Below are 72,089 nucleotides of genomic sequence, written 5' to 3' on the forward strand. Positions count from 1 at the left end.
TGAAAGCTTCATTATATAGTCATGATTGATTAAATCATTGGCCATTGGCAACTGATTCAACATCTAGAACCTCTTCCCTCCTCAGAGGTTAGGATAGGAATGACAGTTCCAACCCTCTAATCACATTATTGGCTCCATTGGCAGCCAGCCCCCATCCATAGATGACATCCCAAAATTACCTCATTAACATATCAAAACACCTTTGTCACTCTCAACACTTAGAAAATTCCAAGGGTTTTGGGAGTTATGAGTGAGGAACCATGAGCAAAGACCAAATATATATATGAGAAATGTATTTTGGTCAACTGGATGACCATATATATATTTTTCTTATAAATCACAATATCATATGTGCCTTTCAGTGGTCAAGATTGGGTCAAAAATGAGAGAGAACATGCCCTATAAATGAGGAGTTCTCCTAGATCACATTAGTATATCCATTTGGGGCTGTGATGGAGAAGTAAGAAGTAAGGAAAAATATCAGAGGTAGATCATGGGTAGTCTTCCTAAACGTTGTTTATATAAACTGAATGGTTCATATTTGGATAAAATTGATAACATTCATTTTCAGATTGTTGCTAAGATCATCATGCTAAGATCATGTACCATATATTGATTTTTACTGCATATTATTAGGAAATCTTGTCTAGGGTGAATTACTCTCATAGGCTAAAAAGCAGAAGGAGTGTTAAGGCCTCTTTATTGTTTGTCTCAAATAAATAACTTTAAATCATTGTTTAAGGGTATATTAGTCACAGAAGGAAACTGAATCCACCATATCAAATTTTCTCTACACCATTCACTGTGTTTATACACTTTAACAAGTATTACAAGATACTGGGTTTGGCTTTTGGCAGGTTTTTGTTTGTTTGTTTTTTTTTTTTTTTTTTTTTGGCTGTAGCATCTGTTCAGAGTGTCAGAGTACAAATTTAGAAGCTTATATATATAGCCAGCAGGTCATCTTTTCATGAGCTGTTGTTAAAAATTTCTCAGATAAAGCTACATTTGTTGGAGGATCTTTCGACTAAAATAATATAAAGGTATGTGTCTGATCCTTCTAAAAAATTTGGCATTTAAACAAAATATAAAGCTGGGTTATGTAAGGACTTTAATACCTATAGTCATATTACATAAAGCTTTGCATGTTCTGAAAACTTACTGTAGTTTCCAGTAAAATTACTCTCTATGCTTTATAATAACATATTTTCATGGACTGAGAAAGTTCTGCTCTTAAACTTTAAATTCTTTAAATTATAAGTTGTTAAAAGATTTAACACTCTCCTAGTCCTGATTTTAGTTTATATAATCATAGTTACTTTTATACACATTACTAATGAAAAATCTTGACTTCTTATATCAGATGTATGAATCTAATTTTAGAAAAGCTTTCTGTATTTTTACTGAGCTGAAAAAAATTTGATATATTTGACAACTGTTACTTGCATATTTCTGATTAATGAGGCCCTTAGAGCTAAGGCTGTTTATGCAGTTTCATTTGAAATTTATTGTAAGTAGTATTCCATAGATTTATTATAATTATATGGATTACTGTTAGTGATTTTTAAATTCATTCTTTTGAAATAGAAAGCTTTTCAAAGAAAAAATAAAGATTAAAATGTTGAGTTGAAAACCATATCTGTCAGGTTGAAAAGATTCTTTACTCCATTCTCTAATTTTCATCCAAAGAGACACTATTACCCACTTTGCTATTGTTTTCTTTCCCAACCTTTTCCTCCTGTCAAGTCTTTCTTTTTCCCTCTGCTATTCTAAACCGTTAGGTCTATATCAAGATCATGCACTCCTCTTCATTCCCAGAAGTGAATAAAAACTATGTAGATGGTGTATGGAAAGATAGACTCTGTTCCTATAGCAGAATTGAGCCTTTCTCCCTCTGACTTAGCATAAGCCTAAGTGCAGCAGGCAGGGCAAGAGAAAAGGAAAATGTTTCAAACACCTTTTAGGAATTATAAAGTAGAACTAGGAGATTAGTTTTTAGAGTTTTGTCTATGTTTTGGGGAGAAGAGAGGCTGTTAGCACACTTTAAAGCTCTATGAGAAAATCAAACATTATTATTATTAGCTGTTTGCTTTCTGGCCTTGCAACAAGATATATATATATATATATATATATATATATAAATAGATAGATACACACACACACACACATATATATGTATATCTATCTCTCTATATATATATTCTTATAGTGGGGAACTAACATTGTTTAAGGGAAAACTTTCTAGATGTATACCAACTTTTAAACTTTTTCTCTTAAACTGCTGAGAATAAGGTATTAGGTGAAGAATGTTTTTTTTTCAGATCAGTTAAAGTCAATTTAGTCAAAGTCACAGTCCTAGTGAGTGAAAACTTCAGAAAAGTGAATTGAAGATATAGGTTTTGTAAATGACTTTCTAGCATACATTTCCACACCCTTCCCCCATTCGAAGACTACCTTGTTCTCTAATAGGAATCCTGCCATAATCACAGCATCTATTAATCCTCGTAAATACCTCAAGGGAACCTTTATTGACTCCTAAACTTCTGCATTTTTCACTCTTATTTTTCAGGATGTCAAACTTGGGACAATTTGACTCCGACTTTTACCAATCTAATTATAACATTGAAAATCAGGAGCAGAGTTATAATGATTCTAATGCCTATGGAAATCTTTATGGATCTAGAGAGTAAGTACTTGACACTGAGAAAATATGTTCTCATTTTAAGAAGTCATAATATTTTGACAGGGAGTTTCAGGTAGGGAGTTTCCCTTGAGGGAAGCAAAACCTCTCCCCGCTGTATCTCAGTAAAATGCTCAAGAAGAAATGTTAGGAAAGGGCAGAGAAATGAATTCAGCTTCCCATGAATGGCCTTGATCGCCTCAGGCGATCAAGGTGAAAGACTTGTCGCCTCAGGTGAAAGACTTGTCTCCTCTTTTCAAAACATCACTTAATCAGGAGCATGAATACAGGCCCTGGACAAACAGAAAACATTTTCCTTTTACCTGATATTTCCCAGGATACTGCTCAAGAAACCGATTTTATTCAACTTAATAAACATTTACTGAGTGCCTGCATGTGTGTTGGAAATTAAGAAAGGCACTGTAAACCCAAAGATAAAGAAGAAATCTATAATCTTTTCCCTCACAAAATTAAAAAATTTATGTTGGAGAGGGGGACAATTAAATATGCTATTATAATACAGTGTGGCAATTCCTAACTGAAATCGAGATAAATGTAGTTCAGAATGTGTTAGTTATGTGAGTTGACAATTCAACTTGAGTTGAAAATAAATTAAAAAATGGTTAAGAATTTAGTATTTACCCTCTACTAGTGCCCCAAATAGGGCAGTTAGAATGAGAAGAATTTGGTTCAATCTGGCTCTGGTATTTGTTTTTTGTCACATTGGGAAAGACAACTTCCCCAACTGGGTGTGTTAAACTGAGAAATAAGGATGTAAATAATACCTGCTTCGTGAGAATTGTCTGAAGAACAATTGTGATAATGTGCAGGAAAGTGTGTGTTAAAGTAAAACCATTATAATATATATGTTATTTTTTTCATATAACTATAGTTTGCAGAAGCAATGGACACCATTGCTGAGTCACTTAAACATGCATTTGGTTACACAGTTGCTTCTTTAGATGTTCTTTTACATTAGTGAACTGTGAGAAGGGACAGAGAAATTAAGGAATTTTTCCAAGGTCACACAGCTCGTAAAAAATGGGGTTAGGCTACTAGTCCAAGGTTGTTGGATTAGACTAAGGGGCATATAATTTATTGTAAAATCAAGACATTTTTGAGAGTAAAATGTGTGCTATTAATAACAATGTTGGTACAATAAGAATAAACTGGATCATCTTAGGCAAACTGGGATGTGTGGTTACTGTGCCATTCCAACAAGTTTAGGGCAAATAACCACATAAGAAATATTTCAAATTTATTAATTCTTGAAGTTTATTTTTCGAACACAGGTAAGTACCTTGAAAACTCCAGAATAAGGAGGAAAAAACAGAATAAATACAACAGGAAGTGGGGACTCTTCCGTTTCAACTACACCAAGACAATTTGGATGTTGTTTTTATGGGCTGATGACTCCTGCAGACACAGGCAGATAAGTGCCGTTTTCACAAGCTACATCCTTACTACTCGTGCTGAACCACTGCTCTAAAGCGATAGGGAAAGGAATTGGTAACCAATGTTTTTAAAACTGTAGAAATTAAATATCTGGAATTTTATCTCATTCATGCCCCTAGTCTATGTTGTCTAGCATTAGTCAAATTGCCATAAGAACATCTTAAAATGAAAAGCAATCCATACCTCTATCTACCTATCTATCTGAATATTATCACCAGGCAAATTAAATGTGTTTAAAATATTTATAAGAAAGATGGGGGAAAAGGATAAAGCTGTCTAGAATTGGCTCAATCATTGCTGAATCCAACAACAGAAAAAGAAGTTAATTTTATTTCATTTATGATTTACAGTTTGGAAGGTCGAGAAAAAACAGAAAAGTGTATGATGGCCCAGGGAGTAGTTTGAGCATGAAGGTATTACAGGATGGTAACTCAAATATATATAATCCACATGAAAGCTATCTAATAGGATTTTTCAGCTCTGTGCTCCTGTTTTATTGAAGGGATCCAGTGGTCTGCTGTTTCTTTTCTCCCTTCTCTTCTCCAGATGGAATAAGCACCTGGGCAGCATCCGCAATCCACATTTTCAGAGTAAACGAAACTGAAAAGTCCAGTAAAAGAGAGACAAAGCTGTCTCCTTAAGCAGGGACTCAAACCACAGCCTTCTCCCCCCACCCCAGCCCACCCAATTTTCTTTCTCCATTTGACTGCACATATCAATGTTGACCAGAAATCGAGATGACAAGGAGATGGAAATTAATATAACCAAGTGAGGGCAAGTTATGATTATATTGCATCAGGTTGATGGCCTGGCCTACTTCAGATGCTTAGCATTTAAATCCAAGTCCTGATTTGGATGTGGTAAATTCCAACCCACACTGCAAGTCTCAGGAATTAGAAAAGGGCATATTAGCTGTGGTACTTTTATGAGGTACATAAAACATGGAGTCAGGTCAGTGATTTACAAGTGTGCATCAAATAACTCCAGAAACTTGATCTTTTATTCATACAGTGAATAGTTCAGTTAAAATGTACCCCAAATCAGAATAAGATGTTCATCATACTGGCAAAAGACATAGGAATCCAGTAGCTAGTTATAATCAATTAGTCTCTCTCTCCCTGTCCCCTGCCCCATTCCCTCCTCCTCAGTATGAGAGCTTATTTTAAAACACTTGTTATGATCAATGAATGGCGTAGTGATCTGAAAGCTGGTTGAATGTGCTTCTTATGAATGAACATATTTATATTTTTAACCAAGTTTTCTTAGTTTAGGATGAACAAGATGGAGTTTTCTCATTAAAAAAACAACTTAACTATCCAGTCATTCAGATAGGCATTATTTCCAATGTCTGCAGCCAGTTTTCTAGGCTGTATTTTCCCACTGCAGTTTCCAGCTTTTGAAATGGGAAATCTATTCCAATTATTTAGAGTAAGAAATAGCTGTTTCTGCAGAAAGGTGACAACAACTGGAAAACTCCCTTTGAATGTTTCAGCAGGACTTGAACAGATAGATACTGAATTATCAGCTTTTCTGAGTCTCTAGACCTGCGATTCCTTTAGTGTTTCAAGCATAGTTAATGGCACATCATTATGTGTACCCGCTGGCTGAGCCAGGATCTGGGAATGTCATACAAGCCCATTCCCCCAGGGATCAGACTGAAAAAGGAAAGGAACATCAATTGACCCTCATGATGGAAGTCCATACAGTTTTGGAAAAACAAAGCCTCTAATAAAATACGTACCTATTGATTATGTGATGCGACAGAAAACTGACTCTGTGCAACAGACATAATTCTGAAACCACAGAAAGCATAACTGAGTCTTCTAACAGTGATCTTCTGTATTTACATTGGAAGGTGAATGTTAAGTCCTGTTGTCTCAGAAACAGTTAAATATTTTTCCCAAGCTGGAGGCCATGCCGTATCTTAACACAATATCATCTAAGTAAAGACAAGCCTCTTCAGGCTGGTTGGAACTGTATAACCCCATGTATAGGTGGTGAGAAGGGGAATATTGAAGAATTAGTGAGCATTCCGAGGGTTTGTATATGGACCTTGCTTCATGGCTTAGAGACGGAAAGCCAAGCCAGGCATGGGTGTAGTGGAGATTCTCCTGGTAGGAAAACAAAGGGTGGGTGGGATGTTGTCAAAGTCAGTCTGGGTGTTCCAGGGAAACCAAAATGGGAAAAAGCTAGAGATGATCAGCACAGAAGGAATACAAACTCTTGACTTCCTATTAATGTTGTTTTCTCTGAGGAAGTGGCAGACTGGGAGACAACAATTTGCAAATAGAGAAGATGCTGTTTCAGGGTGTGAGGAAGGTGTCTAGAATGCTTCAGTGTCAGTCTCGGGAAGAGAAGAGCATACAGATACTTAGCTAATGCTTATTGATCACTTTTTGTGTGCCCCACGCTAACCTAAGTGCTTTATTTATTTCAGCTAATTTAATTCATCATAACCTTATGAGTTCTATTATTGTCTTCATATTACAGATGAGGAAACTGAGGCACAGAATGTGAAATGATTTGCCTAAGATTATAAAATTGGGATTTGAACCCAGGCAGTCAGACTCCAGGAGTCCTGTTTGCTAAGCACTCTACTTGGTTCAGGATACATCCTACGATGGGACTAGCATTACAGGCAGAAATATAATACATAGAGTTGGAAAGCAAAAGAAGGGAAAAATGACCAAGAATGTTGCCAGTCGTTCTAAAGGAGGCTTTTGCACTCACTTCACAGTTGTTTGAAATGATTTTTACAGGAATAGGAGATGCCTGTTAACAAAGGTAATATTTAAATCCTAGCAGCCTGAGTCCAGTGTTTATTCTGGTCTAATTCAGTTGAAATTTGGAATAATGTGTTGAGTTAGAAATCATCAAAGTTTCAGTATTTACCTTCTCAAAGAGCTAATTAGGATGCTCTGTAATCAAGGAAATCAAGGACCACTTTTTATGTTCCTTTCCCTCCCCTCCCCTCCCCTCCCCTCCCCTCCCCTTCCCTTCCCTTCCCTTCCCTTTCCTTTCCTTTTGGTAAAAACAATTTGAAATGACCAAATAACCTCATGGATGAGCCCTTTTTTCTTCCTTCCTTTCTCTTCCTGCAAGAAGTTATTTACGAAGATTGTTTTCCAACTTTCTCACACAAATGGTGAAATAAAAACCAAATAAAAGCACAATCAAGGAAATATTGTAATATGGTGTTTCAACAAAACTAAACTGCACGTTTCAAAAGATGGACAGTGAAGCCAGCTATGGAAGACTTTTAAGTCAGGTTCTCAAAGATAATTCGATTGTCAATAACTGTCTGGGAATAGCCAGAGCTAAAAAGTCTACTCCTTGATGGACAACGGTCAGTTTAGGTGTTTTTTTTCCCCTATGAATTGACTACTATTAAAATTTTGATTTTTAAAAATTTTTATTGAAATATAGTTGATTTACAATGTTGTGTTAGTTTCAGGTGTACAGCAAAGTGATTCAGTTATACATATATATATATATATATATATATATATATATTCTTCTTTTACATTCTCTTCCATTATAGGTTACTACAAGATATTGAGTATAGTTCCCTGTGCTATACAGTAGGTTCTTGTTGATTATCTATTTTAAACATAGTAGTGTGTATATGTTAATTCCAAACTCCTAATTTATCCCTCCCACTCTTTCCCCTTTAGTAACCATAAGTTTGTTTTCTATGTCTGTGGGTCTATTTCTGTTTTGTAAATAAGTTCATTTGTATCTTTTTTTTTTAGATTCTACATATAAGCAATAGCATATGATATTTGTCTTTCTCTGTCTGTCTGACTTCACTTAGTATGACTATGATTTTTTACTTGCTGCCTCCATAGATGTATAGGGAATGTCCTGTTTGGTGACTGTCCCTGAAAACCAGTGAAAAAGCAGCATTGTGTAGGGATCAGGGCACTGCTCAGACAGTTTCAGTTCACAGTCCAGCACCTGAATATTATTGTGTGTTACCAGGCAAGTCATTCAGTCTCCGTGAACCTGTATTTCTTTTTCTGTAAGATGGGATTAAAACTACGGTTTTTACCTTGCAGAGTTTTAATTACGTGAGAAAATGTGAAGGAGAGTGTCCAGCACATTGTAAATTATCAATACATGTTAGTCAATATGGATCATTCTTCTAGAGAGTTTTCTCACAACTAGTCACTTTTTTTGATTAAATTTAAACGTCAAGCAAGTTAATTCTTTCATGGGTAAATAGTCATAAAAACTAGGAGAAATCATAAAAGGAAAATTGTAGTTTCCTTCCTTGATTTGTCGTAATAGCCCTTTCTTAGATGTGTAAATATCAGTATTTTCCTTTTTCTAGACAACAAGCCAGTGAGCAGCCTCAGGCTGCCTTCGTCCCACCAGAGATGCTCGTGTCATCCAGTTATGCGGGACAATTCTTTCAGCCAGCATCCAACCAGGATTATTATTCACCATCTTCTTACATTGACAGTTTTGATGAAGAGCCTCCTTTACTAGAAGATAAGTTAAGGAAGTGCTATTAATGTGTGTACAGCTCAAAGAACAATAGCAATAATCAGCTCTTAATGTGCGCTGTCAGCATGCCGCACACAGTGTTTTATGTGATTATTCCACATATAAACAAGAGTCTGCCAGACCAACACACTTAAACCTTTGGGAGTTTGTCTCCTGTATGTGTGGGGACAATTGGAAGTAGATACGAGCTATTGCTGTGCTAGTCTTGCAGTTTTTAAATGTTTCTTCACTGTTTCTTGAATGTGGACTCCCTGACCTTATCTAGACAACAGTGAAGACATCTTTTGGCAGAGTGATTATATCAGAGTAACCACAAGCATATCTTACTATTTTCTGCTATGTTTGCCTGGGAGCAAAGTGGGTAGTTTCTCAGTACTCTTTTTTTGTTGTCATGGGGAAAAGACAGGTTTTTTTCCCTTCCTGGCTCCTGTGAGCCCGCACATCTCAGATAGATATGACTAAGTGGGAAGGAATATGATTCCAGTAAATAGCACTGTTGGTGGCAAGGAAACCTAGGGACCCTTGCAGTTAAAAGTGGCCCCCAAAGATTTCAGGCATCTTCCATCCATTGATTTTTTTTTTAATCCAGCCAATTTATATCTGCCACTTTTGTTCTTAAGGAATGTCAACATGATGCTAGAAAACTAAAGTTCAAGGAGATTCATATTTGGAAGCCAACGGGCTTCCCTGGTGGTGCAGTGGTTGAGAGTTCGCCTGCCGATGCAGGGGACACGGCTTTGTGCCCCCGTCTGGGAAGATCCCACATGCCGCGGAGCGGCTGGGCCCGTGAGCCATGGCCGCTGAGTCTGCGCGTCCGGAGCCTGTGCTCCGCAACGGGAGAGGCCACAGCAGTGAGAGGTCCGCGCACCGGAAAAAAAAAAAAAAAAAAAAAAAAATTTGGAAGCCAAGGAGAAATATTCACAGGCTAACTGCTCTAACTCTTTTGTATGTAGTCCAGTGAAAAGGGATAGGCTAAAATTCCCAATATTTCACATCAAAAGATCATTGTTTGCTTCTTATGAACACAGCCAGCCCCCTGATAGTAAAACATTCTTCTCTCTTTGCCTTCAAATTAAGAAAAGAGGAAAGATTTAAACCATTCAGAAAAGCACAGAGATTTATATAATCTATTTGTTGGCTCTTTAGAAGCCAGTTAAGTTTTTGGATCAATTACGCTTAACCAATTCATTCTAATTTGCCTCTGCATCTGATATCTAACACCTGAAAGTTATAAGCCATTCTCATCAAGAATTTTCCTTGACTCCACCAACATCTCTACATAAAAAAAACTATCAATTGACTAATTATAAAATTAATCTATATTCAAAATAGAAATTTGGAAAATATAGAAACATATGAATAAAAATATTTAAAAATCACCAAAAATTTTGTCTCTGAGACATATCATTAATAATTTGATGTAATTTCTTCCACCCTTTATTCTGTTTTTCTATGAATATATACATATATACACTAAAAAATGAAATACTATATTTCTTTGACTATGAATATATTGGTAAATACTTAAAAATAAAAGTTGGATCATACTATGGGCATAAAGTTTTATATTTTTTAAAGTTACTTTATATCATAAGCATTTCTATACAGGCATTCTTTAAAGTCATTAAATGTTATTTGAAAATATGACATGTAATGGCTTCATAATATTTTACTATATACAAGTACTATAATTTAAATCTACCATAGAGGTCATTCTTTATAATCAATAATGCTTTGGTGAATATCATAGTTAAAACTTTGACCTGTACAGAATCTGTCCTTAGGATGGAACTATAACATTGGGATTACTGGGTCAAAAGCCATTTATACTGTCAGGCTCATCTAGAAAAATAATGAGCCAACAGACCTCCACAGTAGAATATGAAATGTCTTTGTTAATTTGATAGGCAAAAAGGCAAAAAAGAATACTTTTTATTTCTTGGTTACTAGAAAAGTTAAACATTTTTTTCATATGTTTATTGACTGTTTTATATGTTTTTTTCGTATGTTTATTGTTTTACATGTTTTTACCTCTTTCTGTTTTTCAAGTTCTTTGCAGGTTTCCTATTGGAATCTTAAGATTTTTCCTTTCCTTTTTTATTTATAGAGATATTTATATGGTAAAGATATTAATTATTGTCTGGAATATGTATTTCAAGCTTTTTTTTCCTAGGTTGTGTTTGCCATCTAATTTGTTTGTGGGATATTAGGGCATATAGTCATTTTATTAATCATATTTATGTTTTTAACTCCACAATATTTTTCTTGGTAACTTTTCTTTCCAATTGCTCTTTTGTTTAGAATATATTTCTCCAGCTCTAGATACTGCTTATATCCTCTTGTAGATTCTTAAATTTTTAAATTATCTTTTTGTTTTTCACTTAAATTTTTGATTCATTGAAAATTGTTTTAGGTTAGTGCATGAAGTAGAATTTAACTTTGTTTTTTTTCTTTAATGATTGATCAATTTTTCCTGTAACATTTACTGAAAATAATTTTTTCTACTTGTCTCAGATGCCTCCATTCTAATATTCTAAACTCAAATACATTCTCCCATGATGTCTTCTTAAATTTCAAAAAGGAAAGAAATATACTAGATTTCCCCTCCTACTACATCTCAGAGAAATTCCTAGATTGTTTTGTTTTCTCTTTGTGATTATCTCCACCAAATATATTGTATATTAGAAGAGAGAGTATCTGATATAATTTTGCATTTTGAGTCTATGAAATTTCTAGACTCTGATCCAATATGTTCTTCAGGCTGGGTGACTTTGTGAAAGCCTCAACCCTCATCTGTCTAAAAGATATAAAAAGACCATAGGCAGGATTTCTAGGATAAGATGATAAAAGACATTTGCTAGTTTTTATTGAGCATACACCAAAACAACATATAAAATTATGAAGTTATAATAATTAACATCCCTTGCACAAAAACATGCTATTTGAAAGTGCACTCATTTATTCCTTAAACACTTAGTTGTCTAAAAGACTTGTTTCGTTTTATGTAAGAATAATAACCTTTGCTATTTGATCATGTATAATCAATGTTAACAAATGCATCTTGAAGAATAATAGTCAATTCAAATCTGTCAGACTAGAAAAATTACTGTGATATTTGGTATTTACATTTGTAGCATAGCCTGATGTTTACATTTGAAAGGCCAGTGCCACAATTTGCATAGTAAACAAAGATATTAATTCATTTTTATAACATATAGTATACTTTACTACCACTAGATGACAGCAAAACAATAAATTTTGCATTCAAATTTCACAGCAGTTTCATCTTTTTTTATCTTGTAAAATAAGTTGTTATATTAGGGTATCTACAATTGATAAATAGGTATCTCATTTGCATACCTTATAATAAATTTGAAAACAAAATATTATGGAGATGTATTTTGGTAAAAAACACATAAAATATTTTTTCTTATGAAAATATTTAGTAGGTCTTATGTTCATTCATTGTTTCATGACTCCATGTTGAAACATGCAAAAGTTAATTATGCCATCAAATAAATGGCTGATATCAGTAATAATGTCTCATAAAGCATTTTCATCTGGGTTTCTTCAGGAATAATGATTATGCTTTTAGAGGGGAAAGGCATTTTGAATTAAAGGCCACTTTATTGTGGTAAATACTGAAAACATATTGTTAATGTAAATATATAAATTGAAAATAAAGTTTGAAGACAACATAAGCCTCAGGTGAAATTCATTTAAACTATAGTATTTCTCAATTTTTAAAATCTTCTGCTATTTTAAAAATCACATTGGACATTCTAACCTATTTCAAGTTGGTGAACTACTCATATACTCCAAAGTGTATGTTCATTAAGAAATATATAAATACACTGTGAAACTAAAAAGGGAAGTTGAAATGTAAATGATTTGCTCACTATTTATTTAATTCAAATTAAATTCAAATTCTTTCTTTTCAAGCTTGGGTTGGCTAGCAATTGTCAACCTGGATGTGAAAAGAGTGAAAGATACACTTTCTATCCTAGTTCGGGCAATGTCTGGCTGACCTTCTAAAAATGTCTAGGCCCCTGTTAGAGCAAGGTCCCTGTATGTCATGGCGATCATTGAAAGTTCATCTAGTATTCTGTGTGTAGAATGTCAGCTTTGCAAGGTGTTTAGGTGGTATACACAACTATAAAAGAAGTTGAATTATACCTTGTCTCTGACCAAAGAGCGGTACTAAATCCTGGGAAGGGAAGTTGAATGGCAGGTACCAATGATTTAGGGAGACAATCCTTCACATGGGAGAACTGGGCTCACTTCAAAAAACTACAAACCTTATGAGATTAGATGCATATTGACTCAACAACAGCTATATGATTAAAAGCATGGGTTCTTTTTTTCTTTTGTACCCTCTTGTTTTGTACCCTATCCCTAGCCCCTGGCAACCACTTTTCTGCTCCAACTCTATGAGTTTGACTTAAAATTTTTTTAGACTCCACATACAAGTGATACCATGCAGTATTTGACTTTCTCTGTCTGGCTTATTTCACTTAGAAAAATGCTCTCAAGGGCCATTCATGTTGTCACAAATGACAGGATTTCCTTGCTTTTTTATGACTGAATAGTATTCCAATGTGTATATATATATATATATATATATATATATATATATATATATATGTATACCACAACTTTTTTACACATTCATCCAGCAGTGTACACTTTGGTGGTTTCCATGTCTTGGCAGTTGCTGCTTTCAGCACGGGGGTGCAGATATCTCTTTGATATCCTGTTTTTGTTTCCTTCAGATATATTCCCAGAAGTGGCATGGCTGGATCATACAGTAGTTTTATTTTTTATTTACTTTTTTTTTTTTTTTTTTTGCGGTACGCGGGCCTCTCACTGTTGTGGCCTCTCCCGCTGCGGAGCACAGGCTCCGGACGCGCAGGCTCAGAGGCCATGGCTCACGGACCCAGCCGCTCCTCAGCATGTGGGATCTTCCCGGACCGGGGCACGAAACCGTGTCTTCCTGGACCGGGGCACGAAACCGTGTCTTCCCGGACGGGGGACACGGCAGGCAGACTCTCAACCACTGCGCCACCAGGAAAGCCCAGTAGTTCTATTTTTAAAAAACATTTTGAGGAACCCCCATACTGTTCTCCATACTGGCTGCACCAATAAACATTCCCACGAAGAGTGCACAAATGTTCCCTTTTCTCCACATCCTTGCCAACACTTAATTTCTTGTCTTTTTGATGTTAGCCATTCTAACAGGTGTGAGATGATATTGTGGTTTTGATTTGCATTTCCCTGATGATTAATGGTGTTGAGCACATTTTTATGTACCTGTTGGCCATTTGTATGTCTTCTTTGGAAAAATTTCTGTTCAGTTCTTCTGTCCATTTTTTAATTGGACTATTTTATTTATTTAGTTTTCTATTACTGGCTCTGTGACTTTGGAAAAGTTCATCACTCCAAACCTCAGCCATCTGATGCACAAAGTAGGAATAAAATAACAGTACCAGCCTCAATGCACATCAGTAAGAACAACACATGTAAATCTTGTAAGGCTTACAGCAAAATTCAGTAAAAATATTCCGTTAAAAAGAATTCCACTCTTTTTAGCTCAAATGTATGTACTTTCTAGTAGTTTAGCTCCAGTTTTTCCTAACCTCCACCTCACCCATATTCAAATTTAAAATGAGAGAAGGAGGGTAACCAACTTGATTACTGATTCCTAAGTGGTGACGTTATATTCTCCTTTGTGAATGTCCTTTTTTTTTCTACTCCAGATGCATCTTAAAGTTTATCTTTATAGGAGTGGTGAGGAAAGTAACTGGTGTGATGTTGGCATTTATTTCTATATTCAGTGGATGTCAAATGGCTGGTTTTTTTGTTTTTTTTAATGAAAAAGATATAAGAGGAGCAGAATCTAGCAGCGGGGTCTGTAAAGGGGCAGTCAGAATTCTTCGAAAAACAAGGCATTGGAGAAATAATTAGAAATTACTAATTGAGTGTAGACTCATGGACACTGAGCCCACTGCTTTTGGATATTTTATTCTAGCATCACCACTCATAAAAGGGAAAGGTTAATTGTCTCAAGAATTTAATCTCTGAATACACAGACTCAACAACACAGAGCACTGACCTTATTAAAATATGTATGCACGCCATGATTGCTTTTACTTGCTGAATGAGCCATTGCCTTTTCTCCTCTGTGGAGTTTCAGGCAGTTAGCATGGTATTGCTCTTCTCATCAGGCGGAGTATAAGTAAAATCCCAGACCTAGGCTAAGTGTCTTTAGATTAGATAACACTGCTAATTGAAAATTATGCATGTTTGGTAGGACAAGTTTCAGAAGTGTTAGCAATAGAAAATGCAGGAAAAAGAAATATCTCAGTGGGCATTAAGATGGGACTTTTTGTTTGTTAGCTACCATTATATTTTGTTTTTACTGTATAATGTCCATTTCCTCATTTTTGGCTGCATTTTAAGCTTCTATTTGCTGCAGAAGGCAGGGAAATTTTTTCTTGATGGAATTATTTCTCTAAAATATATCTTTCAGCTCATTGTGTGGGAATAAAAAGTCTTTTTTTTGTTTCAAGGTTGCTATATATTACGTAGAACTTTAAACTATGAAGGTATAACAATCAGATTAAAGTGCTAAGTAAATTAATAATATTTGTTAACTTTAATTAAAGAATATTACTCATGCTTATTTTTCTATATTTATATTATCTCCTCCCCCTTCTTCTTTATAGAACTTGGAATTAATTTTGATCACATACGGCAAAAAACATTGACAGTGTTAAACCCACTGAAGCCAGCAGATGGCAGCATTATGAATGAAACAGACCTCACTGGGCCCATCCTGTTCTGTGGGGTCCTAGGAGCTTCCCTACTTCTGGTAATGGACAGCAGCAAGCACTACATTTTCCTATTTTTAAGCTAACATTGGTTTATCTAAGTTTCATGTTTTCAGCATTATATTTCTACTTCTGCATACACCACAGCCAAGTACCAGATTTTAATGCATGTCCTTTCAAATGTCATTTTTGAAGAGGTCTTTGTAAATACGGAAGAAAGTATATCACTTTATGAAGTGAAAATTGTTTGATTCATAACTACATTTTTTTTTGGTGAGAGAGACATATTTAATAGAACCATAATGACACAGAGAAACTGCCATCATGTATTACAACAGATAAAAAATGTAAATTTAAATAGAATTTCAAAAATCAAATCACCAAGACAGATTTTCAACAAAGCAGGAAATCATATAAATGATTTTCTTGTAATTTAAGTCTTTTTTGTTGTTTAGAAAAGACTGTCGATCTGAAAAAGGAGGAACACATGGATTTGGGAAACAGAGGGCTGAAATTTTATTTCTTGTTTTCTGTGAGATTTCTGTTGTGACATTGGACAAATCCCCTCTATTTACTCATCATTTTCATTGCTGGGGTGTATCTATCTCTAGACTATTTCAAATATTCTGTTAGGTATGAGATGAGTCTCCTTGTTTCTGGTTAGGCTATTATGAATAAATTGACTTGCAACGATAAGCAGTGATTTGTTTATTCAACCTGTATATTTCCCGTATCATTTTAGTTTTCTGTTTTTTATGAAGGCAATTTTTCCCCTGACATCTCCATTTGTCTTGTGTATGGGCCTCTTTCATTCTTTAAATCTGGGAGTAATGATATTCAGAGTCATCCAAAAAGAAAAACATATTTCCACCTAGGTTAAGTTTAGAAGGTATTCTAGCTTATAGTTTAGAAAAACGATTTCTCCACCCAAAGAAGGGAAGAAAAAGAAGAAATGAGAAAGGTCTATGATTTTGTGTTAAGGAGGTAATGACAATACATTAAAAACAGAGGATGAACAAGATGGTCAAGCCAGTCTGACAAGTACAGTTTCATTAGGGCACAAAGAGATAAATTTGGCAAGAGAGGTAATATAGGAAATTAAAGATTCTAAGAAAAGTCCTTAAAATAACTACTCATTTCACTTTCCTTTCTTACAGCTATCCACTTCCCTAATGCAGCTATACTTCTCAAAAATAGCTGTAAAATGTATTTGCAACTAAATGAGTCTTCACTTTTCATTATTAATTACATAATACTAATCGAAATTCTGATAGAAATATAATTTCTGCATTGTAGTGTGGTCAATAATCACATCATATTTACCCAATACAATAGTACTTATAGCATCTTATTTCTTCCTTTGAACTACAGCAAATGCAAATACTCAACTAATCTAACACTATATCAACCAGAGTTTTAATTTAGTCTCTAACGTCCCTTCTGTCTTTGTCATAGTAATTTGATAATCTTAGATTAAGCTGCTAAGTAAGACCATGTCAATTAATCAAATTGTCAGAAACAATCAATTTAATATATTAACTCATCTTTCTTTTTCAGGTAATTCGTAATATAACAGCTCTTTGTTTTTCTGTAGAAAATATTACTATTACCACCTCTTAAAGGAAAGCATTAATCCCATTAAGATCTTTTTTGTGTACATAATGTTAGTTGGAATTATTTAAATATCCTCTCTTTTGTTTTAAGTGCAAAGTAATACAGGCAAAGAACTCAACTGAAAGTGGAAAAATTGGATCTGCCCCTAACTTTGCCTCCAGGTGTGATCCTGAACCTTTTTTTTTGTTTTCCTATTTCTTGGCCTTCATTTTTTTCATTTTGAAGATCAAAAAGGAGGTTTATATAAGTGGTTCTTAAGGTTCGTTTCAGTTGTGAAATTTTAGGGAATGTGTAAAAGTGCGTATTTTCTCAAACTTTTTAGGCAAATATTTTCACTTCAACTTTACCATTAGATGTGGTTACTTCAGAATTGATTCTGATACATGTAGAACAATAAGGACCGAAAAACTCCACTGGATATTAATAAAGCCAAATTTAACTCAGAGTCCATTTGAGGCTGTTAACCCTGCCCTGGATATCTAAAATTAAAATGTAAAAGATGATTTTTATGGGCTGGTATATGCATTGTACTAGAGAAAGCAAAACTAAATCCAGAAACAATATTCAAATCTGTTCATTATCTCTGGAGGCGTAAGATTCATAGTCACATACTCATCACTTATTATGATTTATAATTATATAAGGCACAACACCTTTTAGTGGACTTTCTTCATGTTGAAGGAAGCAAACTAAAAAGAACTGCTTCAAACACTCAACACAAATTTAACTTTACTTATTCTTCCTCTTAAAATTATTTTCACCCCCCAAACCATGAACACAAGTGTTTTAAAGCTATGGCTCCATTTAATTTTTCTAGTAGAGCTAAGAGTGTGATCTGGAAAAGGAACATGCACAGCCAATATAAAAGCATAATCAGAAGAATAAGAAGTATTTCAAGTAAAGATGTAGTAATAAGGGTGGTACAAGGCTGACCTAAAAATTTTGAATTTAAAAAGAAATTGAACATTTATTTTCCATTTCAATTACAAGTTCTTGTTAGAATTTGAAACAACTTAAAAAATGGGACTGGCCCTGCCAGATGGAATTGTACCTCAAATTAGATAAACTAACAAGAGTAAGAGATAAGGAGAGAGGTCAGTAGCTGATATGGAAAAGGACAATTTTACTACCAAATTAGTTTTATCCACCCTCTATTTACCCCATGCACAAAACTGGTTAGGGTCATGGACCAGCTATGTGTCCTTTGGGTACAGGGAAGTTGTGTTTCACCATTACAACTATTCCTACCTCAGAATTATCCCACCCAATTAAAATATTAAGTAGAATGTTTCTCTACTACGTGAAAGTGATTTGAAATTGTCACTATTTTCCAAGTGGAGCAAACTCACCCAATAGAGCAGTACATAACTGATGTGTTTCTTTTAGCATGCCCATTAGCATTATTGGCATTATTTCAGAAAATAGCCAGGAGGACTTATTATGACTAATGCAGCAAAGAATTCTGCAGCATAGCCCAGGGACATTTTGTGAAAGAACTTTGTAGTGATCCACTTCCCCAACTGCAGAGGAAGAAAACTTCAAAATAGCCAGACAATTTTAAACATTAAAATGGTCATGATATTCTCCATTAATTAATTACAAAATAAATATCTCTTTATTCTGTAAGACATAAGGACAACTATGGAGCAGAAAAAAGGACAGCTAAAAAGCTCTCTCTCTGAATCAACTTACCAGATCCTTTGTTGTTTTCAAATAATTCCCATGAAAACTGGAGTCAGCCTCCTCAATCTTTATCTAGAATTTCTAACCAGCTTAATGTATATATATAAAAATGACATGCATTCTTTACTGGAGCTTTGGCATCCTCGGGTGGCAAACATTAAAATATCCTCTGTTGAATCAGTAGTAGATTGTGACTTTCCCTGGATGAGTTTAACGGTGCTGGCTCAGGAACAAGTCTCTAGTGCTCTGTGGGTGATGGCTATTTTGATGAATCCTCAGGTCAGTGGTCTATCCTGAACACTACTGACTTCCTTTAACAATACCTCTTTTGTGATTTGCTATCAGTTGGTTTATATAAATCAGTTTTTCATAAAGTCTGTTCAGTTAAGCTGGTAATAGGCATTATGAAAACAAAGGATTCTGGGGTCAGATAAGTTTGGGGTATACTGGCTTAAATAAGGTTAAATAAGTCCCCTTGTTTATGACTTGTTAGAGCTCCTGCAGGTGTTAAAGACCTAAATTTTAGAGCTGGACTGCCTGGATTCAAAGCTGAGCTCCACTGCTTACCATTATTTTACCTTGGGCAAGTTCCTTAACCTCTCTGCACCTCAGTTTCCTCATGTGTATAATGGGTACAACAATGGTACCAACTAATTATGTTGTGTGGATTAAATAAATTAATATATGTGAAATCTTTAGAATAGGACTGAACATAGTAAATCTGACAGATGTTTGCTAATATTACTAATATGTTTTGTAAATCTCCAAGACTAAATTGGAATGTTTTCATTAACTTATTCATTCATTTAATTGTTCAACAGATATGGGGAGAAAAATATATCCTTACCTATGCCTAGTACCCCAATAGGCAATCTATGATAAAAAATATAAATCTGGAAATATAAGCACGCTTGTGCCATGTCACGTATAGTTCAAGGAGGGGGGGTGGTGGTGTTTGTTTTCATGACCTGAATCCGTATAACAGGCAGTATTTTTTCCAGAACTCCCAGTCTCGAGACTTATACTACAAAGACATGAGCAGCATTGAGCTGATTGATTCGAAAATACTCTCTGCTTTGTTGACAATCTGATTTCTTCTTGATGTTTGTTCTATGTTCAAACCGTTTTCTTCCCGTTGTTTCAGGCAGGAAAAGTCCAGTTTGGTTACGTGTATGGCACGAGTGCCATTGGCTGCTTAGGGATTCACGCCTTACTAAACTTGATGAGCTCTTCAGGGGTGTCCTGTGGCTGCGTGGCGAGTGTTCTGGGTTACTGCCTGATACCCATGGTCATCCTGTCCAGCTGTGCCATCTTCTTTTCACTGCAGTAAGCGTCTGTGTGTGCTAATTGACCCCACCTGCACAATCATCGCTAGGGTTTGCCACACCAGTACAACAGTTAGCCTCTTTCTGATCATGTTAGTAGTGGGATTGGGGAAACTGGCTATTAAAAGCTACATACAGATTCAGGAAAGTAGGTCGGTTTTGGCTCAGGTGCTGTTCCTTTCGATGATTTAAAAAATAAATTAAACGAAGTTATCTTTAAAATTGGCACTTTGTAAGTTGTCACATCCTTCAGTATGAACTATTGTCATGGGTAATATAACCAACAACAGAAAATTCACTTGTTTGAATTAAGAAGAGTAAGTGCCTGGTGCACACTGACAAATTGCTTCAGCTCCCAAGCACTCTGCCTTCTAGGCAGGAAGCGAGTATTCTTTCTCAGCTGGACTCCTTGCAGTGCAGAATTCCCAGGAAGCCTAATGAGGATATTACTGCTAGAGAACTTTATAGCATATATGCTCAGTCAATATATTTTTTTCTTTTTTACTTCCTGGGCAGATAGTATTTGCAATTCAAAAATATTAATGAGGATTCAGTAGATATGCTTCTGTCGGGCACTTTCCCAGGGCAGTGCATATCACTACCACTTTGGTTGGGAAGAGTAAGTAATTACATAGTCCTTTGTCACCTGCCATGCTCCAAATCCAATTAGAAATAAACATTTGCCATCAGTGCTCATTCTTCCACATCCAAAGGAGACACAATTCACATTTTTTTTTCTTGGATGATCTAAGTTTTAGGTTATCAACACTATACTGGATAGGATATTACATACAGAATTTTGCCAATGCCAGATAAACATTTTAGAAAGACTTTAATATTTTTGTTTAGATATAATCTCAGACATTTTCTTCATAACGTTATTGAGAATGACATAGATGGAAATGCTTTTTTTGTTTTAATATGGTTTCATTTTGAAAGTAATAGTCTTGAGAATAACAGAGCAAACTCTTACTTTACCAGCGAGTGCTTAACACTTAAAAGAGAGGAATACAACAGAAAATGGAAACTTTGAATGTATAAGTACAATGTGAGTTAAAGGTGTATTTATTGAGTCTTGTCCATGGAAAAATTCCACTTTTTGTATATCATGTTCCTTAGCAAGCTGTTCTGTTTGCTATGTTGTTTGGTACAGATGTTTGACAAGTTACTACAGAGTTCAGTTTTACAACTTCCATTTTGTCAGATGCTTTTGCCAAAGAATACTATAATGATCAACCATTTAAAAATTCTAGGTTTTAGACATTATTTCCATCAAAGTTTAGCTTTGGGGTATCTTAAATGACTCCAGATTATTAGGGAAAGAAAATAAAAACTACAACTCTTGAATTTTGAGAATCATCAGAGGTCTGGACATTTTTCACTAGATTTTCATTCTGAAATGTAAAGGATGAATTAGAAATCCTTTAAATTATATTAATGGGGAATAAGCTATCTGATCTCTAAGACCATTAAACTGAAATTGCCTTTTTGGGCATATTAATATAACATTCAAATGAATTATATATAATCTCACATTTTTGTTCACCAAAACCTGTAAATTGAATCACTCTAAATTTTATTTCTAATAGATATTAACTAAACCTACAAATGTAATATTTACTAGAGTGTTTTAAAATATTTTTGGTTTGTTTATAATCTAAGGCATCATAAGCTATATTGTATACTTTTTCACTTGTTTTGCTTTGGTTCAATTATTAAAAGTAGGTATTTCTGTCATTCTCACAAATAATAAACACAATTCTCAATTTCAGATTCAGCCAGGATCAAGTGAGGCAGTATAGTTTGACAGTGGCTAGAACAATACGCTGGTACTTAGCAGCACTTGACCTAATGACCATTTCACTTTGCAATTTTTTTAAGTCACTTCACTCCCATTTCTTCCTAAAGAACCAATTGTCTCCACAGTTACTTTTTGAAGATACCAATTTGAACAAATCCATTTTGATATTATAAAAATCCACACGTTTATTTGCCAAAGTGATCTTCAGCAATGAGGTGGGAGGCCACACACATCTGTGCCTTACTGCTGCATCTGTTCCCTCACTGAGCTGTGTCAGGCTTTGCTGTCCTAGACAAAAACCCAGGACATGGACCTGGGTGTGCTGGGGAGTAGGAACCCCACTGGAATGCGAGTCCAGTCATTTTTCTGCTCATATTGGGGGTAAATTTAGGAAGAAAGTGGGGAAAAGAAATCTGTAGCTGTAAAAGAAGTCTCTAAACATAGCTTATATAAAAGAATTTCGGAAGTGGGGATTTGAATGTTGACTCATGAGAGTGACAGCAGGTCAATTCTTCTGTTTCCAATAATCTGAGTTTTTACCACCCTATAAAATATTTAGCTTCTAATGGTGAACTTGATTCAAAAATTTTCTAAATAGCTGAGGCCTTTGAGTTCCTGTGGTTCCTCACCCTCCTTTTACAAATTGAGAAAGTGGTTATAAATATTGTACCAAGGACATTTCAGAGGCAGCTGTGATTCAATAACCTCTTTTTCTCCTGGTGTAAGATAACCATCTCCTTTGTCTTTGCTCTAGGGGCACCTTTGGAACTGTGTTGGCACTGGTCATCATTGGCTGGTGTAGTCTCTCAGCCTCCAAAATTTTCACTTCAGCCTTGGCCATGGAAGGACAGCAGCTTCTCATTGCCTACCCTTGCGCCTTACTTTATGGGCTTTTTGCCCTCCTAACAGTTTTCTGAAGATTATTTGAGATGGCATTACAGGATTCTATTTGTTTGTCGCTCAGATTATCCTGGAAATGTATTGGCATTCACATTTGGTCATATGATTTCTGTTTTATCGCTGTTGAGAGAATAATAAGCAGAGAGACAAAACAGCACTTAAGGATGGGGCTCTAATAGGCTGTTTGGTTTTAATGATGATTTGCTTATTGGTTGGTGCATTAAAACAATTTAAAATACTTTAAAATAAAAAGGGATATAGTTGTTGTACTGATGGACCCTGCTTTTCTCAATGGATGTATTTCTGAGAAATTGTAAGTAAATAAAATCATATGCTGACTGGGTAGAGGAAATCTACAGTGAGCCTTTTGAGAAATCTTCATGACAGTTCAAGCTGTGTACAAGTTGTTTAAGTCACACTGTCCAGGACCTTTGGAGAATTTCAGGGGAGGTGTTATTTAGGGTTTGATTCATCTGAGAGTCAAAGAATCTCCTGCCTTTCCATTCATTTACTTTCACAGCTATTGTTTGGTCCCATTTGCACAATGCATTCACTCACCACTTTTTCAAGCCCTAACTTCCTTCTTACTTGGTTTAGATGCCATGGTTCATTACTATAATTTCTCCCTTGAATATGTATATCCTCAGTACCCTTGCCATTTTGCTCCCTGAATAGATGAATGTGACTGGAGGAAATGCCACTTGTTTCTGTTTTATTATATGACTACATCTTAAATGGCTGCTCAGTACAACCTTTTGAGTCCTATTACATTACCCTACTATTGATAAATTCACTTTCGCACTTTCTGAGACGATTGTTTCACATCATTTCTTCACTGCTCAAATCTCCAATACTCCTTTCATACTGTTAGTTGATGACCTTTCTTACTTTATTGAAAGAAAGAAACATCTAGAAAAAAAGTGTGTCTTCCCATCACCAGATATATCAACCTACATGCATCTTTATAGATACATGTATATATCTATAAAGACGTGTGTGTATGCATATGTGCATATATATATATATATATACACATATACACACACACACACATTCCCCCTATAAAAGCCAGAGAAATGGGCCATAACTGAAGAGTGATATTGAATCAAAGGATTTTTATTTTAAGGTAAGAAACATTGAAAGATATTTATGTGCTGCTATGAATAATAGGTCAAGAGGAAAACACTGGTTATGCAGGTGCAGGGGCTGGATGTGGAGAAGAAAAGAGACAGTGACAAGGGGGAATGTGTGATGGAGTTATTATCAGAGATAACTTTTTATTTGAAAGACCTATCCATATGGCAAGGAAAATATCTAATTACCAAACATCTGCTCTTGTGATTGTCCCGTGAATTACCTCCTCCCCTTTGAAGCTCCAGACCCCTATCCCATTCCTTAGCTCAAGATGGCATATAGGCCTCAATTGTTCAAATTGTCTTTAGGTCTCATATCTTTGGGGCTCCTGTATGTATGAAATTAAATTTGTTTTCTCCTGTTAATCTATCTTATGTCAATTTAATTATTTGGTCAGCCAAAGAACCTAGAAGGGAAGAAAGAAAAATTTTTCCTCCTGTGCAGTGGGTGTTGATAATTGTAGTAAATAAGACAACCATGGCTGCAGCCCTAATAGAAATTACTTTGGGAGTAGGAAAAAAAATAGACAATAAACAAGTAAACAAATAAACAAGATAATTACAGAAGTATGAGAAGAATGCTAAGGAGGAATATGTTGAAAAGAAGGCAGCACTGTGGTAAATGTTAGACTTCTGTACTTTATAATTCATTAATTAACCTGTTAACAAAGCATGGAGTTTCCTTAAGTTCTTGCTTTCTATTTGGACTAAGATGGTCTTCTTACCCTTTGCTTAAGGGAGATGAAGCAAGAATGCTGTTTATTATACTGATTTCTCTATGGTATATAGTCCTATTTCTTAGAGGTACATTTACATTATGGATTTAAATTTTTATCTTTTAGAAAGTTCTTTAATTAAAAAAAAGTATAGGCAAATATTGCTCTAAATTCAGGATGTAGGTTGACATTATTTTTCTGTGCATAAAAACAGTTATACCCAAAAAAGTTTTGATTTTTTTACTATGAAAAATTATAACATCTGTATAAAAAGCCCCATAAACAAAATACTAAATATTTCATAAGAGTAAGAAATAGGAATAAATTCATTTAATAGTTCATAATGGCAGAATTATGAAATACCTAAGTATTAATGTAAAAATAAATATAGATGATCTCTATAAAAATAATTATAAAATATTAGAGGCACTTTTAAAGAAGACTAGATATGTAGACAGATATCCTATATCACAGGATGAAAAAATTGGACTTTGTAAAATATTGTGCCCCAAATAAATGTATAGACTTAATATAATTCCAATTAAAATTCCAGGAGTAGTTTTCTTTAAATACTTTAATACAAAGTGACTTTAATGTTAATCTGAAAAAATAGGCAAAGGTGTAACTGTGAAAAATTGAAACAATCCAAAAATATATTACTATAGGCAGTAAGTTAAATCAATTATTGTTTATCTCTATGGTTGAATGCTAGGTAACTCCATGAAAATATTTTGGAAGAATGATAATATGAGAAAATGTATGCATGAAATTTGCATAATTTTGATATTTACTCAAGACTTACTAGGGATTGACCTAGATGCTTTACTTTATTGACTCACTTAATCCTCACAATACCTCTATGAAGTGCTCTTATCATCACCTCTGTTTTACAAATGAGGCTACTAGTTACAGATCAGCTAAATCACTTGCCCAAGGTTATTCAGCCAAAAAACAGAATTTGAATCAGGAGAGCTGGATTCCAGTGTCCATAACCACAACATAACCCTCCTGTTACTGAGCAAAAACCTAATTGCATCTTCTCATGGCCGTCAACATGTCTACTACCTCTTCTACTCAGATCATCCTTTTCCCTTGACCTTAGTCAATACTGGACAGAGGCAAAGAGTTTTACCTGCCAGGGAAAAATAATACAATAATAAGAAAAAAGACGAATCCAGAGTATCTAACAGGACTAAAAAGATACCTGCATGAATCCTGGGTCCATTTCTGAACTCTAGTTGAAATAAGCTATGCCGATTCAGATCTAGTTGGCACTTGAATAGAAAAATCTTGCAAAATATAGGCTTTTTCCCTCATTGCAAGTAGTGTTTGCATTATATGCATTTGTATGGAATGGAGGTATTTTCCTTTGTTAATGGTGATATCTGTTTATGGTCAGTAGGATGTGTTACCGAAAAAATGATAAAGTGAAAGGAAGCCATTTAGGGTACACAACTAGAAATGTATTTTTTTTGGTTGAATAGACCCTAACAAACTTTCTCCCTTTCCCTTTTACTCAAACACTTTCAACTTCTTTTATCTGAGAAGGCAAAATTTTTTTCACTTTTCTGTTTTTACTGGTTGGACAAAAGTTACAGATTATATGTGAAAGGTAAATGGCACATTTGGAGTCAAGAGATGGCCTTCATTTCTACAAGAATGAATGGGGACATGTGCTGAAAATAAAAAAAGTCCTGAATTACTGAGACTCAAGTGCTCCAGTTCACAACAGTTTAACTAGGGCAGTGGCCTTTGCGATGTCTGATGACAGATGCCTTTCTACTCTGATCTGGTTCACAGTAAAGAAAGCCAACTATAAAACCATACGGACAATCTCCTGCTCCACTTTTTCTTAGAGTACAGTGGGGTCTGTTCTGTTTTTCAGTGATGTAATGAAGGATCTATAGCTTTTCAAATCAGTTTTTATTTCTGAGTGGAAGTCTGGAATGATTTTAAATGAGTGATTTGGGACCCAAATTTCTATGTATGGAGGGAGGGGTAGTTTCCCACCCCACCAACAAGTAATTCTTGAACATCTGCAGGAAGTTTGAGAATTCAACTCAATTCTGACACCATCTACCCAGAGATAGCATCAGATTCTACAGGCTAAAGCTTCAGTCTTATACAACTGCCCCTTCCCCTACTTCAGATGCCAGCCCCAAGCCCAGGTTCTTACCTGTACTTCTAACCAAGTGGCTATAAATCAGAGGCTCCATGACCCCTTCCTAGGGTTTAATTAATTTACCAGAGTGGCTCACAGAACTCAGAGAAACATTTTACTTACTGGTGTATTGTGAAAGAATATGATAAAGGATGCAGATAAATACCACATGGATGAGATGTGTAGGGCAAGGTATGGTGAAAAGGAGCTTCCATGCTCTCTCCAAGTGTGCCACTCTCTCCAAATCTCCACGTGTTTACCACCTCAGAAGCTCTCTGAATCCCATCCTTTTGGGTGTTTATAGAGTCTTTATTACATAGGCATGGTTGGTTAAATCATTGACCGTTGTAGATTGATTCAACTTCCAGCCTCTCTCCCCTCCCCAGAAGTGGGAGGGTAGGACTGAAAGCTACACCCTTCTAATTACATGGTTGGTTCTCCTGGCAACCAGCTTAGGTGAGGTCCAAAAGTCACCTAATTAGCATAACAAATTGCACTTATCACTTCCAAAGTTTTTTTTTATTATTATTGCACTCATAAATTCCAAAGGTTTCAGGAGCTCTGTGTTAAAAATGGGGATGAAGACCAAATCTATCTATCTATCTATCTATCTATCTATCTTCTATCTTATAAATCACAATATAGATTTTTTTAAAGTTTAAAAAGCCCACCAGACTAGACATGTATAGTCAGGACACTCAACATGGCTGTTCTCTTGCTTTCTGTACATCCCCTGCTCCACCAGTGCCTGCTTCACTGACACCTCAATCACATGACTGACCTTCCTACATACTTGCCCCAGGGCCCAGCTAGTAATTGTTCCTATTAAAGACGCTGTGAGGGGTGTGCCCTTCTGCTAGTTTCCCTGGTAACCAATGAGCCAACCTGATGTCAATTCCCATTGTAACTGGCAATCTCCCCTTCCCCCAGAAGCAACAACTGCCACCATGTCCTGCCTGCCGTCCACCTCACACGGTGGGGTGTTGCTCCACGACCTTGCTTCGGACATGAATGCTCCCCTGATTCATTAAACCATTAATGTCTCTATTGCGGAGTCTAGGCTCTTTCTTCAGTCTTGGAGCTGGGCAAGCACAGGGCTTGTAGGTCTGTGGGGTGCAGTCCACCAGTGGTCCCCAAACTTTCTGGCAACAGGGACCAGTATCGTGGAAGACAATTTTTCCAGAGACGGGAGTGGGGGCGTGGGGGCGTGGGGGATGGTTCAGGCGGTAATGCCAGCGATGGGGAGCGGCAGATGCAGCTTTGCTCACTCACCCATTGCTCACCTCCTGCTGTGTGGCCCGGTTCCTACCAGGCCGCAGAACAGTAATGGTAACCATGATTATGGTAACCAAATATATATTTTCAGGAAAAAAAAAGGACTTCTTTCATGAAGGTGGAATTCACAGGCTTTTATACTGCAAAGCAGTGAAAATATCATGAACAAGGACTTTGATGTAGGAGAAAGAAAGAGTGGAAGGAAGGAAGGAAGGAAGGAAGGAAGGAAGGAAGGAAGGAAGGAAGGAAATTCTATGTTTGAAACCGAGCAGGACCCTGTGGGGCTCCTGGGCGTGGAAGCCTTTCTGCCCCTCTGTTTCTTGACTCCAGGCCCCAAGACCTTCCCTGAGTTCCAAAGGGCAGATTCTAACAGTTACTAATCTGAGAAGGGAAGGGATGCAGAGACAAGGGAGGGGCAGCCAGGAAACAATAGTGCAGCCTTGGGGCAGGATCCTGGTTCCACCTCCTGAGGCTACATTAAAGGAAGCAGAGAAGCTCATCAGTAAGATTACCTGAGACCAGATTAGAGGAGTGGAGGCCCTGCACACACCTTAATCTTATCAGCAACCCCACCCTTGAACTATTGCTATAAAACTCCTCATCAAATCCTCTCAGGTTGGGACCCATAATTTTTCAGGGCAGGAACCTGCTGTGTTCCCCTTTGCCTGGCAAAGCAATAAAGCTATTCTTTTCTGCTTCACCCAAAACTGTCTCCAAGATTTGATTTGGCACCAGTGCACAGAGGTCGAGCTTTCAGCATCAGATTCTAGTCCTGGCTCTACTTGTAAAGAGCTTGGTGACTTTGAGACCATTATGTATCTTTCTGATTCTCATTTTCTTCATGTAAAAAATGAAGTGAGTGATACAGAGCTTGCAAAGTCCTTTTGGGGACTAAATAGGATGCTGCTGATAACTTACCTAGCCTAGTGCCCGGAATATAGTAGTTACTCAATAAATGGAAAGTTACCACAGCTGTAATAGATCCTCTGGAATGAGATTATAAGAAATACTATTTGCTATTCCATATATCATGAATGAAATTATAACTAAAGAATGATGACCTTAACTGATATACATACTTAGTGGAAAACATTTTTTTCAGCATAGTAGTATAACTGGTGAGGGGATCATGTCAGAGCCAGCTAAACATTTTTTGTGTTATTACAATATTAACACAATTTTATGAATTTGAAAGAGGGTCTTTGCTGAAGTTTCATTATTTGGCTCCCAAGCATCTGAACATCCTTATTTATATTGAAGGTGTTCTCTATCTCCCAAAGCAGAAAACAAAGTAGGCAGTTGATTCTTGGAAACTAGTAGCATGTGAACAAAGGTCAGCCAGTTAGATCCTCTGGTTCAGTACTTGGAATCCTGATAAAGTGATACAAGGACAGAGGGACACTTAGAAATACTCATGGAAACAGAAGCAGGGAATACGTAGCTGGGGTTATACCTGCTAGACTAGACTTTCTCTCTGACCAGACCTGAACTATGTTCTCTGCCTGGTCTCTTTTGAATTATGCTCTTTTCACGAGCTTGGTTCTCTTGCCCTAAAATTGGTTCTATGATCAATCCTATGTCTTTCTTATAAATCCCATTCTGTTTTTATATTAACCAGAGTTGATTTCTGCTGTTTGCAATCAAGAACTCCAAGGAATTAGTAAACTAGTGAGTATTTCCTCCCAGTATTACCAAACCTTTGGAGTATAAATTAGGTTATCATAGTATGGAGGGTTTAAATAAATGTACTCTCTACACTGTCTAAGAAGATGACTGTACTGTATGTAGCTCTCACATGTAGAACACTTAGCACATAACTGTCATTGTGGAGGTATCATCACACAAAGCAATACCAAAAAAATGGCACTTGAAACTGAACGTAATCTGAGGAGAGGATTTTGGTAACTAAAGTATAATTCCCAAACTCTGGGGATAAATTAAGAACATGGATTTTATCTGTCCCGCCAGCAAACCTTCTGAGACTGTATGTGATGGTGTGTAATGTGGTAGAGAAGGAGGAGCCATGCTAGAATAGATGCAGAACGTGAAGAGGACCACGTTAAATATTTCCTAGAGGCAGAATGCAGGCAAGGGGCAGAAGGAGAGAGGAACAACACCAGCCCAAAGTCCTCTCACTGAGCAGTGAAGAGTGCACATCGCCTCAGCCTGTCTTGCCTTTTAAAATGTGGTAACTAGGGAAATCATTCTTAATAAAAAGTGTGGGACTTGTAGATAAACAGCGATTCTGAACTTCCCTTGGAGGGGTAATTTATTGAATAGGCGGGGTGAGAGAAGCCAGTACGAGTACAAGCAATGTTTTTCTTAGATCAAAAGTGTATTAGAGGAACTTTTATAGAATTCTTTCAGGTTCCTTGGATTTTCTCAGAGTGTGATTGTTTGTGGAGGCCTCAAAATGCTGTTTAGCATTTCTGTGTTTATAGTCTTCATTTGCCCAGAGAGATTGCTGGAGCAAGTCCAAAAATGTATAGAATATGCAAGGAATTTTTTTCCTAGCATAATTTTTGTAAACACTGACTACAGAAGCATCTATTTTATATCTTTTTGGACATGACCCTGGGCCTATGCTTCTGTAAGGAGTCATTGAGCCTGGTATGATATTTTGCATGCCTATAACCTGTACCCTATTTATCTGCCCTGAGTCATAAGTACTATTAAGAAACAATGTTAAATTAAAACAAGAAATCAGAAATATAAATAACTTCTCCTTGATGAACGATATGCATTAATACTTACTTAATCTTATTAGATATAACACTTCCAGAAAGATTTCCCAGGATAAATTCCCTTCGGCATAAACTCTTTTCAATAAACCTTTCATCATTTATAAACTTTGATGAAATAGATTCCTTAAATAGCCGTCAGAATTTCCTTAAACATTATATTTTCATATTATTTAAAAATAATGAGAAATTCTATTTACTAATCTTTGTTTTCATAGTTTAATCTTGAGAAGGTGCTTTTTAACTTGAGCAGAATGAACTAATCCAGAATATTTTAAGATTATCATCAGAATCATTCTGGATCATGCACACAGTTTCATAGAACTTCAGAACTAGCAGCCATTTGGTTGTGAAAGGCTTCTCTCTTACATGAGCCAGACATGCCCAGGCCAGGTCACCATACTCTGGGTATAAAGCCAAGAGATGTGGGTCAATGGAATTTCTTTTTTTAGACTCTTCCACTCTTGCGTTCTACATTTTTTTCCTTCCACGGGTAGAAGGAGAAAAAACATTATGTGTTTATACAATAGGCATGAAGGAAGTATCTAAGAACTAATATCAATATATAGTGGGCATCTATTATGTTTCAGGGTTTTATGTAGAATGTCTCATTTTACTATCAGAAAAAGCAATGAGACATTATGCAAGTACAAAATACAAACCAAGAGAATACAATGCCTATTTCATATGCTCCCATAGCATCGTGTGTCTACCCCTATTTATCTGTCTACACCTTCAGTGGAGTTAAGTATCTTGAGGATACTGATTGTATTACTGATACTGATTGACACAGAATGGGTGTCTTCAACAACAGAGATTTATTTTCTCACAGTTCTGAAGGCTACAAGTCCAAGGTCAAGATGTCAGTAAATTATGGTTCTTCTGAGACCTCTCTCCTTGTTTTGCAGGTGGCTGCTTTCTCCCTGTGTCCTCTCATGTTGTTTCCTTAGTCTGTGTCTTCTACGTTCTAATCTCCTCTTCTTACAAGAACACCAGTCATAATGGATTAGGCCCACCCAAATGACCTCATTGTTACTTTAATTACCTCTTTAAAGATCCTATACACAAATACAGTCATATTCTGAAGTACTGGAGTTTAGGACTTCATCATATAAATTGGAAGGGGGGTGGAGAGCACAATTCAGTTCATAGCACTCTTCATGTCTAATCATTTTTATATCTTTACCACAGAGTTAATGCTTGTTTATATCATACCACCTGTTTTTCCAAGTAATTTTGTAATTTCTTCCTCAATCTGCTAAGAACAACTATTTTCTATACCCCTTATGACATAGCCTCCACCCTCCCACGTCCACTCCCAGGAAATACGGCTGCTGCCAACAGTTCCTTCCCTCTCTGTACAGTGTCTACATCCTGCCTTGAATCTGGGCTGCTTTGACTGATCTGGCCAGCACATGACACTGTGCCAGTTCTGAGCCCAGCCTCTAAGAGGACTGGCTACTTCTGCTCCCTGGGTTTTGAGGCCTTGAGCCACTGTGTAAGAAGTCCAGGCTCCTGGGTTGCAATAAGACAGCCCACGGAGGAACACTGAGGGGCTAGAAATGTTAGTGAGGAAGATGTCTTGGATAGAGAGCTCCTACCTGAGAATATGTTGATGGGAACTCTAACTAGAAGTAGTATCAGCTAACTTTATGCTCCTTTGGCTTCAGTGAAACCCTGTTCCCATTTTACCACCTTGAGGATGGTTAGTTTACCATAACCTTGGAGCAGAGTCCCCAACCCCTAGGCCTTGGACTGGTACCAGTCCACGGCCTGGTACCGGTCCACGGCCTGTTGGGAACTGGGCCACACAGCAGGAGGTGAACAGCGGGCAAGCGGGTGAAGCTTCATCTGCCGCTCCCCATTGCTTCCCATCGCTCTCATTACCGCCTGAACACCCACCCCTCCCGCTCCGCCCCACGGTCTGTGGGTCCGTGGAAAAACTGTCTTCCACAAAACTGGTCCCTGGTGCCAAAAAGGTTGGGGAGCACTACCTTAGAGAATTCCTTTGCATTATCCCACGACATAGTGTAGGCAGTGAGAGCGGTATTCTCATTCGTCCTTACCCTTATCTAGCTCTGTCCAAAGGGAACTTCAAGCCGCTACTCCAAGCCACTAAACAATTTAATAAAATTAATGTATTTTTAGGCCAAACTCTTGCACTTTTAACATGAAACCAATTTCACATAATTTGAAATCTATTCACTGGAGCAACCATCCACAGAATGATTCTCAACTATTCTTGAATCTGAAATGCCTGTTAAGGTACAATTGGTACTGTCAACATTTCTTGCACAATTTTAATGAGAAAAAAAATTAAAAGCACACTTCTTTGTGTGGCCAGTCATTAATCACTGCAATGATAGCTGGGAAGTAAATTAACTGATACTATAACCTTTTCCCCTTCAGAAGCTAAGTAATCATAAAGGTACCACAGGAAAATTGGTTACATCTGAACAAATTTTGTGAGGAGTGATGATAATTAAAAATGGTAAAAATCAAAGTTTCTTTTTTTTTAATTAAAAAAAGAAACATTCTGAGAACTTCAAACTTGGAGGCAATGCTGTAATTCTCATCTTTCCCCCACTGTCACTTCCTCATGCTTCTCAGGCCATGTCTGTACCCTCTTTCTTGTCACCCCTCCTCCAGGGAACACCTTTGGATCCACTGAGGACATGGGGTCCTTACTGTGTTCTGCTGTTTTCTCAAGGGTCCTGCTTATCTGTGTGGATGGCGCATCCTGCACTCCATCCTGAGATCCTTGATGACTGCAGCAGCTTTTATTTCTTCTCCATTCCCATTCTACTACCATAGCCACACTCTGGACGTTGCTGTTTTCGAGAATTGATCCATCTCAAGAGAAAACTGTCATTAGTATTCTCAGTTCCTCAGTTATTTCTTTCCTTTTTCCCCAGTATTCTTTTCCCACCCCCAAGACATTTAACTTTTGTTTCTATCCAGGTCAGATATCATGGTGTCTCACATTCTCAACTCTCTAAGCCCTTTGCCTTTCTCGCAACTTGTTTTGCTAAACTGCATATAACCTCAGATTAATATAAACTCCTGGTTTCCTAATTTCATACGTGGTCTGATGGGAGCTGGTGGAAAACTGGAGAATCTTATAACAATATTGATTTGTTTGATTTCAAGTTTATAAACTAAAATATCAAATGGGTTCTTTTTTTTCTTTTTAACATCTTTATTGGAGTATAATTGCTTTACACTGGTGTGTTAGATTCTGCTTTACAACAAAATGAATCAGTTATATATATACACATATGTTCCCATATCTCTTCCCTCTTGCATCTCCCTCCCTCCCACTCTCCCTATCCCACCCCTCCAGGTGGTCACAAAGCACCGAGCTGATCTCCCTGTGCTATGTGGCTGCTTCCCACTAGCTATCTACCTTACGTTTGGTAGTGTATATATGTCCATGCCTCTCTCTCGCTTTGTCAAAGCTTACCCTTCCCTCTCCCCATATCCTCAAGTCCACTCTCTAGTAGGTCTGTGTCTTTATTCCTGTTTTACCCCTAGGTTCTTCATGACATTTTTTTTTCTTAAATTCCATACATATGTGTTAGCATACAGTATTTGTCTCTCTCTTTCTGACTTACTTCACTCTGTATGACAGACTCTAGGTCCATCCACCTCATTACAAATAGCTCAATTTCGTTTCTTTTTATGGCTGAGTAATAGTCCATATATGTGCCACATCTTCTTTATCCATTCATCCAATGATGACACTTAGGTTGTTTCCATCTCCAGGCTATTGTAAATAGAGCTGCAATGAACATTTTGGTACATGACACTTTTTGAATTATGGTTTTCTCAGGGTATATGCCCAGTAGTGGGGTTGCTGGGTCATATGGTAGTTCTATTTTTAGTTTTTTAAGGAACCTCCATACTGTTCTCCACAGTGGCTGTATCAATTTACATTGGTCACTGATTCGTGACCAACAGTGCAAGAGGGTTCCCTGTTCTCCACACCCTCTCCAGCATTTATTGTTTCTAGATTTTTTGATGATGGCCATTCTGACTGGTGTGAGATGATATCTTATTGTAGTTTTGATTTGCATTTCTCTAATGATTAGTGATGTTGAGCATTCTTTCATGTGTTTGTTGGCAGTCTGTATATCTTCTTTGGAGAAATGTCTATTTAGGTCTTCTGCCCATTTTTGGATTGGGTTGTTTGTTTTTTTGTTATTAAGCTGCATGAGCTGCTTATAAATTCTGGAGATTAATCCTTTGTCAGTTGCTTCATTTGCAAATATTTTCTCCCATTCTGAGGGCTGTCTTTTGGTCTTGTTTATGGTTTCTTTTGCTGTGCAAAAGCTTTTAAGTTTCATTAGGTCCCATTTGTTTATTTTTTTTCCATTTCTCTAGGAGGTGGGTCAAGAAGGATCTTGCTGTGATTTATGTCATAGAGTGTCCTGCCTATGTTTTCCTCTAAGAGTTTGATAGTTTCTGGCCTTACATTTAGGTCTTTAATCCACTTTGAGCTTATTTTTGTGTATGGTGCTAGGGAGTGATCTAATCTCATACTTTTACATGTACCTATCCAATTTTCCCAGCACCACTTATTGAAGAGGCTGTCTTTTCTCCACTGTACATTCCTACCTCCTTTATCAAACATAAGGTGCCCATATGTGCGTGGGTTTATCTCTAGGCTTTCTATCCTGTTCCATTGATCTATCTTTCTGTTTTTGTGCCAGTACCATACTGTCTTGATTACTGTAGCTTTGTAGAATAGTCTGAAGTCAGGGAGCCTGATTCTTCCAGCTCCATTTTTCGTTCTCAAGATTGCTTTGGCTATTCAGGGTCTTTTGTGTTTTCATGCAAATTGTGAAATTTTTTTGTTCTAGTTCTGTGAAAAATGCCAGTGGTAGTTTGATAGGGATTGCATTGAATCTGTAGATTACTTTGGGTAGTAGAGTCATTTTCACAATATTGATTCTTCCAATCCAAGAACATGGTATATCTCTCCATCTGTTTGTATCATGTTTAATTTCTTTCATCAGTGTCTTATAATTTTCTGCATACAGGTCTTTTATCTCCTTAGGTAGGTTTATTCCTAGATATTTTATTCTTTTTGTTGCAATGGTAAATGGGAGTGTTTTCTTGATTTCACTTTCAGATTTTTCATCATTAGTGTATAGGAATGCCAGAGATTTCTGTGCATTAATTCTGTATCCTGCTACTTTACCAAATTCATTGATTAGCTCTAGTAGTTTTCTGGTAGCATCTTTAGGATTCTCTATGTATAGTATCATGTCATCTGCAAACAGTGACAGCTTTACTTCTTCTTTTCCAATTTGGATTCCTTTTATTTCCTTTTCTTTTCTGATTGCTGTGGCTAAAACTTCTAAAACTATGTTGAATAAGAGTGGTGAGAGTGGGCAACCTTGTCTTGTTCCTGATCTTAGTGGAAATGCTTTCAGTTTTTCACCATTGAGGATGATGTTTGCTGTGGGCTTGTCATATATGGCCTTTATTATGTTGAGGAAAGTTCCCTCTATGCCTACTTTCTGCAGGGTTTTTATCATAAATGGGTGTTGAATTTTGTCGAAAACTTTCTCTGTATCTATTGAGATGATCATATGGTTTTTCTCCTTCAATTTGATAATATGGTGTATCACATTGATGGATTTGCATATATTGAAGAATCCTTGCATCCCTGGAATAAACCCCACTTGATCATGGTGTATGATCTGTTTAATGTGCTGTTGGATTCTGTTTGCTAGTATTTTGTTGAGAATTTTTGCATGTATGTTCATCAGTGATATTGGCATGTAGTTTTCTTTCTTTGTGACATCCTTGTCTGGTTTTGGTATCAGGGTGATGGTGGCCTTGTAGAATGAGTTTGGGGGTGTTCCTCCCTCTGCTATATTTTGGAAGAGTTTGAGAAGGATAGGTGTTAGCTCTTCTCTAAATGTTTGATAGAATTCGCCTGTGAAGCCATCTGGTCCTGGGCTTTTGTTTGTTGGAAGATTTTTAATCACAGTTTCAATTTCAGTGCTTGTGATTGGTCTGTTTATATTTTCTATTTCTTCCTGATTCAGTCTTGGCAGTTTGTGCCTTTCTAAGAATTTGTCCATTTCTTCCAGGTTGTCCATTTTATTGGCATAGAGTTGCTTGTAGTAATCTCTCATGATCTTTTGTATTTCTGCAGTGTCAGTTGTTACTTCTCCTTTTCCATTTCTAATTCTATTGATTTGAGTCTTCTCCCTTTTTTTCTTGATGAGTCTGGCTAATGGTTTATCAATTTTATTTATCTTCTCAAAGAACCAGGTTTTAGTTTTAGTGATCTTTGCTATCGTTTCCTTCATTTCTTTTTCATTTACTTCTGATCTGATTTTTATGATTTCTTTCCTTCTGCTAGCTTTGGGGTTTTTTTTGTTCTTCTTTCTCTAATTGCTTTAGGTGCAAGGTTAGGTTGTTTATTTGAGATGTTGCCTGTTTCTTAACGTAGGATTGTATTGCTCTAAACTTCCCTCCTAGAACTGCTTTTGCTGCATCCCATAGATTTTGGGTCATCGTGTCTCCATTGTCATTTGTTTCTAGGTATTTTTTGATTTCCTCTTTGATTTCTTCAGTGATCACTTCGTTATTAAGTAGTGTTTAGCCTCCCTGTGTTTGTATTGTTTACAGATCTTTTCCTGTAATTGATATCTAATCTCATATCACTGTGGTCGGAAAAGATACTTGATACAATTTCAATTTTCTTAAATTTCCCAAGGCTTGATTTGTGACCCAAGATATGATCTATCCTGGAGAATGTTCCATGAGCACTTGAGAAAAATGTGTATTCTGTTGTTTTTGGATGGAATGTCCTATAAATAGCAAATAACTCCATCTCGTTTAATGTATCATTTAAAGCTTGTGTTTCCTTATTTATTTTCATTTTGGATGATCTGTCCATTGGTGAAAGTGGGGTGTTAAAGTCCCCTACTATGAATGTGTTACTGTCGATTTCCCCTTTTATGGCTGTTTAGTATTTGCCTTATGTATTGAGGTGCTCCTATGTTGGGTGCATAAATATTTACAATTGTTATATGTTCTTCTTGGATCGATCCCTTGATTATTATGTAGTGTCCTTCTTTGTCTCTTCTAATAGTCCTTATTTTAAAGTCTATTTTGTCTGATATGAGAATTGTTACTCCAGCTTTCTTTTGGTTTCCATTTGCATGAAATATCTTTTTCCATTCCCTTACTTTCAGTCTGTATGTGTCTCTAGGTCTGAAGTGGGTCTCTTGTAGACAGCAAATATATGCGTCTTGTTTTTGTATCCATTCAGCCAATCTGTGTCTTTTGGTGGGTGCACTTAATCCATTCACGTTTAAGGTAATTATCGATATGTATGTTCCTATTACCATTTTCTTAATTGTTTTGGGTTTGTTATTGTAGGTCTTTTCCTTCTCTTGTGTTTCCTGCCTAGAGAAGTTCCTTTAGCAGTTATTATAGAGCTGGTTTGGTGGTGCTGAACTCTCTCAGCTTTTGCTTGTCTGTAAAGGTTTTAATTTCTCCATCAAATCTGAATGAGATCCTTGCTGGGTAATCTTGGTTGCAGGTTTTTCTCCTTCATCACTTTAAATATGTCCTACCAGTCCCCTCTGGTTTGCAGAGTTTCTGCTGAGAGATCAGCTGTTAACCTTATGGGGATTCCCTTGTGTGTTATTTGTTGTTTTTCCCTTGCTGCTTTTAATATGTTTTCTTTGTATTTAATTTTTGACAGATTGATTAATATGTGTCTTGGCGTATTTCTCCTTGGATTTATCCTGTATGGGACTCTCTTTGCTTCCTGGACTTGATTAACTATTTCGTTTCCCATATTAGGGAAGTTTTCAACTATAATTTCTTCAAATATTTTCTCAGTCCCTTTCTTTTTCTCTTCCTCCTCTGGAACCCCTATAATTCGAATGTTGGTGCATTTAATGTTGTCCCAGAGGTCTCTGAGACTGTCCTCAGTTCTTTTCATTCTTTTTTCTTTATTCTGCTCTGCAGTAGTTATTTCCACTATTTTATCTTCCAGGTCACTTATCCGTTCTTCTGCCTCAGTTATTCTGCTATTGATCCCATCTAGAGTATTTTTCATTTCATTTATTGTGTTGTTCATCGTTGTTTGTTTCATATTTAGTTCTTCTAGGTCCTTGTTACATGTTTCTTGCATTTTGCCTATTCTATTTCCAAGATTTGGGATCATCTTTACTATCATTATTCTGAATTCTTTTTCAGGTAGACTGCCTATTTCCTCTGCATTTGTTAGGCCTGGTGGGTTTTTATCTTGCTCCTTCATCTGCTGTGTGTTTTTCTGTCTTCTCATTTTGCTTATCTTACTGTGTTTGGGGTCTCCTTTTTGCAGGCTGCAGGTTCATAGTTCCCGTTGTTTTTGGTGTTTGTCCCCAGTGGCTAAGGTTGGTTCAGTGGGTTGTGTAGGCTTCCTGGTGGAGGGGATTAGTGCCTGTGTTCTGGTGGATGAGGCTGGATCTTGTCTTTCTGGTGGGCAGGTCCATGTCTGGTGGTGTGTTTGGGGGTGACTGTGGACCAGTGACTGTGTCCAGCACTGTAGCTTGCTGGTCGTTGAGTGAAGCTGGGTGCTGGTGTTGAGATGGGGATCTCTGGGCGATTTTTGCCGTTTGATATTATGTGGAGCTGGGAGGTCTCTTGTGGACCAGTGTCCTGAAGTTGGCTCTCCCACCTCAGACGCACAGCACTGACTCCTGGCTGCAGCACCAAGAGCCTTTCATCCACACGGCAAAAAGAGGAAAAGGGAAAAAAATCATAAATTTTGCTCTCAAAGTCCAGCTCCTTAATTTGGGATGATTCGTTGTCTATTCGTGTATTCCACAGATGCAGGGTACATCAAGTTGATTGTGGTGCTTTAATCCGCTGCTTCTGAGGCTGCTGGGAGGGATTTCCCTTTCTCTTCTTTGTTCTCACAGCTCCCAGGGGCTCAGCTTTGGATTTGGCCCCGCCTCTGCGTGTAGGTCGCTGGAGGGCGTCTGTTCTTTGCTCATACAGGACGGGGTTAAAGGAGCCGCTGATTCGCGGGCTCTGGCTCACTCAGGCCGGGGGAGGGGGGGGAGGGAGGGGCACGTAGTGCGGGGGGGGGGGGAGGGAGGGGCACGTAGTGCGGGGGGGGAGGGAGGGGCACGTAGTGCGGGGGGGAGGGAGGGGCACGTAGTGCGGGGGGGGGGAGGGAGGGGCACGTAGTGCGGGGGGGGGGGGAGGGAGGGGCACGTAGTGCGGGGGGGGGGGAGGGAGGGGCACGTAGTGCGGGGCGGGCCTGCGGCGGCAGAGGCCGCCCTGACGTTGCAGCAGCCTGAGGCGCGCCGTGCGTTCTCCCGGGTAAGTTGTCCCTGGATTCCGGGACCCTGGCAGTGGCGGGCTCACAGGCTACCCGGAAGAGGGGTGTGGATAGTGACCTGTGCTCGCACACAGGCCTCCTGGTGGCGGCAGCAGCAGCCTTATCGTCTCATGCCCGTCTCTGGGGTCCGCGCTTTTAGCCGCGGCTCGCGCCCGTCTCTGGAGCTCCTTTAAGCAGCGCTCTTAATCCCCTCTCCTCGCGCACCAGGAAACAAAGAGGGAAGAAAATGTCTCTTGCCTCTTCGGCAGGTCCAGACTTTTCCCCAGACTCCCTCCCGGCTAGCCGTGGCGCACTAACCCCTGCAGGCTGTGTTCGCCCGCCAACCCCAGTCCTCTCCCTGCGCTCCGACCGAAACCGAAACCCGAGCCTCAACTCCCAGCCCCGCCCGTCCCGGCGGGTGAGCAGACAAGCCTCTCGGGCTGGTGAGTGCCGGTCGGCCCTGATCCTCTGTGCGGGAATCTCTCTGCTTTGCCCTCCACACCCCTGTTGCTGCGCTCTCCTCCGTGGCTCCGAAGCTTCCCCCTCCACCACCCGCAGTCTCCGCCCGCAAAGGGGCTCCTAGTGTGTGGTAACCTTTCCTCCTTCACAGCTCCCTCCCATTGGTGCAGGTCCCGTCCCTATCCTTTTGTCTCTGTTTATTCTTTTCTTTTTCCCTACCCAGGTACGTGGGGGGTTTCTTGCCTTTTGGGAGGTCTGAGGTCTTCTGCCAGCGTTCAGTAGGTGTTCTGTAGGAGTTTTCCACGTGTAGATGTATTTCTGGTGTATCTGTGGGGAGGAAGGCGATCTCCGTGTCTTACTCTTCCGGCATCTTCCCGGAAGTTCCTCAAATGGGTTCTTAAAGCACCTCAATTTTTATAAAAGTAAAACTTGTTCATTATAGAACTCATGAAAGCAAACAAAAACTAACAGTGTGAGGGGAAAAGGCACTTATAATATCACAGAAAAAACTGTCATTAAGATTTTGGTGCTTTTCCTTCTAATCTCATTTCTATATAAATAACAGACAAAATTTTAGAAAATGCCCCTTACTATTACGAAATGTGTCACGTCATGGAATTTATTTTCAATGCCTAATTTTTAGTAGCTTCATAACATTCCCACTTTTAGACACATTACAGTTTATTTTTAACTTTCCTTTATTGCTGGATATTTAGGTTGTTACTGACCAGCACCTCAAACTTTTTTTCTCGAGAGTGAATTTATAAAGATAGAACCTGGGAGCTAAAGAAAATAAGCTTTGAGGTTCTGCATGTACTTTGACAAATAATCTTTGAGAAAATTGAGAACAGATTCCAATAATAGTGGAAGTAAGTATAACTTACTTGGTACCTTGAATAGCTTATATAAAAGTATCACTGATAGCATTTACAAGCTTTTGTAAGTTTAAATGGCCAAAAATTTTGTGTGTCTATTTCATTTCTTTGATTACTAATAAGATTAAATGTTTCACTTTATAAGTTTCTGTTATCTATTATTTTATGAATTTCCTATTCACATTTTAGAAGTGATCACTTGGACTTTTCCTGGTCATCTCACTCTCCCATTCCTCCCAGTCACTCTGAATTCTCAATGTCCTCTGGCGGTCACCCATTATAACTTTTATTTCTATACTTGTCTAATTGACAACAAATGAGTCTATCTTGCAATAATATTCCTCCATCCCAACATTTTGTCTTCCGCCCTATGTTTGTTTTTTTATTGACAACTCAGAATCATTCTTTCCTTTTGTGTGCTACTTTGTATCACATGGCGTAGAAACCTGGGAATTATATTTACCAAAATTCCAAGTAAGATTCCAATAAGTCTTTCATGCAAGGGGTAGCAGGTGGAAGAGAAGCAGAAACCATTATTCATCCTAAGTGGTGGGCAAACAAGGGCTTAGGCAGAAGGCAAATATGAGGTTTTTCACCTTCTGGATATTCTCTCACCCATCTTCCAATTTGATGCTACAGGGAAATGATTAGCATTTGTATTTTCCTCCAATTTCCAGATATACTGAACTCTTGAATGCTAATGGCTTCCCTCAGAGGAGTTCAGCTCCAGATCAGAATCCTAGCTGATCTTGCAGGCTGATCCCCAGGCAACTACAAGGTTTTGCCCAGCGGGCCTCCTAAGGGGAAGCACTCTACACAACAGACTTGTTGCACAGCCAGGGCCTTGAAGCTCTCTGTAGGGAGTGACAGGCCAAGGACCCAGGCTCCTCTGGTCCAGCCACACTCATATACATATCACAGGTCACCTTATCAGGGGCTTTGGAGTCTTCACACTTCAAGGCACTTCCTGTTCCTTATTAGGAACTTTGCTTAAGGCACTTCTCTACTTGACTTTGCCCTCTTCCCTGAGTCCCTCCTGCCAGCTCATGGACCCATAAAGAAGGATGAGCTTTTTGTTCTGGACTCCTCAGTGGTGATGTGATCCCTGCCATCCATGCCTGACCCTTGCTGGTGCCATTCCATGGGGAAAAAATGGAAACATTGGGGAGCCAATGTCTTGTTTTGTCCCTTGCTTACACTGTCACAGCAAGTGAATAAAGTCTTGACAGTTATTTTCAGTTTGGTTGTTGTCCTAATTGATCACCTGATTGCTTGACTCTACCCCGACCCCCCAAGTCTTTGTTTCTCTGGGATCTAATACCCTGTGTTAAATCCCTTCCCACATTAAATTCTGAGAGTTTTTTCTTTTGTTCCTTCCAAAACTTCACTGATACTCATCATACTTAGTATTTCTTCTTCTTTGTTTTGTTTTGTTTTTTTTAGTATTTCTTTTTTCCCTTCCATTTCCCAGGGAGAAATGTTATATTTCCTGCTCAAGGTTAATTGTTCATTTACTCAGGCATTAATTCACCTATTTATTTAAACATATTTGTTAAACATCTATACCATGTTATTATCACTGGTACTGTGTTCCTGAGAATACAAGATGAAGACTTGGTCTATGCCCTTAAGGAGTTCGTTGCCTTAACATTGAGACACAAGCGGATGGATAATTAATTAAGAAGTAATCACAGGCTGCTATAGGGAAACAGAGGAAGGAAGATCACTCAATCTAGTCACTAGTGAAGTACTTACAGAGAGGGTGATATCTTGGCCTAGAAAAATAGTACAATAAAAATTTGTTGAATAATGCTGAATAGAAATGGGGTCTTGTCAGATGGAACGAGGCTGAGGAAAATAGGAAAGGGAAAAGAGATCGTCAGCCAAGAGAAAGGAATGAGAAGCACTGTCGTGTAGAGACCTGCAGGCAGCTGGGTGTTGTTGGACGATAAAGTGTGAAGCAGGGATGGGGAGGGATGACCCTGGACGTGAGGTGGTGGCCAGCAAAGGTAGTGACTTCTGTACTGTAAGAGGGAGTCTGGGCTTACTTTTGAAGATCATCAGGAGTTATTGAAGAATTTTGTGCAAATAAATTTTTAACCAAAAATAAAATGAGTTTCCTGAGCAATTTTAAGGCACCCATCACAATTAAGATCTTTCTGTAACATGCTGCTGAAACACTCACGAATTCTTGGAGGCTTCTTGGCAACTTCCTGCGAAGAAGCAGGGGCATATGGAGGCATATGAGACAAGACATGCGCAGGGAACATAGCCAAGGACCTTGCCTTCAGACTCATTGGTAACCAAATAAATTACATTTAACAAATTAAAATAGCCATACTGTCCTACATCTACCCCTAAAATTAGCAAAGATAAAAATGAATGTTAACAGTTGTGTGGGTGTGCAGTGGTAGTAGTGTAAATTACTACAAATTTCTCTAAAAATCAGTTTAACAACATTTGTCAAGAGCCTTAAAATGCTCATATGTTTTGACCCAGTCATTCCACTCTTGTGGATCATAAATGCAGATAATGTTTATCATTACTGACTGGAAGATAAAATGGCAACAGCTTATATTGCTGTGAAGAATACTTAAGATAATGCTTAAAGAATGCATGTAACACTGCCAGGATATAGAGGAGTTCAGTAAATGTTAGGAATCATTCTTCTTTTGCATTTTGATTTAAAATGTTCTCAGGCAATAAATAAATGAGTGAGAAAACCACACAGTATGTATTACCTGCCCTGTATGTACCAGGCCTTATGCTAATATGCTGAACATATCCTGAATATTGTGGACTTGTCTCTTACCCTTATGATATAGTCTATACTATCGTGGTGAAGACAGACTCAGTAAATGAACAGTATAAAATCTACATGTATATGTGTACATATGTATACACACACAGAGACACACACAAACACACTGAAGTAAATGAACATGGAACTGTGAGAGAAAAACAGAAGAGATTAAATTTAGAGAGGCAGGGGCAGGTCAGCACTCTCTGGCCAGGTAAGTTTTAACTGGAGATCTTGTTAGGGACAGAACTGTGCCACCCCCCATTCATATGTTGAAGCCCTGACCTCTAATGTGACTGTATTTGGAGAGAGGGCCTTTAAAGTGGTGACTGAAGTTAAAAGAGGTCATAAAGGGGCCCTATCTGCATAGGATTGGTGTCCTTATAAAAAGAGAAAGAAACACCAAAGTTTTCTCTCTGTGCACAGAGAAAAGACCATGCAAGGACATAGCAAGAAGACACCATTTCAAGCTGAGGAGAATTTTTTTTTTTTACCAGAAAACAACCCTACTGGTAACTTGATCTTGGACTTCTAGCCTCCAGAACTGTGAGTAGATAAACGTCTGTTGTTTAAGTCTTCTAGGCTGTGGTATTTTGTTACAGTAAACTAAGTAGACTAATAAAAACCTGAAGGTCACGAGGAGGTGGCTATGTGCAGAGTAGGGAGATGAGCATTTCCAGGGAGAGAAAAACATTAGGCCCTAAGCCCAAGAAGCTGAAAAGAGCTTGACAAGCTTGGACAACTGAAGGAAGAACAGTGTACCTGGGATCCTACGGACCCATTGTGAATATTTCTGAAATATCTTTGGGAAATGAGGCCAAGATAACATGACAAGTAGTTATGGAAATAACAAATGGATTTTGGGTCTGGTGGACCTGAGTTCCAGTTCTAAGGTATACAGTGTGATTGAGATAGGGAGGGAGAGACCATAGTTTTCCATTCTGGCAGTGCCTGAGTCACTGATAACCACGAGAATCAACTTTTGCCTGTTATGATGTCAAAATTAAAACACAGGGATGTGAAGGATATTAAGAGGGATTAAATACCACACCAGCTAATATCAGGCATGTTTAAGAACCTAAGTCTCAGCTTACCCTTTCCCCTCCCCATGTCCTCAACGAAGTGAGAGAGTGGCAGGGACATATATACACTACCAAATGTAAAATAGATAGCTAGTGGGAAGCAGCTGCATAGCACAGGGAGATCAGCATTGGGAAAATGGACAATTGGATCATTTTTTCAAGCAATTATCCAGTTGTAGAGAGAGAATCAGGATACACTACTGATGATGGGAGGGGTGGAATTTTGCCTGAATAGAGCAAATAAGTCCTCTGTAAGTTTTCCTGGAAAAAGCATAAGGTAGGAGAAGAAATAAGAACTTGGAAGGCAGACCTTCAGGTGGGAAGGATAAATGTGGAAGGTATGATCTGACATTTCACTGAAGATGTTAGTACATGCAGGTGTACCTGGGGTAGAATTACACTGGTCCCTGCCACATGGAGTCAGCCTTCAGCCAAGCCTGGAAGTGCTGTGTGAATACTGGGCTTGCGGGCTTGAGAATATCTACATTTGGTATTAAAGCTTCCTTGAAGTCTTACGAAATGTTAAGCTGAGCTCTGCTCTGGGAATATAAGTGTAGACTCTTCACACCCCTCCCAAGCTAGGTAGTGACCATAATAGAGGCTTGAAGATCATGTGCTCTCAGAACTACTGGAGGCCATCAGTAAAAGATTTGATGCTGGGGCTCTGTAGATTCCTGAACTGCAGGGACCACCTCTAGTAGAGACTCACTAGAGACAATGGTGAAGAAATCCTTGGAGGGTCATGCTCAAGCTTGCCATCCAACTTGGTGGGGTTTTAGGACCTTCATGATTTATACCATTATGGCAACATGATTTTAATGATAGTTTTGGTCCAGAGCTAATGACCATATTTAAGTAAGTGACATATCTTCCCTGCTTCAGTGTTAGATTCTTTTGTACAGCAATCGTAACTTATTCTTCTTCTTACCTCTTACTGCAATTGTTTTATTACATTGTATCTGGTATGTATTGACAGATTCTCTCCTTGACTAAATTTTAGACAGGATCCTCTGAATCATCTTCTCAACTAGTCCCAACATTTGGGCTTCCTTGTTTTTCTTTGCATTGCCAAGTTTTAGCAAAAATCATGCTGTCAGTTTAGCCAGAACCTTTACCCTCCATATCTGATCACCTTCAATAGCTGATCAAATTCCTCATCCCCCACTATCTCCCAGGTAATATCTGATCAGCCTGGTCTGCCTTCAGCAAGATTCCTGTTAAGTTGGTTTAGCTAGAATCCTTCCTTATCCCTGATGTTTCCTCTCAGTAATTTTCCATCCATTGACCACCACCCCAATCCTTGGCTATCAATCCCTACTTGTTCTTGTTGTATTCGGAAATGAGGTCTCCTTTCTTCTATTGCAGTAGTTCCTGAGTAAAATATGTTTTTACTGTTTTAACTGCTGTCCAGTTCTGGGTTTTCTTTAATAGGACTCAATAAACGTATTTTGAGTGGAACTGAATCCACATTACATTTCACAATAATATCAATTCTGCGATTGTTGTGATTTTAAAGAAAGTTTGTTTCAACAACTTTGAAAAAAATTCTTAAAATTTATAGGGAATATTTAAAAAATTCATCTACTAACCTCCACTTTGCAGTAATTACTATCTGTAAACACTTATTTTAAATACCATTATATCCTAAGCCATCTTCCCTTCTCTGAAAACAATCAATTCCTGGACTTCCCTGCTATGTGAACAATAATATTTTCTGACTTTTAAGCTATATTGATACTTTCTGACTACCACATTCTGTCTAGGTGTTTCTCTTTCATGCAGAATGTCTACCTATATCCCTGAGTTAGCAAACTGAATGTTGATGGAAACTTCTGAAGCCTGAATGAGAGCTAAAGTGTCTGCATGCATTAGCACACCTTTTAGAGAGTGCATTTCCTGTGTCCTGATGACCCTGTTTACAAGGTATCCCTATTTTTGAATTATGAATAGTACTTATATGAGAAACTGCTTCCCTGATTTTTGAGCTGCATTTCAGTGGGGCTATTACAAATGTAGGATTTGGCTTGGTCATATGTGGTGTTTTGTTGAGATGATACAGAGTGCCATCTCTCCCAGAATTTGCAGTTTGGTGTCCATGGTGCTCCCCTGCCAAAGGATTCTCATATCTTCTATACACTGTTGATACCAGATAGTGCTGGTAAGAAGTATACTTTCAGTAGTTCATGTATTCATCAAAGTTTCAGTTCTAGATGAAGCAGAGATGGTAATGAGGCCTAATCTCAATGTATATTTGGACCTTGTACCTACAAACATTAAAACAGCTTGTTTCTGTTCAGTGTTTTTTATTCTATCTGTCTTAAGATGGACTGAGAGACTCTTAACATAGAATTTTAGGAAATAGATCAATTGATATTAAACTCTTTAATATGTCCCCAAACTGTTATTTTCAGCACAGATTCTGTTCAGATTCCAGAATGGAGAGAATATTCAGTTTGATCTTTTTCTATAGTTTTATTTTTATGTGATTTTATTCTCCTTGCTAGAAGTTTGTGTTTGTGTGAATTAATAGTGGAACTTGACCAAAACATGTTTATTATCAGAAAAAATATTATCTGGATCAACATTACCCTATAAACCTCATCAGTAAATCTTAACAACCAAGTGATTTTAAGGCAGATAAAACTACACCAAGCATTTAACTTGGAATACTTGGGAAAAATACTTTATAAACTTCCTTAAATAATTCTTAAAAGGAGCTTTCATGAGGAGAGGGTCCTAGCTTGTGTACAGTTAACTTTCAGTTTCTTTGTTTTTGTCAGTTGAACACTTCCTTCAAATAACACTTTCAAGTGGCTTCTGATTTAATTCATGGATATGAGTTCAACTGTTTAGAACAGCAAGTAAAAGTCTGTGTGTCTACCTATCATCTATCTATCTATCTATCTATCTATCTATCTATCTATCTATCTATCATCTATCTATCAATCGGTCTGCTATGTTTCATCCTTTTACCAGATCATATACTGAAGAACAGAGTGAAGTCCCTGAAGGGTTATAAAGCATCATGATATGAAAGCCACATAATGTGATATGAACGACCAATAGCAATTTGTACATATAAAATATAAATGTATGTTAAAATATATATATATATATTTTAAACTTGTTTAAGAAAACATGGGCATGCTGGAAATTTTTTGGAACATTGTTTATGAAGTAGAGTGTCACCAATGTAATAGATGGATGTAATAGAACCAAGTTACTTTTAATTATGTCATTAAAAAACATATTTTTAAAATGAGAGTATTAATTTGAAATAATGGTAGTTTATTTAAGAGAAAAGGTAACTATACAAAATCTTTTATCTCAGTTTCAGAATTTGTGTGTTTCTGAGTCTAGTGAAGACAGGACAAGAGAGAATATGGAGAGAGCACAATAAATCCAGGCACACAGTCTGTTGACTCTACAGTACTATGTATGTGCTGGGGGCTTAAAAGGAAAAACACACAGCTCCTCCCCACAAAAGGCTTACAATCTATGTAATGGATTATTGCCTATAAATATAGAATGTAATTATTTAGCTGGTTGTATGAAATATAACAGTGTATCATGACCTTGCTGCTACCCGTTACTATGGAAAAATCAGGGACACTCTTCTGACTTTCAAGGCCAGATGTGTATTAGTATATTCACCGAGATAGCTGCATTAGACAGAATTCAGCAGATGTTCTAGTTATAATCTTTTAGTCGCAGGAAACATAGACTCACTCAAGTTGTCTTAATAATGAGGGATTTATAGTAAGGAACTATTTAGGGCAATTAGAGAGACAGAGATGGAATAGGGTTCCAAGAATGGAAACCATAGTACAGCTGGCCATCATACATATGGAACCTGATCCAAGGAAGCACTAATCATTTCAGCAGCGGAGGTTCCTGAATTGTCAGGAGCTTGACAGCAGTGCTGTGTTCTTTGTATTGACTTGTGTAGTCTTTCCACTACTCTGCCTTCTAACTCTACTTCCTCAAAGCTTCAGCTTGTTCTGACCCTTTGTGCCCCCAAACCTAAACTCCTCTTGGCCCCTTCTAATCCTCCTGGCTTCTTCTGCTGCTTCTTCTTCACAGCTATATTCTTCAGGGTTAATTGCTTAATTCTTTTTTTTTTTTGGTATTTAACACATAAAATTCTTGAGATATAGAATCTTATAGGGCTTTTCTATTAGGATGTGCATTGTTTTAATTGATTTTTAAACATTTTAGTATATCAGAGTTAACTGTGATTTTTTATTTTAAGATAGTTTTAACAAATTATTATTTGCTTTTAAATTTTGATCAGTGTTTTCTGATATAGTTTAGTCTTAAATTTTTATTTGTCAGATCTGTCTATCTCCTCTTCCTAGATTTTGCTTTTGCTAACAGGCTCAGAACGTTCTCTTCCTCTATAGCATTATGAAATTATTCCTCGTTATCCGTGTTTTTCTGAATTGTAGTCTACAGAGCACCTGTGCAGAATCACCTGGGTTTGCTTATTTAAAATGTAGAAACCAGATGCCCCACTCCAGACTTATTTTATTAGATTTTTTTTCAGGGTGAGGCCCAAATAATCTGTATTTTTTTTTTTAATTAGGAAAGAGAGTTGATCCTTTTGCATATTACAATTTGACATAGTTGATATATTTTTCTAGTACTTCATTAAGACTACAAATTGCTTTTAAATAATTATAAAAAGCGATTATTATCTGAAAAAGTCCTATAAAACAGAAGTATATAGAATAAATGTGAATGTTATCTTCTAATTTCTTCTTTGCGGATAAAGAATATTATTAATAAGTTTGCTTTGAGTTATTCAGAACATGCTTTCTATCACAGTGAAGTTTTGATTGTCTTACAAATTAGAACTATATGACCTTGTAGACCAAGAATTAATTTGTAAACTTATGTAATAATTTCTTTTTTTAAATTTAATTAACATCTTTATTGGAGTATAATTGCTTTACAATGTTGTGTTAGTTTCTGCTGTATAACAAAGTGAATCGGCTATATATATACACATATCCGCATATCTCCTCCCTCTTGTGTCTCCCTCCCACCCCTCTAGGTGGTCACAAAGCACCAAGCTGATCTCCCTGTACTATGCGGCTGCTTCCCACTAGCTATTTATTTTACATTTGGTAGTGTATATATGTCGATGTTACTCTCTCACTTCATCCCAGCTTACCCTTCTCCCTCCCTGTGTCCTCAAGCCCATTTTCTACGTCTGCATCTTTTTTTTTTTTTTTTTTTCGGTACGCGGGCCTCTCACTGTTGTGGCCTCTCCCGTTGCGGAGCACAGGCTCCGGACGCGCAGGCTCAGCGGCCATGGCTCATGGGCCTAGCCGCTCAGCGGCATGTGGGATCTTCCCAGACCAGGGCACGAACCCGTGTCCCCTGCATCGGCAGGCAGACTCACAACCACTGCGCCACCAGGGAAGCCCTACGTCTGCATCTTTATTCCATAATTTCTTATTTTAACAGAGAAATCTAACAAAACATTGAAATCTAGTTTCTTTTGTACAATTTAGGATTCCTCCAGCAATAATATAGATTATGCACCATGCTATGTTCAAAAGCTAATAAGGATATTTATATATACTTATATAAAAATTTTAATGTAGTTTACTTTATATTATTTAAAGATTCTAAAGGAAATATTACAAATTATTCATTATAACATGAGCTTAACATAGTAGTAAAGCTATTCATATTTTATTTTCTGTTATGCCAAATTCTTTGCAAATTGTTATAGAGTATAAATTACTTTAAAAAATTCTAGTCTTGTGCAGTTTGGTGTTGATGATAAAATTTTCAAAGACATTGAATACCCTTAGAAGTGGCAGTTTTACATCAAGTGAAAAAATATATGTTAGTCTTGGGTGACAGTTTGTCTTTTGTCATGGCTTCCCAGGTATTGTTGAACTTGATTTTGAAGATGAGCAGGCTGGGCTGTCTTATTCAACTGTTTGACCATGAAGGAATTTACAGTCGTTAGGTACAGAGCAATGAATTTTTTCTTTAAAGTTGAATGTAGGCTTTCATTGAACCCATGTAGTAAATTTTAATTGTACTATTTTAATTGGATTTTGTGATATTGATTTTCTGGTGATGTTCACTGAAATACTTTCTTCTGAAAATCTGTCACCTTGGGACTAACATTGGTATATGTTAGAATACATGAACATTTTAGTCCATGGCCTTTCTGACTATTCACCGAGACTATGGAATTTATACAAAAAAGAATCCACTGCTCTTGCTCTTTATCAAATGTTTATCTACTTACAAGTCTAGTTGTGTGACCTAGGTTTTATTTTGCGGACTCTTCTCTTCTGGATCTCTACTTGTTCCCTCGGCAGTCATATCATCCAGCCTCAGAACTTTGGATTCAGCTTCATGCCAATGACTCCCAAATTTCCCAGGCAATTAAGGGCTGAGTAATAATGCTATATCCCCCTAGGTAGAGTGAAGGACTCCATTGAGAACCCTCTGTGGGAGTATTATTGAAGAGGCAGAAAATTTCCATGGGAGTTTCTAAATGAAAAGCTTCCAGGATTCTTTTGCCATCTTGTAGGAAGAACTGATTGGGAATAAAATCAACACAGGAAAATCCACTGCTAAGAGGTGGATAGAGATGAATTTTTGATTAATTCATATGAGCACAAAAGCCCAAGCAAGCTTACTCCTGGCCTTTTCAGTAACCTTTTTATTCATACAAGCTAAAATTTACCTTTATTTGCTTAAGCCATTTTCAGTTGTGTCTCAATTCTCTGCAAATAAATCAAAGACACAGATAATACTTAAATAGTAATATTAAATAGTAAAAACCCACATAACTTTTAATTTCAAATATTATTTTAGGTTGTAAAGCGTATGCAAAGAAAAATGTGAAAATGTAATTCTGAGAGAGAGAATTACACATATTTTTATTTAGAGACTTTTTAAATTTTCTGCAATAAGCTTGTATTATTTTTATAGTCAGAAAAGCTTTAAATCAAATTGTGTGAAACCTAGCTTTTCCATTATTATAAATGTTGTTATTTCCTCAATATTATTACTGACAAATATTCTCTGTGCTTGAATATAGTTTTACTTGCAAATTCAATCTAACAGATTTATTTTTATTTGATGCAAGAGTTTGAGTTCATTTTAAAAAAAGAACATATAACTGGCTAAGAGCTTTACCCCAATAAAAATAAAGCTTCATAAAGATCTTTGTTTCCTATTTTAATCATGTGTTTTTTTAACATATAATTCTCACCTCAAAATTCTAACTTTTTTCTTCCTTTAGTTGCCTATAGATTATCTTTCTACTGTTTGTTTTGAGATATTCTAGTGCATATACTTTTCCATTTCTCTTGCCTTTTAGAATGTGACATGAACATACTTTCTTTTAAGTGTTGCTTAAAGTGCATTGAGAGCAATATCTTGTGAATATCCACATGAATAGTTGTGATGGAAGTGGAAAGTAATTGCTATTTTAAGTGCTGCTACTACTGTCTCTGTAAAAAAAAAAAAATGAGATTTTTTTAAGGCTTTGTGTTTTGAAAAAGTTTGCAGAAGACTCAAGCATGATGTGAGTTGGCTCCTATTTTAGCTGATATCTACAATTTATCCCAAATTCTCATATTAAAATAAACTCCAATATTGAATAAATTTTATATCTAAATAGAGACTTATGATTCATTGTAAATAAGTTGTGTACACTATGTAGGTACTGCAAATTGCAATGTGCATAAATGTACCTGGAACATTAATAAACAAGGCATTTTTGGATGCTAAAATGCCATGTAACTATAGAGTTTTTCGTCTTTCTAATGTTGGGAGAAGAGTTTTATTTAGCTTAGAAGTTATTTTCTTCTCCTAAATATCAGAGTGGCCTCCAGAAGTAAAAAGAAAAACTATCTCTGGGAATTCTCAGGCAGCTGCTGAAAAATATTTGACAGAAGTGGATTTGGAAAAGAATCACATCTATGGAAAATTTGCCAACTTACAAATCTGTGTTAGGGTTATAGGAATAGAGTTGAGAAAGTTTCTACATGAAAGTCAGCTTGGATCAATTATAGCAGAGACTGAGAAGTCTTTGAGATTTGTATAGAAGCTCTTATAAAAAGGAAGTAATTAGCCTGACATGAACCAATTTGGGAACAGAACAGGGTTAGTGGGTGGTTTAAAAAAAAAAAAAAGAAGGTAAAAATAGTAGAAGCATATCTGGACCAGATCTGGGACAGAGAGATTCCCTTGGGGGCACCTAACTAAGAGTTTTATGTCTTAGAGTGGAAGGGCTGATCATTCATACAATAATCAGACACTAGTCTTATCCATTTTTAAAAGATTTGCTATTATTGTTATGCTTAAGGCTACATAGTTCATTCCATAATATTTATTCAATTCTTCTCAACTTTTTTTTTTTGGCCCAAATTAATAGAGCTTCAGAGATTGTTAAACTGACTAGGAAAAAATTAAATTCCATTCAGTTTAGTAGAGCAAATATTTCTCAAAGGCTTAATAAACATCAGGCACAGGACTTAGTGAGAAAGGTAAATAAGATGCTGCTTCACACCTGAAGACACCCAGACAGCATAAGGCAGTTAACTAAGTATCATGAAATGAGATAATATCGATATAAAGTTACTTTATCTAGTCCTCAGTGTTGCAGGGACCAAGGGCTGAGGGACAGGTGAGGCTTGCTCAGGAGGTGATGCCACAGCTGAACATTGAAGTAGAGTAAGAGTGTATTCTGCAAATGGGAGAGGTAGACATGATTGGGACTGGAGCAGGGTGAAGGATGGAGGAATATTCTGGAATCAGAGAATGGGATTAGTAAAGGCATGCCAAGATCCTGCTGCTCTCAATGAAGGGACCAGATAAACTACATGGTTTCTGTGACTGCTTCTTAATTTTTAAAGATGAGGAGTAGTTATTTATCTTGATTCGAGTCATTAATTGCTAATATTAGGTGTTTGCTTTTTTAAAACATGATATTTCTTATACATTAGAAGCCTGGATTCAGTGTAAGATTAATGGTTTGTAATGATTTGTTCATATAATCACCTGAAGTTTGAGATTCCAGTTTAATGAGTTTTTCTTATTGTTGTAAAACATGTGATATTGTTATTTTCTAATTTTGTTATTTTTTTTTAAAAGTTGAGCTTCCTATATCTTAGCCCATTTTATTGTAATGTCTAGAGATCTTTGTCAATCAAAGTGTATATGTTTTTAAGTCTTATTGCCTATTTTTTTTAAAGTAAAACTGTTGGTTAGACTTTGGAAATAGACATATTTGCAAAAGAGAAATATAAGCAGCTTAAAAAATAAACCAATTGCTCAATAGTTATAAATGTTTACCTCCTCTTAATATAATTACGTGCCTTCAAAAGTGTGGAAATATATTCTTGATATCATATAATGTATTTGCAAAAGCAAGTTGAACTCACTCTTTACAACAGACATGGTAGAGAGAAAAAAAAGGGAATCTGAATAAAATTCTATAACCTGGGTATTTTTGTCATGCTAGTGGGCCAGAAATAATATAACATACTTCTGAGTTTGCCCAACAAATTTCTCAATCCCAGTTTGTCTTTTGCTGGACTCTGTTTTTTTCCTTTTCTTTGCTCTCTTTTTGTAGCCAGCACACAAGGGATAGAACCTTAGCTGTTTTCGAGTTTTGCAGCTTTCTGTGGGTTTCTGTACAGATAAAATAATTTTCCCTGAGTAACACTGTGGAAGAAGAAATCCTCTATGGTATTTAAAAAATAGAATCTAACAGAATTTTGGCTACTACTTTTATTTCCAATCATTTTTAAGGACCCAAGTTCTATTTATTGAAATACTGTAATTTAATTATTTTGGTACTATATAGATCTCCTTTGATTAGCACTGGTCTGTGATTCTTGTAATTCTTTGGAAGTACATTAAACTTAAGTATAAATATATAAAAAAATCTTTGGTAAAATGTCGCATGGTCATTAGGACTTTCTTCAGTGATGAAGATTTATGCAAATAATTTTTCCATATAAAAGTGCCTGGATCTACTTCTCTTTGTTTTCCTATCTGCAAGTATGCGGACAAAAATTAGTTCATATATTTTTATAGTTTCCCACCCATGGTTAGATTTGCTCTCTTCCTAAGCCACTTAATGTAACTCCATTACTTCATTTATCTTTGCAGCTATAGCCAAAAGCTCTGAGTGTTTTATTTCCTTACTTTAAATGGATTGGGAGGTTTTCCGTGACAGTAAGGTTAGCTTTATTGACTGTATTGTCTAAATTATAATTCTCCCATTGCCTCTTCTGTGGACTAGCCATGGTTGTATACAAAGGGAGAAAGTAATTGTATTTACTTCAAAAATAATGAATGTTTTATTATAGCAGTGTTCCTTCTGAGTTTTATGTAGTTGTTTTCCTCTTCTAGAATTATTTAACTTTGTGTTTTGCAAAAACTAAAGACCTTGACACATAATTTTTTTAACCAGGGTATTATAACTAAATTACTAAACTTTTATTACATATTTTCTTACTCTGTGAGATAAAATTCAGATTAGAACTCAATGAAAAGGACAATTTTATGTTGCTATGGTCTAGAGATTGTTTCTGATAGCAACTTTTTAATGGTCTTTGTTTTCAAATAAAAGGAGCTGAATAAAGTTTGGGTTTATAAGTGTTTAAGGAAGAAGAGGTTAGAGGTAAGGCAACTTGGAGAAGGATGAGGAACAATGCAATGACAATGCAAAAGGATGCTGTACTGGGAGACTGAGATGGTTCCTGAGTCAGAACAAGGATGGTGGTCCCATAGGCATGAACGGTGGTCATAAAAATGCTGGAGCCTGTAGAGCCACAGAAGAACTGATGAGAGATAATGTTACCCTAAAAGTTGCTTCAGCCAAGTACCCAGAAACAGCATTGCCCAGAGAGTCAGTTCCAGCACCAAGGCTTGGAGCAACCTGCCTGGATTGATCAGGCTATTGATCACAATTGTCCCCCAGTTTTATTGCGATATAATTGAGAGACAGCACTGTATATGCTTAAGCACTGTATTGACATAAAGGACTATATTATGTACAGTGTAATGATTTGACTTAGTTATCATGAAACGATTACCACAATAAGTTAGTTAACATTCATCATCTCAGATAGGTACAAAAGAAAAAAGAAAAAATTTGTTTTCCTTATGATGAGAAGTGTTAGGATTTATTCCCAATAACTTCCATATATATCATATAGCAGTGTTAATTATAGTTATCATGTTGTACATTCCATCCACAGTACTTATTTATCTTATAATTGGTAACCACAAATCTGATCTCTTTTTCTGAGTTTGTTTTTTGGATTCCACATATAAGTGAGATCATACAGTGTTTGTCTTTCTGACTTATTTCACTTAGCATAATGCCCTCAATGTCCATCCATGATTGTCACAAATGGCAAGATTTCCTTGTTTGTTTGTTTTTTGCGGTACGCGGGCCTCTCACTGTTGTGGCCTCTCCCGTTGCGGAGCACAGGCTCTAGACGCACAGGCTCACCGGCCATGGCTCACGGGCCCAGCCGCTGCGGGGCATGTGGGATCTTCCCGGACCGGGGCATGAACCTGCGTCCCCTGCATCGGCAGGCGGACTCTCAACCACTGCGCCACCAGGGAAGCCCTAGATTTCCTTGTTTTTATGGCTGAATAATATTTCTATTTTTAATATTTTTGAGGAATGTTGATCATATTATTGAAGTATATTGTCCTGGCTAGGCCTTAGTACCTCACCCAAACTTCTTCAATCATTGCATAAATAGCATCAGCATCCTACTGTTAAGTTCTTTAAAACTGAATTTTGGGATGCCTCCTCTGTACATCCCAGGCATTTTAGTTGTCTGTCTTGTTTGTCACTGTATCATCACTGCCGAGCTTAGGGCATTGAAAAGAGCAGCTGTTTAATAAATACTTGTTGAATGAATGAATGAATGAGGGACCTTTTGAAAACCTTGATTGGTGGGAGAAGGCAGAAAATTTCCTATGTATATGCTGAGACATAATGGAAAACATTAGAAACTTGCAAGTTGTGTGGAGAGGTAAAAGGTCATCCCATTTATAATTTGTGCACTTCCTTTTCCCAACACACATACACATCACATTCCTTCTCATCCCTTTCTTGCCAGTACAGGTTAGCACAGTGTCCTTCTGCATCTTTGTGCCTGGACCTTTCTAGAATGACCCTAGAGCCTGCACTCCTCTTTCCTGCAAAAAAAAAAAAAAAAAAAAAAAGATGAATTTCAACAGCAAATCTGAAGGATCTGAGAAAAATACTTGAGCAAAAAGTATATTCCAGAATCGTTAAAAGATACTTTTTTTTTTTTTTTTTTTTTTTTGCAGTACGCGGGCCTCTCACTGTTTTGGCCCCTCCCGTTGCGGAGCACAGGCTCCGGACGCACAGGCTCAGCGGCCATGGCTCACGGGCCCAGCCGCTCCGCGGCATGTGGGATCTTCCCGGACTGGGGCACGAACCGTGTCCCCTGCATCGGCAGGCAGACTCCCAACCACTGCGCCACCAGGGAAGCCCAAAAGATACTTTTTTTAATTTACAAAAATATGGAGTGTTTTCCAGTTATCTATTGTTGTGTAAAAAATCACCCCAAAACATAATGCCTTAAAATAAAATGTTATCTCTCACAGTTCTGTGGGGTTGACTGGGCCCCAGTGGGGCAGTTCTAAGTTAGGTCTCTCATAGGTAAGACTGGAGTCATTAAAGGCTTGACTAAGCTAGATATTCTAGATGGCTCATTCACAAAGCCAGCAGGTGACACTGTCTGGGATCTCAAGTCCAGAGCTCTTACACATAGACTCATCTTGTAGTTTGGTCTTCTCACACATAAAAGCTGAGTTCCAAGAGGGAAAGTCTCAAGAAGGAGCATTCTGAGGTGCAGGAAGAAACTTAACCTCAGAAGTTCTTGAATATCACTCCCACAGAATTTTATTAGTCAGACAATAGGATCTGGCCTGATTCAAGAAGAAGGGAATTAGATTCAACTATTTGACGTAGGTGTGACATGCAAATATGAGGAGGAACAGAACTGATATTGGCTGTATTCAGAGACAACCTACCGCATCAATAAACCTATAGGAGAGTTACACAATGAGGGTTCTTTGGACCTCTTGTGGTTCCATGGTCAGGTTAGCATATGCAGAAGAAAAATAAATGTAATTAATTTGTTTTCAAACATATAATAAATTTGAACTCTAAGACTGATTATAATTTTCATAGTAACCTTATTGTGTTCTTAATAAAAATTAATGTTCTCAAGCTTTGTGCATATACTTAAGGACTATGTTGGTCACTGTCTCAACTTACATTAAATTGAGAGTGTAATTCCTAGAGTAATTATTTTCATAGCATTTGCATATTAATGTTTACATTTATTAAGTTTGCATGCTTCATTGGTTTCTGTTGTATTACAACAGATCAGTGGGTCAAAAGTGGTTCGTTGATGGTAAAACAAGTGATGAAAATAACAAAATTACAATTGAGAATAATGAAATAATTTTAAGTCCAGTAACCCACAGTATTATTGTTGTTGTTTTTAAATTTGTTCAATCTCTTTATAGTCACAGGGAGTATACGTGAGCAAGAGAGTGGGAAAACTCAAAGGAATTGTTCAGAGGGTAGAGTGTAAGAAATTGAGATTTTGGAGGTGTTTGGTCTCTGGTGATGCAAAGGTCTGCTGAAGTAAAGAGAAAGGTCATTGTATCTGAGCAGAATGTTGATAACACTGAAAATGGTGCCAGAAATTTGGAGTGAAGAGGAATATTTTTAGTCAGGAGCTAAAATTCAATTTTTTGGAGTAATTCCTCCAGAACAATACTAAATAACATTGATGATAAGGCAAAAGACTGTTTTAGTCCTACCTTTAATAGACATGATATCACCCTTAAATATAGTGCCAGGTGTTGGTTTGAAATATACCTTTTTATAATCTTTTATAAAATTATCTATAATTTAAAAAAATAGGCTTTTTTGGCATCTAGTTAAAAGTTCACATCTTTTTTTTTGCTCTCTTGATCTTTTCATATTCATTAATATTTGAAATATATTCTCTCAATATCACTTTCTATCTTTCTAACTTACTTCCACTAGTTGTTTGACTCTAACAATCTTTTGATCCCCACCAGGACCTATAAAGCATTGATGAAGTCATGTTTTCCATGCTCCTCATCCCTCTTGTGTGATCAATATCTTCTTTAAATTCCATAGGCAATCATTATAATCACACTCTTGCTTACATGTTTGGCTTCCTTGGTCTCTCTCCATCCATTATACCAGTCTGGTAAAACCCCAACCCAGCTTAAAGTAGATCCCCACATATACATGCAATGATAATAATATCAATAAAACAAGGTTGAAAGAAAATGCTGGTCTTGGAAAACTATGTAGTAAGAGGCCACGTTTGTGAATCTCAAGAACAAGCAAAACCAATTACTTTATTACTTAAAAATTCATTCATTAAAAAAAAAAAAACAGAGGACTTCCCTGGTGGCACAGTTAAGAATCTGCCTGCCAATGCAGGGAACACAGGTTAGAGCCCTGGTCCAGGAAGATCCCACATACTGTGGAGCAACTAGGCCTGTGTGCTATGACCCTGCGAGCCACAACTACTGAGCCCACGTGCTACAACTACTGAAGCCTGTGTGCCTAGAGCCTGTGCTCCACAGCAAGAGAAGCCACGGCAATGAGAAACCTGTGCACTGCAACGAAGAGTAACCCCCGCTTGCTGCAACTAGAGAAAGTCCGCGTGCACAACAACGAAGACCCAACACAGCCAAAAAATAAAACAAATAAATAAATAAATAAATTTATTTAAAAAAAAAAGAATGAAAGAATTATGATCACAAAACTCAGGATTGTGGTTATTTGGTTGGGGGTGAGTAGGTAGAAGGATATGCTGAGGAAAGAACACATTATTGGTGATGTTCTAGTTCTTGATTTAAATAATGGGTTTTTAAGCTTTCATTGTTATGCATTATAGCTTACATATATCTTACATATTTGCATATACAAAGAGAAAATTAATAATGCAGATATAGATTTGAGAGAGCTTTGTATGTCCTTGTTAAGAGTTTGGGGATTTATTCTACAGATAATATATAGATGATTTAAGTGTTCTGAGAATGAGTGTGAAATGTTAATATATGTGTTTTCAAAATACAGTATTACTCTGTTAGCAGGTTGGAAAATGAGTTTGAAAGGGTAAGAATGGATGCAGAAAGACTGCAATTTGTTAGAATATCGAAGGGGAAAACTAGAGGGTGACATTGAGGATAGATAGAAGTGGTTGTTATAATTGCACCTTTTCCCATTTGAACCATATTTCTGTTACTCGAATGAAGGACAGTTCAGGGTGTTCCATTAATTTAATACATTGCTGTAATTATTTATGAATGTTTTATTTAAAACTTTTGCATCTTTATTTACAGAATTAAATGGTTTATAGTTAATTTTGTTTGTATTATTTTTGTGAAATTGTATTATCTTTGTTACACCGCCTTTATTGATTTTTTTGGAAAAGGAAACATATCTATGATTAGGAACCATTTACATACTAAGTAAATATGTCTTTTGAAAGGTTTGAAAGACTTCCTTCAGTACTATTTTCAAAGGTAACCATTTTTCTTCTTAAGTAGGGTTGTCTGATAAAACACAAAATGCCCAGTTAAATTTGAATTTTGAATAAACTGTGAATAATGCTTTAGTGTAATATGGCCTAAATGTTGAATGGGGAATTTTTAATTAAAAATTATTTGTTTTTTGAGATTCAAATTAACTATGCATCTTGTATTTTCATTTGCAAATTCTGTCAGCCTTATTCTTAGATCAATTTTTTTATACATTTAGTCAATAGTCTACTTTATCATTTCGTGGTATCATTAACATGAAATTTATCATTATGGTGTTATTATGCAGAATTCTCATATAAGCAATTCAAGTTTCTTTTAATCTGTACTTATTACACATGGCCCTTTCATATTTTATACGAAAATACGAAAATTTTTATATGAAAACTAGAAAATTTTTAATTTTCTAGTTAGTATACCTAGGGTTTTATCCCTATCCCTCTCCCCAAAAACCACCGTAACAAATAATTTTCCTTGATTTTTGGTTTTCTAATTTATTAATTCACTCTTATCATTTGAATTCTACCCTTGCACTTCCTTGGGTTTATTCTCCTTTTTTTTTTAATGAGAAATAAATCAGCTCCATATTACATACAGGTTTTTTTGAGCACCAGAAGCACTTTTTTCTAAAAATATTGTTGATTAACTCTTTTCCAAAAGGAAAATGATGATACATGGTAGCCATCTTCAAAATTTCACAAGCTTAGTTAGTAACATATGGAAAACACAAGAGTTGTCTCTTTATATTGAATGGAGGGAAATTACACACACATACACACATGGAATTTTTCTCTTGCTATATCATGTAAAGATACAGTTAAGTCTAGTCTTACAGAGAAATTTCTTTGATTGATTAAACAATTATTCTAAGCTTTTTGTTTTATATGTTTCCTCATCAAGTTAAAAAAAAAAAGCCTTTTATACCATAGGAACACAGAAAAAAGTATTTATGGGCCCAGGGTAAGAATTTTTGCTTTAACTGATTCCCAGTAATCAAAGCTGGGTAAAAATATTTCATAACCTAACTAAAGAGAGAATTATTTAATTCTACGATTTTATGCTAACTCATAAATGTTTAAGTAATTTATCTTTATTTTTTCTTAATTATTAATGAAACTTTCTAAAGTTATAAATTTTTCTGTAAATAGCATTAACTACAGCCTATGTGTTTTGATGTTTAATATTTTTTAATGATTATTTTCTAAATAATTTGAAAGCAAGATTTTTAATTGGCCCCAATATTATTTAAATATTTTTTCTTAACATTTTTAAGTGGTTGCACATTGGCTGTTTATATCTTTTTTACTTGTAGATTAATTTCACAGTCATCAGAGAACGTTGTTTGCATTCTTTGGGGAATTACTTGATATTTTCTTTGTGGCCAAATAAAGAGTCAGTGTCTGAAATTTTCTATAAGCAATTTTAAAAAGTATTTATTTATGTAATACAAGTTTTCCTCTCTATAGAGCTGTTTGAAAGATTTGTTATTCAGATTTCTATTATTTCTAGGATTATTTTTGCTTACTTGTTGTATCAAAGACTGAAAGACATGTCTTAAAATATCCTACTAGTACTATGTTTTCCTGTTTCCCTTTTTATTTCTAGCAGTTTTTATTCATATATTACAATTGCAAGGTGATTACCCACCTCAATTACTAGATTCTCCTTATTTTGGTATAAATATAGATATATTTCCACCAAAAGACCATGAACACTTCCAGGAGAACACAGTAATCTACTTTTTCACCTCTAGTGACATGGTGCCTGGAAAACAACAGAGAGAAGTTTCAGTAGGGGGTGAATTGTAATATTCTAAGATCCAAGCTTACACAGGCTGAAAAACAGTGCCCTCTGGAGTTGACACTCTGAGGAGGACATAAGGCACAAAGGATGTTTGCTAAATGATTATTTCTCATCTTACACGTAGTACCAGTCATCAGGGCACAAACACTGTGCATCTATACCAACTCTCTGGAACTCTCCTTTTAAATGATACTCACAAAAATTCTTATTTCATGAAAATAATTATGTAGACTTTCATCAAAGTTTACTATGAGTAAATTTTTAGTAAACCTTACAGTTCTTAAATAGCAAGAACCTTACAGTTCTTAAATAGCAAGAAACCTTACAGTTCTTAAATAGCAAGACACTTTGCCCTCTAGGATGGAGGGATGTTCTTTTTAGGAGCTGTAACATCAGGATGTATAATTTATCCAGTCTATTTTTATCTATAGCATAAACCATTCTTTTGGAAATTAAAACAGTTGATATATCGCCATCATTGTAATCATTATTCAATATTTACTGACCATGTGCCAAGATCTTTAAAAAATTCTATATGCTGAGCATATTAAACAGAGAAAACAGCAGAGCTCAGCTAAATGTTAACTGCTATTCCCCTTTCCTTGGAATCTTACCAAGACTTTAGGAAAAGTCATAATTCGTCTTTTTTTTTTTCTTTTAACATCTTTATTGGAGTATAATTGCTTTACAATGGTGTGTTAGTTTCTTTTTTATAACAAAGTGAATCAGTTATACCTATACATATATCCCCATATCTCTTCCCTCTTGTGTCTCCCTCCCTCCTACCCTCCCTATCCCACCCCTCTAGGTGGTCACAAAGCACTGAGCTGATCTCCCTGTGCTATGCGGCTGCTTCCCACTAGCTATCTATTTTACGTTTGGTAGTGTATATATGTCATGCCACTCTCTCACTTTGTCCCAGCTTACCCTTCCCCCTCCCCGTATCCTCAAGTCCATTCTCTAGTAGGTCTGCGTCTTCATTCCCATCTTGCCCCTAGGTTCTTCATAACCATTTTTTTGTTTGTTTTTTAGATCCCATATATATGTGTTAGCATATGGTATTTGTTTTTCTCTTTCTGACTTACTGCACGCTGTATGACAGACTCTAGGTCCATCCACCTCACTACAAATAACTCAATTTCGTTTCTTTTTCTGGCTGAGTAATATTCCATTGTATATATGTGCCACATCTTCTTTATCCATTCATCTGTCGATGGACACTTAGGTTGCTTCCATGTCCTGGCTATTGTAAATAGAGCTGCAATGAACATTGTGGTACATGACTCTTTTTGAATTATGGTTTTCTCAGGGTATATGCCCAGTAGTGGGATTGCTGGGTCATATGGTAGTTCTTTTTTTAGTTTTTTAAGGAACCTCCATACTGTTCTCCATAGTGGCTGTATGAATTTACATTCCACCAACAGTGCAAGAGGGTTCCCTTTTCTCCACACCCTCTACAGCATTTACTGTTTGTGGATTTTTTGTTTGTTTGTTTGTGGATTTTTTGATGATGGCCATTCTGACCCGTGTAAGATGATATCTCATTGTAGTTTTGATTTGCATTTCTCTAATGATTAATGATGTTGAACATTCTTTCATGTGCTTGTTGGAAATCTGTATCTCTTCTTTGGAGAAATGTCTAATTAAGTCTTCTGCCCATTTTTGGATTGGGTTGTTTGTTTTTTTGATATTGAGCTGCATGAACTTCTTGTAATTTTGGAGTTTAATCCTTTGTCAGTTGCTGCATTTGCAAATATTTTCTCCCATTCTGAGGGTTGCCTTTTCATCTTATTTAAGGTTTCCTTTGCTGTGCAAAAGCTTTTAAGTTTCATTAGGTCCCATTTGTTTATTTTTGTTTTTATTTCCATTTCTCTAGGAGGTGGGTCAAAAAGGATCTTGCTGTGATTTATGTCATAGAGTGTTCTGCCTATGTTTTCCGGTAGGAGTTTGATAGTTTCTGGCCTTACCTTTAGGTCTTTAATCCATTTTGAGTTTATCTTTGTGTATGGTGTTAGGGAGTGTTCTAATTTCATTCTTTTACATGTAGCTGTCCAGTTTTCCCAGCACCACTTATTGAAGATGCTGTCTTTTCTCCACTGTATATTCTTGCCTCCTTTATCAAAGATAAGGTGACCATATGTGTGTGGGTTTATCTCTGGGCTTTCTATCCTGTTCCATTGATCTATAGTTCTGTTTTTGTGCCAGTACCATACTGTCTTGATTACTGTAGCTTTGCAGTATAGTCTGAAGTCAGGGAGCCTGATTCCTCCAGCTCCATTTTTCGTTCTCAAGATTGCTTTGGCTATTCGGGGTCTTTTGTGTTTCCATACAAATTGTGAAATTTTTTGTTCTAGTTCTGTGAAAAATGCCAGTGGTAGTTTGATAGAGATTGCATTGAATCTGTAGTCATTGTTTTAGGTAGTATAATCATTTTCACAATGTTGATTCTTCCAATCCAAGTACGTGGTATATCTCTCCATCTGTTTGTATCATGTTTAATTTCTTTCATCAGTGTCTTATAATTTTCTTCATACAGGTCTTTTGTCTCCTTAGGTAGGTTTATTCCTAGGTAGTTTATTCTTTTTGTTGTACTGGTAAATGGTAGTGTTTTCTTAATTTCACTTTCAGGTTTTTCATCATTAGTGTATAGGATGCAAAAGATTTCTGTGCATTAATTTTGTATCCTGCTACTTTACCAAATTCATTGCTTACCTCTAGTAGTTTTCTGGTAGCATCTTTAGGATTCTCTATGTATAGTATCATGTCATCTTCAAACAGTGACAGCTTTACTTCATTTTTTCCAATTTGGATTCCTTTTATTTCTTTTTCTTCTCTGATTGCTGTGGCTAAAACTTCCACAACTATATTGAATAATAGTGGTGAGAGTGGGCAACCTTGTCTTGTTCCTGATCTTAGTTGAAATGCTTTCAGTTTTTCACCATTGAGGATGATGTTGGCTGTGGGTTTGTCATATATGGCCTTTATTATGTTGAGGTGAGTTCCCTCTATGCCTACTTTCTGGAGAGTTTTTATCATAAATGAGTGTTGAACTTTGTTGAAAGCTTTCTCTTCATCTATTCAGATGATCATATGGTTTTTATCCTTCAGTTTTTTAATATGGTGTATCACATTGATGGATTTGTGTATATTGAAGAATCCTTGCATTCCTGGGATAAACCCCACTTGATCATGGTGTATGATCCTTTTAATGTGCTGTTGGATTCTGTTTGCTAGTATTTTGTTGAGGATTTTTGCATGTATGTTCATCAGTGATATTTGCCTGTAGTTTTCTTTCTTTGTGACATCTTTGGCTCGTTTTGGTATCAGGGTGATGGTGGCCTCATAGAATGAGTTTGGGAGTGTTCCTCCCTGTGCTATATTTTGGAAGAGTTTGAGAAGGATAGGTGTTAGCTCTTCTCTAAATGTTTGATGGAATTCTCCTGTGAAGCCGTCTGGTCCTGGGATTTTGTTTGTTGGAAGATTTTTAATCACAGTTTCCATTTCACTGCTTGTGATTGGTCTGTTCATATTTTCTATTTCTTCCTGGTTCAGTCTCAGAAGTTGTGCATTTCTAAGAATTTGTCCATTTCTTCCAGGTTGTCCATTTCATTGGCATATAGTTGCTTGTAATAATCTTTCATGATCCTTTGTATTTCTGCAGCGTCAGTTGCTACTTCTCCTTTTTCATTTCTAATTCTACTGATTTGAGTCTTCTCCCTTTTTTTCTTCATGAGTCTGGCTAATGGTTTATCAATTTTGTTTATCTTCTCAAAGAACCAGCTTTTAGTTTTATTGATCTTTGCTATATTTTCCTTCATTTCTTTTTCATTTATTTCTGATGTGATCTTTATGATTTCTTTCCTTCTGCTAACTTTGGTGTTTTTCATGATTCGTCTTTAGCAACATATCTGTGCCGTTTAACTAAAACCTACTTAAATTACTTGTCTATGTAGTAGGAACAGTAAGTTAGGTTCTCCTTGGTAATTAATGAGGAGACTTTTGAACTGGATGGATTTAATATACAAAATCTATTCTGGAAATGAAAACTAGCAACAAATTTTTCACACATCTCTTCCAAGGTAGAGGCCAGATTGACATGTCAGTTAAGAGTTCTTTCTGCTGTGTGGGACAGTATATAGTGGCTTAACAAAAAAGTTTATTTTTTGCACACAACAAGCAGCCTGGAGGTGGGAAGTTTGTATTGGGGAAGTGTCTTCATGATGCTGTTACTCTCCTGGATTGTTTTATCTTCCTGGTGGTGCACCCTTCTCCATGGAAGAATATTTTTCTTCATGTTGTCATCTAATCACAAAATGGCTGAGGTGTCCTCAGCACAATATCTGCTTTGCAAGCAAAAAGAAAAAGGAAAGGAAACAGGAAGGGCTGACACTTATATCAGAAAGAGCAAAGCTTACCTGGAAAGCTTCAGCTTCTATCTTATGGCCACAACTGTGTAGCTTGAACACTCCTTAGTTTGAGGGAGTCTAAGGAGTTGAATGTTTTCAACTGGGCATATTGCCATCATGAATAAAAGCAGGTTTTCTCAGGAGGAAGGAGAAAGGGATGTTTGATACTCACTAGTAGTTTTCTATTGGGACCTTTCTGCTCATGCAGGAGAGATCACTGCCTAGCATTATGTCAATATTTCCATCCATGCCCCAAGAGTTAAAGACAGGCAAAGCAGTTGTGAGCTCACAGGGTATCTTTGAGAATTTGAAAAAGGTGGCTGTGCTGATGAAATGCAGCCCTATGTTGGAGCACATGCCTTGGTGAATGGAGTGTGACTTACATTTCAGCCTCCACTTACCTGTTTGTAAAGATACCTGTGTACAGTGAACAACTTGCACAGCTGCATAAAGGGCCATGAGGGACAGGACAGAGGTAAAATAGAAGGAGGGGATTAGTGATTGATCTTAGCTTCTTTTTTTGTGTGTGTGCTGTACACGGGCCTCTCATTGTTGTGGCCTCTCCCGTTGTGGAGCACAGGCTCCGGACGCACAGGCTCAGCGACCATGGCTCACGGGCCCAGCCGCTCCGCGGCATGTGGGATCTTCCCGGACCGGGGCACGAACCTGTGTCCCCTGCATCGGCAGGCGGACTCTCAACCACTGCACCACCAGGGAAGCCCTGATCTTAGCTTCTTTGACAGAGATACACTAAGTTCTATCTGCTCTGCCCTTCTTTCTTTTGGAATCAAAGGTAACCATGCTCAACAATTACTACAGGTTTGCAGAAACTATGAAGCAGATGTATGAAATATTTTGCAGTCTTAATGAAATTTTCCTGGTAGCTTGTATACTTTTGATAGCTGATAACAAAAAGGGAAGGAAAATCTACTTCCTGGGGATATTTAAGCAAAACCTTAAGTCATCACAAAGAGCTGTGGGTGAGTAGGTTATTAAACACATTTGAAGAGTTATAATAATTATTACAGAAGCATGTGAAAAGTATATCTCCACGAAATAATATTCTCTTGTGCAACTAGAAGGATGTAGCCAACACTGTTGAAAGGGAGAATACTGAGGCTATTATCATCCGTCCTTCACTGTCCTTCTGCTGGATTTAGGATCCTTTTTCCCCTCAGTGTAGAATAGTTTAACAATCCCAAAAGGAAGCACACATGATATCTCTCAGCTATTGTTGTATTTACTCCATCTCTCCTGTTTCATGATAAAGACGCTGTTGCCGTCATTCTGAATGTGATGGTGTTTGCAGAACATAAGATATGATCCCTCTTTAAATAGAATGCTTGCCAATCATCCTTAACTGTTTCCTCTTAAGGTACTTTGTCTTTTAGGCAGGGTTATCGAGAGAAGGCTCAGCTCTTTCTTCGAAATTGTCAGATCTTATAAAACCTCATTACTCCTTGCTCTGTCCTCAATTCAGCTCTGGATATTTTGCCCCCCCCCTTTTCTTTCTTTAAAGAAGTTGAACAATTAGAATATATTCTGTGTAAAGAAATAGTCTAGTCTTCTAGCTGCCTACTTTATTTTATTTAAATCACCTATTTATTAAAGCATCAGAGGAGAGACTTTAAGAAATCACCTGGCTCAGCCCTTATCCCACTTCTGTCATTTGCCAAACAATTGAAATCTGATAGCCACTTTCCTTGTTAATTTTTAAAAATTAATTAATTAATTATATTTTTGGCTGTGTTAGGCCTTTGTTGCTGTGCATGGGCTTTCTCTAGTTGCAGTGAGCGGGGACTACACTTCATTGCAGTGCGCAGGCTTCTCATCGCGGTGGCTTCTCTTGTTGCGGAGCACAGGCTCTAAGCGTGTGGGCTTCAGTAGTTGTAGCACACGGGCTCAGTAATTGTGGCTCGGGGGCTCTAGAGTGCAGACTCAGTAGTTGTGGTGCACGGGCTTAATTGCTCTGCAGCATGCGGGATCTTCCTGGACCAGGGCTCCAACCCGTGTCCCCTGCATTGGCAGGCAGATTCTTAACCACTGAGCCACCAGGGAAGTCCCTTGTTAAAGTTTTTACACAGTCCATAAGCTTTCTTGCTATCATTTTGTATTAATCATCCCTGTGTACAAAATTTTCCATATGTCCATTCATTCATTCATTCATTCATTCATTTCTAGTTTTATTGTATTGTATTCAGAAAGTGCTGTTCATAGCAGTTCTACTTTATGGAACTTACTAATGCTTTCTTTGTGATCTAATATGAGATTGATCTTAGTGAATGTTCCTTATGCACTTGAGATGAGGATATGCTCTTAATTATTTGAATGTAAATTTCAACATACATTCACATGAAATATGAAATCTATCAGTAGATTTCATATAAAATCTACTTTATTGATTATGTTGTTATTGTCCATATCTTTCATTATTTTTGGCCCACTTGGTCTGTTTTGACTGAAAGTAGTGTGTAAATTCTCCTAGTGTAAGTTTTTCTCCCAATGTCTCTTTGAATCTCTTGTGTTTCTGCTTTACAAAGTGGTTGCTATATCGTGTGACAGACAGATATTTATAACGTTATGTATTCATAGTGAATTGTGGTTTTCAGCATTAAAAAGTTTCCTTGTCAGGTTTAATGCTTTTTGGCTTGGGTTCTGATTTGGTTTACTTGATATAGATATTGAAACTCCAGTTTTTTTATTGTTTCCATTAGACTGGTATAACTAATTTTTGCTTTATTTTCAACCTCTCTGAATCACTTTGTTTTAGGTATGTCTCTTGCACACAACATATAATTATTGCCTGGTGAGACAAATCGAGATGTTTTTCTTTTACTAGGTAAGTTAAGTCCATTCTCATTTATTGATATGACTGATATTTTTGAACTTGACTGTCACATCCTTTTATATTATACATTGCTATATCATGTTTACCTTTTTTCTTTCTCTACATGATGTGTTTCCTTTTCTTTTCTTAAACATTATTTTCTCTTTAATGAAGTTTTATATTTTTGTTCCAGGAGTTTTACACTTTATACTTTTTAATGTCCTTTATCAAGTTTTCTTAATATGACCATTAAGTGTCTGGGTTATTGATATTTAGTATCAGTTTTTAGTGACACCTATATATTGCCTATCCAACAATCAATAAATTTATTCAACTTTTCTGTTTCCCTTTTCTTTTCTTCCCATTTTTAGTTGCAATATTTCTTTTTCAAAACATGTAATATTTATATATTATTCTTTCAGTATTGTCTCCAACCTTTGTTTTCCTCTTAGATCTGATTAAATAATATATAATTTCTTCACCACCAGTCCTTTTGTTAAAGTTTCTCCAATTATCTCCTGGATGGATGAAGGTCATTCTCTACTATATTTCTCAAGAGGAATGGGTACAGCTCAGAGATACAGAAACCTCCCAGCTCTTGAATGTTTAAAATTGTTTTTCAATAGCCTTGATACTTGAAGGAGAGATTAGCTGGGTATAAAATCCTTGGTCCACACTTCTTATCCTTGAGTTTCTTGAAAATGCTGTTCCATTGTTACCATGTTTTGAATGTTGCTTTGAAAGTTTGATGCCAGTCTAATTCCTTATCCCTTGTAAATTCTTTGATGACATTGCCCAGAGGCATTGAGGATTTTTTTCATCTTTTAATGTCAAATATTTTAATAGTATACTTCACTGAGTTGATTGCTGCAGGCAAATTTTCCCAGCAACTTGGTAGGCCCTTTCAATATGTAGAGTGAGCTCTTCTTTTATTTCTGGAAAGATTTCTTGGATTATATTCTAAATATTAGTTTTGCTCAATTGTTTCATTTTGTTTGCCTAGGGTCAATAATTATATATCTGTTGAATTTTCTTTGCTATCTTCCTGCTTTTTTTCTCTTTCTCTTTCTTCTTTTTTTCTATTTACTTATTTTACTATTTCACTTTCATCCTTTTGATTGCTTTCCTCCTTTTTTAAAATAACTTTTATTAAATTTTCTTTGAGTTTATTCTCCTTTTGGGAATCTTGTAATTTTGTCATCATTTATTATATCATTTTGTCTTTTTCTTCCACATCTTCCTTGAGTTGAATCATTGCTCATTTCATTTATTCATGCTTTTATATGTATAGTTATTTTTAAACTTTGAGTTTATGATTCAAGGTGTTTTAGTTTCATATCTCCACTTGCTTTTTTAATGCTATTTGATTCAGTGTAGAGTGTTCTGTTACAGTTTTATCGTACTTCTTTGCTTTTTTTTGGGGGGATGGTAGCAGAAATATTTAATTCCCATTTTTTAATTTTTTCTTTTTAGTAGCTTTGTATAATAAATACTGCTTTCATCTCTATATTTCTTGGACAGGTGTGATGGTTTGGGATGCTTATGTGATTTTAGTTCAAGGACACTTCATGTCAGAGTAAATGATTGCAGTCTCTTTAGTGGATGACTTTTTCTTTTATTTATTTTATTTTTTTTTGACTTTTTCTTTTTTGTTCAATTAGGAGAAGTTTGTTTACCTTGAAATTTCTGCTTTACTTCTGTTTTGAGGGATTGTAAAACTTCTCCTCTTGCTTCTTTTACACTTAACCACACAAAAGTGTCTCTCCCTTCCTTTTTACCTTTGTTTCCCCAGTAGCATCACCTTCCCAAGACTGCCTCCTCATGTACGTTTTTAAATCCCCTTTCTGTAGTCAGTGTTCTGAAGGACCAGAACTCTTCTTCAGTAGTTTTGCATGTAAGGAAGACTTTGCCTTTCTGGGAGATTTTATCTCAATCTTTTGTTCTCTAGCACAGTTTTTCTGGACCTCTGGGCCTCTCTGCAAAGACTTGCAACAGGGGCTTGATAAATAGGTATGTTATCTTACTTTATTAAATT

General features: G+C 36.7%; 1 protein-coding gene across 2 annotated transcripts; it reads left to right on the forward strand.

The window, feature by feature from the left end:
* Positions 1–924: 924 nt before the first annotated feature.
* Positions 925–23,150, forward strand: YIPF7 (Yip1 domain family member 7). Of its 2 annotated transcripts, XM_060148258.1 has the most exons (6): positions 925–1,040; positions 2,567–2,683; positions 8,466–8,624; positions 15,365–15,512; positions 19,913–20,094; positions 22,649–23,063. In XM_060148258.1, the coding sequence occupies exons 2-6, from the start codon at positions 2,568–2,570 to the stop codon at positions 22,809–22,811; spliced, it is 768 nt and encodes a 255-aa protein (XP_060004241.1). In that variant the 5' UTR covers positions 925–1,040; position 2,567; the 3' UTR covers positions 22,812–23,063. The 2 variants fall into 2 exon arrangements, with proteins under 2 accessions (XP_060004241.1, XP_060004242.1); XM_060148259.1 differs by lacking the exon at positions 925–1,040 and having other exon boundaries at positions 22,649–23,150.
* The last annotated feature ends 48,939 nt before the right edge of the window (positions 23,151–72,089 follow it).

Source organism: Lagenorhynchus albirostris, chromosome 4 (genome assembly GCF_949774975.1).
Source record: "Lagenorhynchus albirostris chromosome 4, mLagAlb1.1, whole genome shotgun sequence".
Lineage (NCBI taxonomy): Eukaryota > Metazoa > Chordata > Mammalia > Artiodactyla > Delphinidae > Lagenorhynchus > Lagenorhynchus albirostris.

Excerpts from the sequence above, each read along its gene's own strand:
- YIPF7 (XM_060148258.1), top strand. The coding sequence starts at position 2,568 with ATGTCAAACTTGGGACAATTTGACTCCGACTTTTACCAATCTAATTAT. Across the intron at positions 2,684-8,465 it reads AATCTTTATGGATCTAGAGA|ACAACAAGCCAGTGAGCAGC; the intron begins GTAAGTACTTGA and ends TCCTTTTTCTAG. Across the intron at positions 20,095-22,648 it reads GCCATCTTCTTTTCACTGCA|GGGCACCTTTGGAACTGTGT; the intron begins GTAAGCGTCTGT and ends TCTTTGCTCTAG.